At 31.1% G+C, this 72,089-nt stretch overlaps 3 protein-coding genes and 2 long non-coding RNA genes across 14 annotated transcripts; 4 read left to right on the top strand and 1 right to left on the bottom strand.

Annotated features, from left to right (window-relative positions):
- Positions 1-3,555: 3,555 nt before the first annotated feature.
- LOC104905813 (albumin-2) lies at positions 3,556-5,470 on the top strand. The gene is made up of 2 exons (XM_010694451.4): positions 3,556-3,735; positions 4,120-5,470. The coding sequence occupies exons 1-2, from the start codon at positions 3,733-3,735 to the stop codon at positions 4,996-4,998; spliced, it is 882 nt and encodes a 293-aa protein (XP_010692753.2). The 5' UTR covers positions 3,556-3,732; the 3' UTR covers positions 4,999-5,470.
- Positions 5,471-12,145: 6,675 nt separating this feature from the next.
- LOC125498311 (uncharacterized) lies at positions 12,146-12,690 on the top strand. The gene is made up of 2 exons (XR_007275218.2): positions 12,146-12,471; positions 12,561-12,690. It is a non-coding gene; the product is annotated as an uncharacterized LOC125498311 (long non-coding RNA).
- LOC104905812 (uncharacterized) lies at positions 12,402-27,402 on the bottom strand. 10 transcript variants are annotated; one of them, XR_007275213.2, is made up of 11 exons: positions 27,244-27,402; positions 27,097-27,153; positions 26,913-26,992; positions 26,656-26,814; positions 23,838-23,933; positions 23,156-23,259; positions 21,408-21,532; positions 18,484-18,557; positions 14,659-14,827; positions 13,884-13,962; positions 12,402-12,811 (listed from the first exon to the last, which is right to left on the bottom strand). It is a non-coding gene; the product is annotated as an uncharacterized LOC104905812 (long non-coding RNA). The 10 variants fall into 10 exon arrangements; XR_007275204.2 differs by lacking the exon at positions 13,884-13,962 and adding an exon at positions 22,076-22,176; XR_007275206.2 differs by lacking the exon at positions 13,884-13,962 and having other exon boundaries at positions 26,606-26,814.
- Positions 27,403-47,476: 20,074 nt separating this feature from the next.
- Positions 47,477-50,348, top strand: LOC125494093 (uncharacterized). Its single transcript, XM_057391067.1, has 9 exons — positions 47,477-47,644; positions 47,732-47,999; positions 48,148-48,232; positions 48,963-49,080; positions 49,180-49,313; positions 49,451-49,571; positions 49,677-49,856; positions 49,964-50,026; positions 50,193-50,348. Exons 1-9 carry the CDS (start codon positions 47,477-47,479, stop codon positions 50,346-50,348), a joined length of 1,293 nt encoding a protein of 430 aa, XP_057247050.1.
- Positions 50,349-57,799: 7,451 nt separating this feature from the next.
- Positions 57,800-58,777, top strand: LOC130589640 (uncharacterized). Its single transcript, XM_057391068.1, has 2 exons — positions 57,800-58,049; positions 58,155-58,777. The coding sequence occupies exons 1-2, from the start codon at positions 57,800-57,802 to the stop codon at positions 58,775-58,777; spliced, it is 873 nt and encodes a 290-aa protein (XP_057247051.1).
- Positions 58,778-72,089: the final 13,312 nt, after the last annotated feature.

Below are 72,089 nucleotides of genomic sequence, written 5' to 3' on the forward strand. Positions count from 1 at the left end.
TGTTTTCTTTTTATTTTAGAATCAACTTGAATCAAGAGTACGTAATTAATGGTTGCAGTTCGACCTTGAAGATTGTGTTTGCCTTACATTTTAAGACGGGGGATAGCTACATAATAGTAGCTATGAACAAGAAAAACTTGAACAAAATTTATCATGTTACTATATTCACTAGATTACTATCGTAAATACAATTACCTTCATCAAGATACTTTGACTATAATATCTTGGATAACATAAGGAATCACTTTTTTATGTATTATCTGATTTGTCCAAATAGGTTGCATAAATAAGAATGCTAACATAGGAAGCCATTAACATGTTATTAGTGTAAATACGTGTGTGCTATTTTACCAAACACTCTAACACTAATCTAGCTACTCATAGCCTAACGCGCGCAACGCGTGCGATCCAACCACTAGTAAGAAAGAAAAAGAGAAAAAAAAAGAAGGTTAAAGTTGTTCATAAGTTGAATAAATTCTTAGTGATCAATGTTTTTAATTGAGAGATGTTTTGTTTTGGTAGAATGGTTTGGAGCTGCATTTGGCGTTCGGAGATGATCTTTGGTGTGGTTTTTGGTTTTTCCCCCCATCTCACCATATGATTATGTATTACCATATAGTTTTGAGCACCACATTTGCCAATAATTTTCCTACCTTCACCTTAGCCTATACGTTACATCTCGCAAGTCCCCTGACCTTAGGGGCTTGAGTTGAAGTCAAAAGGAGTTTAGATATAAGATTTGTGTCACTTGGTCGACTGTTCAATTTAGGTTGTCAATTGGTGCACATTCACAGAAGTTTTCGACTAGTTAGGGAGGGTTGGCTTCGAGATGGGGTGCGAAGTTTGAGAGACTCACGCTAGCCTAGCCTCTTTGACATTGGTTATGTGACTCCTAACTACGGACATTCTTTTAGTTTGCATACCCGCCATTTTAAGTAGGTTGAGCATCCATTGTTTTGATTCTTGGTTTGAGTCTCCAAGGAACCATTGGATTTGTTTCATTTTCATTTAATTTTTATTTTAACTGATGAGCAACAACTAGAAGAGGTTCGCACATTTGTCAGAGGCGGTTGATGCATGAGATAATGTGGATCCTTGTTCTTGGATACTCATGAGAGAGTCATGATATGAAATAGAAGTGTAATTTATGTAGAGTTCTAGTTCTGTTAGAACTCATATCTTTATTGCTTTCCTAGTTCTACTTGTATTAGGAATCATGGGTTTGCCTACGTTCTTAAAACGATGGATTTTACATGATTCAAGGAGTCTATAGAGTATAGGACTTAGGGACTTCTCCAGAGCCTATTAGGGTTCTTATTTATGTTTTCTACTAGGATTAGTCTATTTGTTTCCTACTAGGATTAGCATAATTAAACTAGTATAAATAGGGTTTATGTAGTTCGAATACATAGTGATTAATAATAATTTCGTGAGTTTTCTTAAACTTGAGTGTTTACACAAATTCTCTGATTGCTGGTGGCTTAGCCTTTACGCATTCAAACCCTTAGTGTGTTTTTCGTGGTGGCGTTGCCTTTATCGTGATTCACCTAAGCACTATCCAGTTTTGTTTTGTTTAGTTGGTGGCTTTGCCTTTATTCTAATCAAACAATTCGAACCTTTTATGTTAGTCTTGGTGATTAAATTCTTTATAGAATTCACATAAAGCCTATCCAACCCTTAGTTTGATATTCGTGGGAATTAATTTCTTTATCGGAAATCAACTAGGTATTATCCATTATTTCTGTTAGCTTCCGCACTTGTTATTTGATCTTAGTAGATTAAATACATCATCTGGTATCAAGAGCTTTGGTGACATCCATTGGAGAGATACGAGCACTCATCCTATTGCTCGAAAAATTTTTCCTTTAAGGGGGAGAAGTTGATCTTCAAGAAACACTTAAAGATCCACTCTTTTTTTCAAGATTCTTGAATTTTCATAAAGTTTCATCAAAGGACATCATTATTAGCTGTCAATTGGTGAAATAAAATAATCCAAGATCCACAAAAACATCCAAGAACTCGATGGCCCATAATAGATAGATTTTTGAGTTTTGGGAAAAAATAAAATGCGAACAATTGGCTTCAAATTTTTGAATGAAATTTTGGTCGAGTGTTGAAGACATATAGATCTAGGTCATGGAAAAATTTCACGTGATTTCGAGGTATTTTTCCTGGTATTCTTCACTTTTACTTGCATCAAAGTTCTGGACAGTTTAAAGGCAAATTTATGGATCAAATCTCCTAAAATGGCAAAATCCCTGGACGGATTTTTTCAAGAAGGGGAGTATGATGCATGAGATAATGTGGATCCTTGTTCTTGGATACTCATGGAAGAGTCATGATATGAAATAGAAGTGTTATTTATGTAGAGTTCTAGTTTTGTTAGAACTCATATCTTTATTGCTTTCCTAGTTCTATTTGTATTAGGAATCATGGTTTTGCCTACGTTCTTCAAACGATGGATTTTACATGATTCAAGGAGTCTAGAGAGTATAGGACTTAGGGACTTGTCCAAAGCCTATTAGGGTTCTTATTTATGTTTTCTACTAGGATTAGTCTATTTGTTTCCTACTAGGATTAGCATAATTAAACTAGTATAAATAGGGTGTATGTAGTTCGAATTTTACATAGTGATTAATAAGAATTTCGTGAGTTTTCTTAAACTTGAGTGTTTACACAAATTCTCTGATTGCTGGTGGCTTAGCCTTTACGCTTTCAAACCCTTAGTGTGTTTTTCGTGGTGGCGTTGCCTTGATCGTGATTCACCTAAGCACTATCCAGTTTTGTTTTGTTTAGTTGGTGGCTTTGCCTTTATGCTAATCAAACAATTCGAACCTTTTATGTTACTCTTGGTGATTAAATTCTTTATAGAATTTACATAAAAGCCTATCCAACCCTTAGTTTGATATTCGTGGGAATTAAATTCTTTATCGGAAATCAACTAGGGTACTATCCATTATTTCTGTTAGCTTCCGCACTTGTTATTTGATCTGAGTAGATTAAATACATCAGCGGTCCAACTTTATTTTTTATTTTTTTAAGAAAAAAATAGAGAAAAGGAAAAAGAAAAAACGCAAGAAGAAAGTAATGCATAATTCATTTACGAATAAGAAAACGAATAATTACGAAAACGAACATTTTACTGTTGAAGTGGAATGTTACAAAATTCATTTACGAAAACGATCATTTTATTGTCGAAATGAAAAAGAACATTTTACTGTTGAAGTGGAACATTACCAGAGTCAAAATACGAAAATGAACATTTTTGGTTGAAGTGGAACATTACTAGAATTCAATTACTTAAATAGAACATATGCTTATCAAATATAGAACATATTTCTAGTGAAAATAGAACATATTTTTGGTGGAAAATAAGTTTTAAAAGAATATTTTTTTAAAATTGAACATTTGCTTATCGAAAATAAAACAGATTCACAAAATATAGACATACTTTTTTGCTGAAAAATATGCTTAAAATGAACTAACATTTACTCATCAAAAATAGAACAAATTTACTGGGTACATTGTGTGCACCGTGCTGCCTAGAGCACAATAGAATTTTGAAGAAGAAAGAAGGGAAAAAGAAAAAACGGAGTAGTCGTATGTTATAGGGAGGGGCTGGTATTGCGAATTCATTAGTCGCCTATTCGGTCTGGCTTAACTCGATTGATTCGTGAATTTCCGAAATTATTCAAGGAAATTGCAATTTCGGTTTAATTTCTTCATCGAATCATGGTAAGCTTGCTGAATTTTTAACCTAATTTTTGTTTTTGCTTTTTCTATTGTTATTGCCGCAATTGAAATCATCAAAACGCTACAATTACAGTTCTTATTATGCTAGATTTGCTTGCTAGAATTTGAAATGTTGTTACTGAAATTCTAAATCTTGTCTCGTTTTTGTTCTAAGTCTCAAAACCCTAACTGTTTGTAATTCGAAGAATTGATTGGTTTTTCGCATTAGAATCTGGGATTATCTATCTAATATATGTTGAATTTGATTTCATTTATCGAATAGTCAATACGAGGGATTGATTTGTGTTTGTTATTTGATGGGGTTTCTTTATTTATTTATATATAATATAATGGTGAATCGAGTTGTACAAATCCTCTAAATTGTAGGACGAATCCCTAATTACAAGAGGAAGTTTCATTATGGATGAGAAGAGAAGAAGCGCAGCAGTTGATAAAGGGGTGAAAAGGGATGATGAGAGCAACACTGGTGATACAAATCCAAATCATAAAAGGGTGAAAAGAGATGCTGATAATACAAATGCCGAAAAGGGAGAAGCAAGCATCCGTGATTTGAGACCACGGCGGCGTGACCGTGAAAAACTGTTGGCCTTACTTAACACAGAAAAGTATATGGAGTACTATGTTAATGCGGCATTCCGATCAATACGTGATAATGAAGTGTTTATATTCCTGCAGAACGATTATTTTGTAATCAAGTATGATCCCGAAACACCAGGGAATGATTGCCTAGTCAAAGGCCCTCTCTTGGTTTGCGATGGCTTCCCCTCCCTTTACTCCTCTGGTTTTGAAGAGTATGGAATTGATGCTGCTTTTGGTTGCCATGGTGTCAATGAAGCATTTTTGTTTTCGGCTATAGAGTGTGCCAAGATAAGGTATGATTTAGACACACGAACAGGTGATCTAATAAAGGTCAAAGCCATAAGGCCGACCTGGAGAATGTTTCCCTGCCTGGGTGTGCTAGAGAGTGTTGTTTTCAACGCTGCCTTTGAATACACGGTTGTTGATGAAGCTTATCTTTTTCAAGGCTCACGATATGTTCTCCTTAACTACTCCAAGCGGAAGCTCATCGCCAGTGGTCTCATAACTGATGCTTTTCCATGCTTGCGGGATACCATCTTCTCAAGTGACATTGGAGCTGCCTTTGCCTCGCACAAGTCTAATCAAGTCTACCTTTTCAAAGACAAGTCTTATATGCTCCTACACTATAACCCTCGTGAACCCGACGACGTCACGACAGCTACATAATCGATGGTCCCGGGGAGATTGTTCCCGTCAACTGGCCTTCTTTACGCGGCATAGTGCCTTACAATTGCTGGGGACGTGGAGATATCTCGCCCAAAACATGGAAAGCAGGCTGGACCGTTGATGGCTGGGTTAAAATTGCATAGAAAGTTCTGTGCCTTGTGAAGCGCATCAATCAGCGTTTGAGACTGGACTATGTCACACATTAACTCTTAAGCAGATTGCAATCTGTCCTTGTGTTTTTCAATGTAGACTACTCGTATTAGAGTTCTTTAGAAGTTTGAGACTGGTTCCACATAATTACAGTCTGTTTTAAGTCACTAATCTGTGCTTATTTCTATAACTTTTATTTTTTTACTTACGCAAGTAAAAGAAGTGGATCATAAAAACAGTTTAGGTTGTAAACTGTAATTTCTATTTTGTGACTGAGAAATCAAATGAGCCTCAACTTGTTTCTGAGTTGGGTTTAGAATCATGTCATGCGCCTATTATGAATAAAGCAGATTCATATTGGGCCTTCCTTGCTCATTAACTTTAGTTGTATGAAGTTTCTTTGGTATCAATAAACTTACTTTTATTCATGCATATGTAGGAATTAGGATGGTGCTGCCAACCTATGTTGTTAATGGTTAAGGTTCATCAAAATAAGTAAGCGCTAAAAGTGCCTGTAGTTTAACTAATTCAATAGTTATATACAAATTGAAATAATCCTTTATTTGCTCTTGATGCAATAACAACTGAATTTTTGGAATCTTCAGTACATGTGGAGCTGAACATCTGGTCTTTTCAAATAATACTCTGTATGCATTTTCTCTTCCAACTATGGAAATTTCGATATATTGAACCGCTAATTTTGCTTAAACTAATCACGAATTCTCCATGACTCTAACGGCCCGTTTGGTAGTTGGTCATAAATGTTGGTAATGGGAATAAATTCGTGTGTAAATTTGTGAAAAATATCATTGTCCACTCCCATGGTAATGCTAATTTATCCTAAAGTGTCCACTTTCCTTCTTGAATTTTCATTCCCATCCAATACCACCTTGTAGGGTGGTAATGAGTGGTAATGAAATTGCTTCCCCTTGGAAACAAAACACAAGTTTGGGGTGAGATTGCTTGCCCATGGAGAAAAAATGTCTCCTCATGGAGATTTTAAGGGTGTTTTCCTAATAAAATTACACTTAAAATTCATTCCCATTACCGCAATTTATTAACAACTACCAAACATGCCGTAATTTGTCTAACTAAATTAGGCGTCGGAACTCGAAAGCACCGGTCCATACTTAATCCATCACTTTCTAATATATAAAACCCTATTGTTTATCTAGCCATTAATAGGAACAATAATATTCAGTTATGAAGAGTAACAACAATAATAAAATAATATTTTCAACTTTGGTCAATTGTAAAAAATAAAGCTTATTGATTGCTTGGAAAGCTTTGCACAAGAGTGGCATTTCGAAGTTCCTGAAGTCATTGAAGGTGCTTGAAACCTTGTGATATATTTGCAAATTATAATTTAAAAAATTGTGCATGATAAATAAGATTAATCTTCCCTTTCTTTCCTTAGTATTAATCTCAATATATATCACTCATTTGTAGGAAAACCAAGATCTTGGTGCTCAAAATGGTTTGATTGGCCAATTTGGTGTTGGATTTTACTCCACCTTTCTAGTCGCAGATAGGTAACTGTGGTTTCTGAAAGATTGAAACATTATTCTATTAAAATTGGCATCATGGAGATTATTCCGGAGACAACTTATTAATTTTTTCTTCAAATACTTCGTATTAATTTTCGAATCTGATTTGATCTGATCTTTTTTCAATAAACATTAAAAATGGTTAAATAGGTTAAAATGAGAGTATACATAACTTGATTTCGGTTGCATGATGACATAATAAATTTCATAATTGGGTTCTTGGCATTAATATTTTTTCATCAAGTGATGCTATGTTTAATAAATTTGATGGTGGTTGGTTGGATGGTGTAGGTAGTGGGAGGTGGTTGGGTGGTTGAAGGCTGGGTGGTTGGGGTGTTGGGTGATGATTAATGGTTTTGGGGTTAGATTAATGGGGTTGGGGTAAAAAAATAGCTACTAAACTTCTTTCCTTCGAAGGAATAAATTAAGACAATCTTCACCTTTAATGAATCTAAAATACTCAACTAGTCTTACTTTGAAGTCATAGATTCTCCTACCACTTATAAAACAACAAAATAAATCTATTGATGCTTACACAATGTATATGAATCCCTTTGCATAAATTGGATCACATGCATACATGTCATATAAGACATTAAATAACCAAGTTCATCTCATAGAAATTATACATGCCAAAAATAATATATCTTAAGAGATAGTAATATCACAACTTAGAAGTAGCTTCTTAATAACATGTCATGAAAGACAAAATAATAACTCAATTCTTTTATGAATAATAAACTATTTCTTTTGCTTATGAAAAATACGAAAAATTTTCGTATTAACTTGACAATGAGTCAAACTTTCTTAGAATATATTCAAAATAATCCTATTACAAATAGAACAATAAACACTAAATATGGATTGCATGTTGACATAATAGTCAAAATAACATTTGAACTATAATTTAAAATGAATGGAAAAATATTTAAATTCCTATATAAAAAAAATTATTTGATATTTTTGAAAAATACATATATATGTATATGACCAATAGAGTTGTTTATTTGAGTACTAGGCTTAGTGTATGAATAATTAGTCGAGTGAGTTCCCAGAAAAGAGAGGCGCGGCACAAACGGCCAACTGAAGTACCAATTAGCCAGTACTTTCCTCAGAAAAAGAAATTCCCATACTTATTCCGTTCTTCAAAATATAAATCAGAAAATATTTATACTTGAAAATATAAGTATTATTTGCTTAAAAAGAAAGAAGTATATTTTTTTCACATAATATGAAATGTCAAAAAAAATGCAAATAGAATGCGAAACTCTAGCTTATATGCCCTTCCTACATCTACCCATACTCTCATTGACTGTTTTTTTTTTTTTTCAAAAAGAACCTGGAAAATCGATACCACTTTATTTACTTTAATATTGAAATATTTAATTTCGAAAACCTTTCTAGATACTTGATAATATTGTATAATATAAAGTATATAACTTTAATAAAAACTCATTTTCCTTGCCTAGGTACCTTACCACTTTGTAACACCCCCAAATTTCTCTCTTTTGGAAAATATATTTTAATATAGAACACTTGAAAAACTTGAGAGTATTGCCGCCACGTGATAACGTTAAAGACTTTAATACTAACTATTAACTGAACTTAAACTAATGCAGCGGAATAACTGAATTAACTTCTCTTTATTGAAACTAGCTTTTTATGCACGCGATGCGTGCAATGATATTTAATTCTTGAATGATATTTTACATAAACCTTTTTAACTGGATAATTAATCACTATTATATAATTGAAAAAGATAAGTCCAAATATTTGTAAAAGTTCCATTATATATGGGAAACACTACAAAAAAAGTAAATTATTTTTTTTCCTTGTCTAACTTCTAAATTCCGATTTAACTACAAATACACCTCTATTTTTTTTATCATGACCCGCCATTATTTTAATAGTTCTACCTTGTCAACATTGTCCCACCAATTATTTTAACAACCCTCCTAAACTATACCGCTAAACTCTCATAAGCACTGGCCTCATAACAGACGAATATCCTTGCTTGTTGAACACCAAGTTTGCTAGTGAATTAGAGTTGCATTCGCTTCACGCATGTTTAATCAGCCTTACTTGTTCAAAGAAAATTTTAATGCAGGGGCTGTTATATACAATGTGGAGAGTCCATTATCAGCATCGGATGTAATATTTGGAGCAGAAGATGATAAATTTCTTCCCTTTTTTTTAGTAAGGAAAATTAAAGTATTAGCCACCCACCTAATATTATGGCATTTCATGCGTGGCTTTCTCCCATTTTTTCCCTTTTGGACTTCATCTTCAAGAGACATTTACTCCCATTTTCACCTTTCATCTTTAACATTAAGTTTTAATTTCCAAATCAACTTTTACCCATGTACACCAAATTTAAACTTTTCTTACTTGTCTCTCCAAAAATTCCCATAAAACCAAAAAGATGGAAAAAACCTAATCTCCTTTTCTAAATTTTAACACTAAATACTCCGTATACATATTTCAAATGTGTTTAATTTGTGAACAACAACAAAGAAATACATCAAAGAACAACATCAAAAAATCAGGCATTTGAAGTCTTAAGTAGTTGTCGATCTAATTGGGTCGATTTTCTAACAAAGAAAGGTAATTTCTTAAATCGTATATTTCAGTAATTTCTCCAAGATCCCAAAAATGTAACTGGAAAGTATAAACTGATTTCAGTTTTTTTCCCTTGTCTAACTTCTAAATTCTGTTTTCACACATGATATTTAAAATTTTCATCATTTTAAATTTTGTCCTTTTCTAAATGTTAACACTTTGAGCTTGAATTATATTTGAATTAAATTTTAAATTTTCATACACAATTTGGTATTGGATTTTTTTAAAAAAAAAAACAAAACGTTACTTTTCACAAATGAATGTACTTTTTTTTTCTGAAAATGAATTTTTGCAAAAGTTGTTCGCAAAAAGTTTGATATTGTTTTGTTTTTCAAAATTTATTTCTAAACATGCATTTTTTGCAAAAGTTTTGGGCAAAATTTTTAAAATTGGCATTTTTTTACAAAAAACTAAATTTGTTTTATATTAAAATGAATTAAATTTAAGTCTGATTATATAAAAGCCCTTTTGAACTCATTGCTATCATCTCCATTTTTTTAACTACATAAAAATTGACTAAGTTGCTATTGTTTATTTTAACTAATGTGAAATAATTTTGAAGGTTAAAAGAATTATGTACCTTTTTGGAAGTTGGCAAATTGCCGATGGATGAATGTGTGATATTGCTGTCAAAATCTTATGTTTTTCTCAAATTTGTGTTTATAGGTAACTTCTGTGAGTATATAATTGTGAATGGTTCTTGAGAATAGTGATTTGTAAGTATATTTTTGTAAATATTTTTTTATGTATTGACGTTCTAGGTTATTAGTTTTAGTTTGTATGTTAATTTTAAGTTTTAATAAAGTTTCCTGATTATTTGAGTGATTTGCGTGATTTTTATAACGTGATTTTCTCAATTGTATGAGTGATTTGTAAAGTTTATTCTTTTAAGTGATTTGTGAGTGAGTGTTGTAAATTAATTTTCGGTAGTTTTATTTGAGTGTCGATTTTAATTTTGACATTCCTTTTGTAATTTAGAAAGAGAAGGGGGGCAAAATAGGCATTTCAAAAAAGGACACCGTTGCTCCCCCCTTCCCTTATATAATATAGATAACTTTATTGTACAACTATATAACAATGGAAATAAAGATAATAAAATAACTACTCCTTGACTAATTATGATTCCTCACTAGCTCCCCCCATATGAAGTATGCATCATATCAACCTGTAAAATCTGCTCACCAAAATAGGGTCATCACACTCACAGGGACAAAGCCATAAAACAAAATAAATAAAAGCATATCAGTAAAAATACTGAGTACATGTATCTGCGGAATATTAAACACTTTATTTAATTAAACGTGGAAATATTTAATTTCGAAAAACCTTTATGGATACTTGATAATACTTGTATAATATAAAGTATATAATTTAATAAAAACTTATTTCCTTGCCTAGGTACCTTACCTAAAGTGCACACACACACACCCCCCCAAATTTAGTATAATTGTGATATTTGTAGTTCGTTAGCCTTAAGTGGTGAAATATCTATTTAGCACGTATTCCAAACAGACGCTGAGTACACACGTTGTATTAGTTGTATCAGGCAAACCAATGAAGTACGGTGTGCGAACACGATTTATTTACTCGTTAATTTCATTTGAAAAGAGAATACATAATTAAGTTTATTTGAAGTGCAATTCCAATAGCTAAGGTAACAACTTTGATTTAGAACTTGTTGTTAACTTATAGGTTTTTCGCGTGCCTTTGAAGTGTTTTTGAAATGGAACTATAAGTGATGTTTAGGCATAACACTAATATCTCAAGTATCAACACCGTGCAATTTCAAATAAAATGAAGAAATATCATGTAGAAAGGAGGCACTATGAAGCCATTAGAAGGAATTAAAGCTACATTAACCCTTTAAAACACCACCAATGATAAGTCAATAACTTTTCTTGATATATCCCAGATTTTCAATATCATAGAAGAGATCAATGTGTAAGTGAAATATGAGGGTAACTTTCGAGGATAACTAACTTGTAAATGAAATATGAGGGTAACTTCAGAGGCCAAACAATTTCAAGCAAATGTTGGAATGCTTTAGAAGGTAACTAACTTGATCTTTAAAAAGGTGGTTATATAATTTAGCCTTTTTTAAAGCTAAAATTAGTAGAAATTCACTCAATCAATCAGAATTTCAAACGTGCAATTTACCTCATGTCACCTTCTTCTCAATTTGGTTGTAATGTAACCTTCTTCTCAATTTGGTTGTAATGTAACCTTCTTCTCAATTTGGTTGTAGAGAGAGAAAAAATTTAAACTAAAGTCGAGGGAGAATTTATAATTCGATTATATTATGAGTAAGTGGAGAATAACTTAATATGCAAAATTTGGTGAAGAAAGCAGAAAAGCAGAGGGAGGAAAAGGAAAACCTAACTCAAGCAAAACCAAATATCCTTTCTTCTAAAAAATGTGATGTCCTAGTTGAATCAGGGATGGTGGTGTAAGGTTGTAATTGTAAAATTTGCAATTTCTTTGAAATGTTTGTTGAAGGAACAGGTACGTCAAGGATCCACCTCTGAATTTCACTCAAACCAATCAGACCTATGTTGTGATATTCGTAGTCGGTTAGGTTACATTAACGTTTAAAACTATTTTCTAAACGAAGAACTCCTTAGATACTCTACGTTTAAACCACACAGCATTTATAATATTCACTATCTCGTCATTACTTTAAGTGATCCCAATCACTTTAACACTCGTCGAACATAGACATCATCAACTTGACTTAGGCTTTGTTATTTACTTGTTTTGGACTTATTTTCAATTTAATATAGTTTCTCTCTACAATTTCATAATTCCATTTTTTTTTCTCTAATCTGTTCAATTCATTTTAGTTCAATTTAATTCAATCCAAACGATTGAAGCCTTAGTATATAACCAAAATGGTCATATGTAAATTAAATTCATCGAAAAGATAAGTCGATGACCCACGTAATACCAACACTTTACACTTAAGTAACAATATCTTTTTTACTTATTAAAAAAAAAGTAACTATAATGTTTGCTTCCCAATCACTAACAATTAGCCTAAACAACTTTTAAAAAGAGAGCTTTATAAAATGAGTACTACAATAACAAACATAGTAAAAAGAGCTTTGAAGAAGCACTTGTAGACTGATGAGTGAATAATAAATTAGATACAATAAACAAGGTATGAAGAAAGGTTTCTGCAACTAAAGATCTTTTTCCTCTTCTAGGAACCGAAAAATATAATTACAGAGAAAAGATACAATAAACAAGGTATGAAGAAAGGTTTCTGCAACTAAAGATCTTTTTCCTCTTCTAGGAACCGAAAAATATAATTACAGAGAAAAGGCACTGCAAGGCAATGATATACTCAACTTTCCCTTCCTTCTTAAGAACCCTGAGATTTTGTTAGGACTCATCACTATCTTCCCTTCCTTTTCTACTATCTTCTTTCTCATATATGAAATGGCAGTTGTCATTTGGGCTTTCAAGACTTTATGATATTCTACTCTTTTAGAGCCATCCTGGGAGAGAGAATGAAATACAACAAAACATGAGACCAAAGAGTAAATAAAAATGCTCATACCTGCAATGTACTAACACATCTTTTTCAAAGAATTTATAATACAACAATGGCTATAAAAGTGTCTTAATGATGCTCCTATTGTTAGTAAAATTCTTTATGTTAAGAACATATATTCTAGGTGAAAAACATATTTTATTAGCTAAGTTTCTTGTTATGAGATATGTACATATATATTTAATCCATTTTATTTCCGCTTGTGAAATATAATTTCAACTAAAAATAATGGTGTGAGCGGTATTAAACACTTTTTCTAGAACCAGCAAAGTAGTCTAAGGACATTTAAATATAAAAGTACAAGTTGTACAACTTAGATTTTCAATAAACATAGGACATCCCATAGAAAAACCCAAAAGAAAAACAAATTGAGTTGGCAAACCTAAGAAGAAAGGAAATTCAGTATGTTGGATGGCGTAGTATCTCAGTAGGAAAAGGCATAATCCCTTGTATTTCAAGCAATGTCTCTCGAGTTTGTCTTGTAACGTCTACTTTTAAATTAAAATTAGGCATTGGTAAGCTCAATATTAAAAAGAAAATTAGCCCAGTAATGATTAGGTTAATTTCTTTATGTGACAAGTTTAATCCATTTAGTTATTAGGTTTATTTTCATATTAAAATTAGACCGTCTCTTGTAATAATTTTTGATGTCTCTCCCCCAATGCAAAGAAGGCAGGCTATTAGTAACATAGAAAAAAAATCCACCCAATGAACTTCAGTTTCTCAAGCTTTTCAGTGTTTTTTCTTACTGCCAGAATATTGGCCTTCGTCTTTATATATAATGACAATAAACTCATGCATGACACACAGAACCTCCCTTCCCTCTTTTTTCATGCACTGGTTGAAGTACCAAAAGTTTACAAACGCCCTACAGTTGTATACAGGTATAATCTCTCTTCCTCGCGCTTATGCTCGCTTTTATCTATCTCTCTCTCCATTGCTAAACTTCCTATAGGACTCACAGGAAATGACAGAAGCAGAAAGCAACAGAGGAATGTATGAGCTAGGTTCAAGACCTCCAAATTGTGAAAACAAATGTAATGGTTGCACCGCCTTGTGTAGCCACCCAAGTACCAACAGTCCTGAGCCTTTAAGCTGGAAATGCAAATGTAGGATGTCATTCTATAGTCCTTAACTTCGATATTTTTTGTTACTATAGATAGATAAAATTATATGCTAAGTCAATGTTTCTTTTTTCTGTGTTCTGCCTCAAAAGTTCAATTAGCTTTGTACAAATCAGATAATTCAATTTGAGACCTGAAGCAAATCAATATATGCGTATTAATACTTTGCTTTAAATCGGTTGACAAGTTTACCGAATGTTATGAATCAAAGAATACATCAATGGTGATCACATCACTACTACGTAATCCGTACCTGTACTCACAGTTCTTTCGATCCTATGTTTTTGTATGGTTTAGAATGTTGATCAAATTGGCTCATTACGGAGACACATAACATACCCATTATATAACAAGCTTGTCCAAGGGAAAAAAAAAATCAAAAACAGAAAATTAAAATAAAATAAAAAACCACAAGTTTGAAAAATAAATCAAAGGAAATTAACTAAGTAGAGCTCTAGAAATCGATTAGAGGAAAGGAAAGGGAATTTACCAACTTTCTAATTGCAAACTTTCTACCAAACCAAATTACTCTAGCCATAAATCAATACAACACTTCAGATTCAAAAATTCCTAAAAGAAACGAAACCATAAACTCATGTGAAGGTGGAAGATAGAGAAGGAATGAAATAGAGAAAGTGGAAGTCGTAAGTAATGGGTTACCCCTTACCCGTCAAAGGTAGTGTTGGCGGATGAATGAATGTGGTGTGCCTTCAAAAGGAGTTTGATTCTCTTTAGCTGGTCCATTAACAACGGTTGAAGGCAGTGATGAAACTATTCTTACATCATCTGCAAGCACCCGTTTGAAGTTCTCCGAGCCGAATATATCTGAAAACTCGCTGAATCATGAACAAATAAATAAAAACATGGTAAAGAAATTTACATTAAATTACAACATTTTAGATCTCAATTTCCTTCATAAGATCAAACACACAAGAAAAGGAAATCAATACCCTAATTCAGAAATCGCAATTTGTAGAACAACCATAGCCCAGAATTCGCAAAAAAAGTATCAAAAACTAAAATCTATCAAAAAGCGTGGTCCATTACTTCAATCAAATTAGATTAAAGACTTTAAAAAGTAAAAATGCAAAAATCAGAAAGAAAAATCAAGAACCCTAACTGAAGATATGACAAACACAAGAACTGAATTAGCATCAATAAAAAGCCAAAGCAAAACAAAAAGCTACAATTCAGATTGAAGAATAGAGCGAGAATCGGACCTCTGTGATGTTTCTAGTGATGTCAACTCCATAACAATGGCAAAAATAAAAAAATAAAAACAGAGAAATAAGAGAGAGAAACAGCAAGAGAGGCGAGTAAGAGGAGAGTAAGAAGAGGGAGAAGAAAACATTGTGTGGCTCAAATGGAAGGAGTAGATGGAGAGATGAAATTGCCCAAGCCTTATGAACAGTGATTTACATGCTTTGACATGCTAATTAGGTCTAGCATTGAAAAGTCTGAGGCGTAAAAGGTATGGAGTATGCTATGACCCTCGCTTAAGATATAGAGTTAACATCAGATAAATGTCTTCCAGCTACCCAAGCACACACCAATCACTCATTGAAGTATGAAGTCATCATAAACCTTGTAGTTCCAGGTATAGTTACCATGAAATACAAAATGTGCACATTTCATATTAGACTACTTTCCCCACCGAAGTATGCATAGGAAACAAGCTAAAAGTAGCAGCCTATAGTCTACTACTTGCCCAAGGTATAGAGACATAGAGTTACCAAGGTGACAAAACACTGCTAATTTGTAATTTCAACAACCCCCCGCACTCCCTGCACCCCCTTGCACAGACCCTCTACCTGGACCCCCTGCACCCCCTACACAGCCTCCTGCATGCACTCTCTGCACAGTCCTTCCCACCTACACAGCCTGCACCGCCAGCTTGCCCCACACACATGCACCCCCCTGTCAACCTCCTCCGCCCTTGCACACTTTCAAGAGTATGAAAGATAGATTCACCATCAGAGTAGCTATGATAAAACAAATTTGATGAAAAGACAACAAAGACAGCTTATACATATATTGCACTTTAGTCTCTACCTTCTATGAAGGTTACTTGGGTTTGCTACCTTCTATGAAGGTCTGTTACCCATAATTCAGAACAAAAATCGACAAAAGTACATCATCTAGGGTTTGCTCTAGTCTCAATTGAACAAATTTCAATTTTAAAGCTAAAACAAATCTGCAAAAACAGCGGTAAAGGAAAGGAAATTTTCATTTGTTATGTGCAAACTTTTTACTACATGAATCAACATGTGTATCCTGAAGCTGAAATAGCACCGCCTAACTATGCCCCGATTGCTACCATCCCACATACCAATGATCCGAGTGATGGCTTTAGTAATTTCCATTGCCCAATTTATTTAATTCTGTTGTTAAATGCAAGCCTCCTAATGTTAAGCAATAATGCGGTACAGATGTCCTGGGAATTGTGGTGTTTGTTGAAGACACAAACTATAACCACATCATATGGCATTGAACATCAAGTCCGCGAGATAGTGATAACTGATCATAGGTTCTTTTAAATTCTATAAAGTTTAGACTACTTGCACACTCTAGCTCATCACTAACACTCTCATATTTTTTTAAGAGCACTGAGCAACCTTTAACTATATCAGCTTGGGATGATCTAACAGGAACAGAGTGCAACTTTCTCAAGGCATGGACAGGACCATCATTAATCGTTATTCACATCTCTAAAGCCATCTAACCACAAAGGTAATGGAATCATTACAATCAATGTTGTTAAAATCGAGATTCTAGTTTGAATCGAAAACAACCTTTAGAATCGAATCGTAAAATCGAGTCGTAGAATCGTAATATTCTACAAACATGTATAATCAAGATATTCCACTCAATCTTCATTGGATATGCTAAAATTATAAGTTAAAAGACCTAAAAATTGGAAAAAAATAGTTGTTTACCCACTATATTGGCAATAACTAACAATATATATCTCTTATTTTCTTTATTAGCATGATTTAAACTTGCGAGGTTTTCGCTAGTCAACAGAAATGTATAGAATCGTCTAGAATCGCGAATTGAATCGTCTACCATATTTTGAATCTTAAAATCGTAAGATTTTAAGATTTGAATCGCAATTTTAATAACTTTGATTACAATTTACCTGCATGTAAAGTAATGCATCAAATATTTTGATGACTTTTCATATTTTACTTTGAACATAAAAGCAAGCTCGAAGATACATATGAGTGTATAAATATGATGAGAAATCCTCAACATAGATCATTAATAGTAAAGAGGAATAGAAAAGGCAAAAACAATTTTGAGTCCTTTGAATATGCCATCAGGGTTTGGGTATTCGCTGAGTTAATTTCTGGCTCATTTGTCTTGCCAAGGCCTTTGTCTAGCAGTTCTTTGGAAAAACCCCAGAATGAGGAGTTTGTTTCTTCATGTACTTCAACTTAAATACGCGAGGAATTTGTGTCAAACAGGCGTCAATTATCAATGGAAAGCTGAACTACTTGCATTTTGTTTTAACGGATAGATTGTCGTGTAGTGTTGCAAACCATTTAGTATTAATGATTGAGTGCTGCTAGCAACTCTTTAATTGGACCAATTGCATTCTCACAAGTGCACTAAATTCGTAAAACATGTTCCTTATTTGATTCATTATAGGAAGTAGGAAACTAGGAACTGTCTATTGTCTAAAGCTTCATGTAATTATTTATGCCTCCTGCTAAACATTAAAACCCATTGCAATTATTGTATATAAACACGATAAAGTGGAAAGCGTGTCATTGAATTTTTTAGTGGCTTGGTTTCTGAAACCTGATGTATGTTAGGTTGGCCGAGAGGGAATATTCGTTGGCAAAGTTTAAGATTGTATCAGTGGTTTTGAACCTTTTGTCCTACTGCTCTGTATCACTCAGGTGTTTCTGCTTCTTGTGCTATTATTATCTTTGAAAGAGAGAAGAGGCGAGTGAAACAGAGAGGAGAGAGGAGAGCCTCCGCACCACCCCAGCACACAGCCCACCTTCCTCATTAGTTCACATAGGCTATAGATTTCAACATTAGTTCATCCAGATAGACTAACTATGCTCTTCCTATTGAATACTTTTTGAAGAAGGAAAAAACCCAAAAGATTAGGGATATTTTCTCTCAAAGATCCAACCAATACAGATCAATAGAAAGAAGAGGCCAAATGACTAACATAAACCTCAATTAAGAAATAACCTAAGCTTTTCATTTATAAATAGACATATAGGACAATGTTTAAAGTCATATAGAAGAGGAACCAGTCCATAGCAAGTTATGAAATCTCTGCATCAAGAACATAGATGAATTTAACAATTCTAAGCCCAAAACTTTCATATGGGAAACAAGCAACAAAAAATGCAAAACAACAAACTTCAAAAACAGCACATTCATCAAAAGGGAAAAAAGAAGCAAAATCCGATACCAAACTCGCCAATTTCACAGCGAAAAAAAAAAACGAACGGTAAAATTCAATCGTTACCTCAACAGTCCACATGAAAAAATCGAGAGGATCAGATGGTCGATCTTTGTTCATCTCCCAAATTACACAATTCTCTGCAAAAAAATAAAAAACGAAACCCTAATTTCACAGATCAACCATAAAATTACTCAATTTCAGATTAATTTAACCAAAAAAATCATCAAAGAAATCAATATAACATTAACGAAACAATTAGCAGTGAAAATTTGGGAGAAAAATTGATGCATATCAAGAGAATCATGAAGAAAATGAGAGAGGAGAGAGACAACGTGAAGAAGATGAGAGAGGAGAGAGACGAAGTGAAGAAGAGGAAGAAGATCAAGAGGATCAAGAAAATCGTGCGGCTCAGATTAGGTTAGAGATGGAGGGCTGGGATTGTGAAACTAAGGGAGGTCATGTGAGTAGCACATGATAGTGGAACCAAAATTGAATGGAATTATAAACAGTTAAGCATGAATTTGTAATGGGCCGGGGGTGAGGGATTGAAGGATTGAGAAACCTAACCTGTAAGAATGAAGGTAAAAGAAGAGTTCTTAAATGGTGAAACGATAGTAAAGCCGAAGAACTCAAATCATTAACCCTCATAAAAATTGAAAGAAAGCTCTAAATCGCAAACGAAAGAAACAAAGCAAAAAATCAGAGACCTAATGATCGCCTAGTAACTGAGCAAATAGATATAAAAAATAGAAACTCACTCACATGTATGCAAGAGTAGAATTAGGGATGGGCATGGGTCCAGGACCCTACCAGGACCCTGTTGGATCCGACCCTAATTTAAGGGTCTGGGTCCAACTGTTTCAGACCCTAAGGGTCCGGGTATGGGTCCAAGTAATTTTTTTAGGGTTCGAGTCCGGGTCTTAAAATTTTGGACCCAGACCCTATCCTTAGACCCTAAACTTATTTAATATATACATTTTAACTATTTAAAAAAAAAAACAAACTGATTTTCTAAAAGACTAAAACCTAAACTAAAACACCCATTCTGAACTCTAATGTAAGTTGTGTTTGTTTCGTTTTTTCAGTTTGTATTTTGTGTTTTTTTCTTTCGTTTTTTTTTTCAGTTTATATGTTTGTGAATTGTGTTTGATTCGTTTTTTATTTTCCAGTTTATAAGTTTGTCTTTGTGTTTGTTTCGTTTTTTTCAATTTATATGTTTGTGTTTGTTTCATGCGAATTCTTATGTTTGTTTCATGCGAATTTCAGATGATTATTGATATTAATAATGCTGAAAATTTAGCAAAATAAAAAATTTAGGCCTGGACCCTCCAGACCCTCTAGACCCTAAGAGTCCGGGTCAGGGTCCAATTTTTCCAGACCCTTAGGGTCCGGGTCCGGGTCTGGGTCTGCAAAAAATTTAGGGTCCGGGTCTAGGGTCTAGCTGGACCCGACCCAGACCCTACACTTGCCCATCCCTAAGTAGAATCACATTTTAAAAAACCCGAAAACTTGTAGTCCACTGCAGCAATGAACCCAACCTGATAAGCTCCAAGTTTCCAATGTTAAAAAAACAGAGAGAACACGGAAGAACAACATTAATAATAAATTGCACGAAAAGAAAACCCACAATTTAGTTCATTCTCTCACTCAAAAATGAAGGCCAAAACGATTTAAGAGGAAATAATAGTTGATACCGAAAACAAATCGAAATGGATACTTCACATTACATAACACCTGATGCACCCTTTTAAGATATCAGCATCATCATTCCACATGATACCAAGACAACGATAACAAAATTGTATTCAACAAGATTTCGCAAGCGTGATACCGATTCTTATCATTACCTAAAGCATCCTAAACCTTGAAAAATCATCCTAAAGCATGCCAACATAGAAATCAAATTTCAACTAATTAAACAGAACCTAAACCCCAAAAATTAGTAACCTAGACACATGAAAATTTTTACAAATTCGAACAATTGCAAGAGAGGCTTGCGAATTGTGAATAGTGAATTTCATGCTTTGGGGAGGGGGGGTTTCAGGGCTACGGCAGAAACAGATTTACCCAAATTACCAAATAAAATGCCATCACAGCTCAATTCTATCAAAAGCATTGAAATTACCATGTATAATTGAAAACCCTCCAAATTTCAATAGCCTAAAATTATAAAAGAAAGATCAACCAATACTTGACGGAGAACGCACCAAAATCCTAAGCTAAACAATTACCATATTGGTGATGATTTATTTCTAACTTTTTTATAGTCATTTAATTTTTGTATGGTTTAGGATCTCAATCAATAAGAAATCGGCATATCACAAGATGCATAATAGACCCCATTATATAACAAGCTTGTCCAAGGGAAAAATCTCAAAACAGAAAATTAAATAAAAAGAAATCACGAATTTGAAAGATAAATCAAAGGAAATTAACTAAATTAAACTCTAAAAATCGATTAGCGGAAAGGAAAGGGAACACAGAGTGACATGCTTCACAAATTTCAAAAGGTTGGTTTTACACTATCAACTGTCCCTCTCAATGTTGCGCTCTAGTGGTTCACCATGGCCTGTCCATATAGGTGCAAGGTATCCACATCTTACAAGGGGACCATTAGCCAGTGGCTAATAAAGTCTTTCACCTGCATATAAGCACTGCACTAGTCCACAGAAATATAGGTTGCAGATAAGATTTCAAAACATATTTTGTTGTACTCTTCTTCCAACTGTTGTCAGATTTCTATATGCCAAAAAGATAAGTCTATCAGGTATCAGGAATATGTTAAATATAAAGAGAAATTTGACAAAAGTGATGTAGGTCATATTAGTCAGAGAGAAGGTCCAGTCAAAACATAAGAAAGTATGCCATCACAATGACTTTCAAGGGGTTGACACCGGAACGAACATAACACTTTTTTACTGCAACATCGCAGTAAAGTATTAAACAAAGGAACATGTGGCAGTCAAAATAAATAAAAGCCTCCTTACATGCAAAAAAAAAATGTCTGCTCATTCGCATGAGTTGTTCCAAACCCCATAGAGTAAATATGATAATGCCAACAGCAGGAACTAATTTTGTGACAACAGGGCTGCTTTGTAAAGCATTGCATGACCTGCACAGTACAATATTCCGCAACAAAATCAAAATACATACATTAAGAACATGCCCTAAGAAAACATAAATTGGACACTGAAGGCTAAAGCACTTTAACTCCGTAACTTTTACTCAAGATATATACACTTACACTTCGTGGTAAAAGATTGTAAAGTTTGACCTTGAAAGTGCAAGCACTACATTAACTTTGGAAAATAGGAAGTATATATATATATAAGGAGCTGGTGCTCAACAATTATGATAGTTCCGCCTCCCTCGACAGCAATATTGATGTTCATTATCCTTAAGTAAAAAATAGATAATGGAAGACACAAAGTTTCCTATAAATTCAATACGATTACCACCATTTATTTACCAAACAACGCATAAATATTTAATTGAAAAAACGACTTGTTACATAAAAAAGTGAGTCTGTCCTACCATAGCTCGTTCTTAACACAACGAGAATATCTATTCTGGGACACACAAGAAAAGACCCTTAAGTATATATCATGTAGTAAAAAAAAATGGAGTAGTCCTCATTAAAGGAAAGAAAGATTACCAGGGAAAACTCTCTTATCTTATCCTTTTAGACTTCCAGTAGAGCATAGCATATGGACATTAAAAAAAGAGATTTCTTTATACTTCAAAAAAACTTGCTTGCTGAAATCAAGAAATACCGATAAAGATTATTAATTAAATGTCAAATTGTAAGTCTTTGTTAATGAAGGAAATTAGTTAAGCATAAGATTCTTACCTTTGACCATAAGTTATTATTTCTACACCAACTCCATCTTCAAGAGTTAGGAGTAGTTTCATTCATACCAAAACTCTATAAGCATACTTATGTTTGAATTTAGAGTGTGTCTAACTTAAGCAGATGACGCTGTTAACTTTGATATATCTGGCATTACATATGACCAACTCAAATCCATTGCATCCTATACAGTTTGAGAATTAAGGAGCACTTTGAGAATTGTTTATGGGGTTTGAGAGAAATTTGTAACTACCCCCTTAAATGAAGTCTAAGTCAAGCGAGCACATCTTTGAAAGTCAATGAGGAACAAATGTTAACGGGAACTTTTGAAGGGAACTTCAGTACGTAGTGGAACAGGGGAAGTAACTCGGAGTTAGTAATAGGCTTGTAACATGGTTGTTGTCCTATTATAATGAAAAGGTTGGGTACGTGGCAAGATTTTAGCTTCCTATTGGGCCTAAGATATTCCTTGTACCAAATCGTTCTTCCGTTAATTTAATTTTGTCTATTTTTTAATTTTGCAAATAGTAACAAAGTTCCTACTGTAGTAAACATTGCCTCTTGTAGTAGTCCACTTAATCAACAAAAAGCTTGCAATGCTTTGAAACAACCTCCCTCTGGCCTCTCCCCCGCCCCCCATTATACAACAAGCAAAACAAATAATGAAATCAGACGACTTAAAAAGGAAGAACTGAAGTAATTTGCACTTCAATCAATTTCATAAATATGAGGAACATAAAATCAAATCAAGAAGTAAACACAAATTAATTGCAAAACCAACTTGCTATAAAACTTGCTACAGTGAAGCTGCTAAGAAGGACGAGGACAAGGATGAACAAGATCTGAACAGAATACGAATAATGCATTCAATAGATAATGATTTACCAGTAACGAGGGAAAAATTGACAGATCCCAGCAGCAGCAGCAAGAAAATCTTGATATGCATTATTTAGGGCATCTACAATATTGTCCATTAGCACAATCTTCACCTGCAGACATGGATACCCAAAAAAAAAGATAATATAGGTGCAAAATATAACACATGACAGATATGACATCAAACATAAACATGAAGTATGACATGCCTGATTACATTAGTTTAAAAAAGATACAAATAACGAAAATCATAATCAATAAATTAAAATAGATACAAATACTACTACAAAACTTTAGATTTAACTTGCTCCACAAGCACTCAAATTTCACAAGATCTAACACAAGAGAGGAAATGGAAAGAAATAAAGACACGTTTACGTTGTGTTGCATGTTGTTATAGAAGAAGGCCTAACAATTCACACAACAGAACCGCTTCAAATTCGGATCCACTTTGCCAATCGAACTAAATTGCGCAACAAAAGCCACATAAATTCCAAAATTCAGAAAAGTATGAACCGGAATTTGCAGAAAACAAACCAAATCGAAAACCATTAAGTTCATTGAATGAATTAGCCATTGACGACATCTGCTAGCACCACCAACAGCTTTTCTCACTCAAATTTGCGTGAAGAAAGAAGAAAGACAAGTGTTCAATTTTAATGCTTGTATGAAGAATTACTCATAAACATACCTTCGATTTTAAGAAATTCGAGTTCCAAATCTCGTCCAAAGAGCTCGATCCGTAAAAGCAATTTGATGCGAAGTGCCGATGAAATTGAATTGTGTTCTTGAGAGAAAAACTAAAATTATTAACAACAAACCCTAAAATTTGAATGATGAATTAAGAGAGATTAAGAAACGAAGAGGAGGAGAGATAAATTGCTCATGTCCCCTGTCAAAAAAAAAAATTGCTCATGTATACTGTTTGGAGGAAAAACCGAATTCAATGACCTAAAGACTAAAGAGTATAGGGCAGAAGAAAGGAGAAGAATCGTGTGGTCAGAAATGGAGGGATGATGAATGGCTCAGATTCTTTGATTGCAAATGAACAGTGAATTTCATGCTTTTACCACTCATATCACTATTGAATTCAATAGTGTTTTGTTAGAAACTTTTAAAAGGTCTAAGATTAAATGAAAGACATAGTTCAAAGTTTATAAATAAAATTTATAAACATTCAAACATGTTCATATAAAAAAGATGTAGTTCATAATAAAACTCATAAAAACATGTATTTCAATCCAAAATATTTTTCTAAAACATGATACTACACTTGCAAAATAATTATTAAAGATCTACAAGTACACGCGCCTTGAAAATTAATAACTATTAGGAGAGAAGAGAAATGTAGGCTAAAAGAGAGAGAGTTTAAACTTGAGAAAAGATATTTATTTCTCAAATTTGGTGTGAAAAATATGATGGGTGGAGACCCCTATTTATATTAGTTGGATAGGTAGAATATGAATGCGATTAAGAAACTAAAAAATAAGTATAGAAAAACAGATAAACTAATCTAGCTATGATATAGCTAAAATTTATGAATATCCAATTAAGATTAGGAAAAGATGTAAATTATCCATAATACATAATTATCTAAGATAAAATAACTAAAAGATAAAAAAACAAAAACTAACCAAAACTTCATCAAACATAAGACACCAACCGCGTGAGACATGCGGCGGCAATTTTTTTTTTTCCTTTTTTTTTTCTTTTCCTTTTCTTTTTCTTCTTTTCTTTTTCTTTTTCTTTTTGAAATTTCTTTATATCTTTTTTTTTTCCTTTTCTTTTTGCAAACCTTTTTGGAATGGTTTTTAATATATTTTAATTTTATTTTGAACTAACTACTTGAATGTAAAACTTAGGAAAGTTAGGTTCAAAATCTATTTGGGCTAAAATTTGTTTTAAATACCCAAAACTTTTCTTATAAAAGCCTTTCTAATAAATAATAAGCCTTTTTAGTAAATAAAACCTTTTAAAAAACTAAAACTTTTATTAAAAATATAAATAATAACTTACTAAAAATACGGAGTATTACAGGCAGAGGTTTAATAGAGGATGAGCAGCAAGAAGGAGGGTTGTGTAGAAAGGCTTAAGTGTAATTTTTAGCCAAATTTCATTGTAAAGTTATATCTAATAATGCTTGGTTAAATCTTCAACATTTAATGGTAACGGCAAGCTAATTTTTTTAAGAGGTTACTATAGCCGAAATGGTTGTATAAATTTTCTAAGAAATGTATATTCATGAACTAGTGGAAAAATTGGAAGGGTTGCGGTTAAAACGGCCCTAAGGGCTGCATTTTTGGACAGCAACCCTTTCCATAGCAACCCTTCGGCAAAAATGAAGGGTTGCGGTTTTTAACAGCAGCCCTTCACTATGAAGGATTGCGGTTTGGGCTCAAAATCGCGTCCCTTTTTACAAATTAAGGGTTGCGGTTTTCATGAAAATCGCATCCCTTGTGACGCTAAAAAACAAAATATTTTTTTTTCATTTTTAGTCCTAAATGATCCCCAAACAGTTTTATATATATAAAAATATCATTTTCCATTACAAATCATATTTTTATACAAATATAACAAAAAAAAACTATCTAATTAGGAACTTCAACTAGAGTCTTTCTAGTTATTTTTTAGATTCCACCTAACATCGCTAAGTTGTGCAGGTTTTTTTGATAAAGGTAACCATCACTATTACCAATCCTCTCCTCAAATGATTCCAATCCCTTTCCATGGCAACAAGTTGAACCACACACCCCCTTAATGGGTTCATACAAAAGCACATGCAGTTTTGAGCATGTTGAACTAAGATAAACAATATTTTTCACAGAAAGAAAAACCAATAGACGAAAAACACTAATAAAAGAATTGTAATCAATTAATACTTACATTTGCTCAGCATTTGGCTTAGAATTCTATTACATTCTTGAGTCAAAAGGAAAGAATGTAACAGACACTAGATTATTATGTAGAATATTTAAGAAGGTTGCTAATTGCTTGGTTATGATAGTGAAGTATCCATAAAAGATGGACTATTTATTCTGAATTTGCTGTCAACAATAAGAATCTGGTCCTACAGAGAACTATAAAAATTGCTGGGACAACATACCTTTTTCTTTTAAAAACCACTTTAGCATACTTTTGAGAGTGGTAAAATTAAGTTTGTACCTTTGAAGCATGAACTGGCAAAGGTTTCATACTCTCATAGAACAAATTTTCCTTGTAAATTTATAAAAGCAATGAATAATGTTAAAATTCCTACCTAAGAGAAATTAAAACAGTATATGAAACTAACGCCCATGTCCGTACTTAGAAAAATAATTTTACTTCATATGGGGGTATAATCAAATTCAAAATAATTAACATCATATAATAATCATTTTGAAAATTGACTACAGATAATCTATATTATTGGCGGAATAAATCATAAATGTGGAGTATAATCCAAACGAAATATACCCTTACCAAAATGAGAGAAATTAAATTGGGCAGGTTTTTCAGAAGAAGAGAAAAACCTTGAAATTGAAGAGCAGTATTTCTTTTTAAAATCTTTAACTCCTTTTAGTTTAGGGTGATTGTAGTGAGAACGGGTTATCTTCTGAGGCAGCAGAAATGGGGAATTCTATACACTCCTATCTTCTGAACCATTATCTCTCTGCCATCAACAGCTTTGCCTGCATATCAAAACCAATTAAAAGGTAAAAATTACGCCCAATTCTACATACTATTAAAACTATCAATTCAACAAATTGAGTGGAAGAAAAACACCAACCATCAAGCTTTTCAACAGCCTTCGCAGCCTCATCTTTGTACTTGTAACGAACAAAAGCAAAACCCCGAGATTCACCAGTTCTAGAACAAAAATCAATCCAGAAAAATATACATATTATCAACAAATTCAGCCGAAAACCCTAAAAAAATTCACAAATCGAGAAAAAAAATTAAAAAACCCTAACCTGCGTCACGAGGAATGATGACATCGACAACCTTGCCATACCTATCCGCTGAAGTCCCTGCATAACAAAAAATTATAAAAATTACAAAAAAAAAAAAAAGAATTAACTGAAAAAATCTAAAAGGAGGATAGAGAGAAAGAAGAATACGGAAGGTGATGTTGAGGACGAGAAGAGAGTAGGTGTCTGGGATATCAGAAGGACCAGATCTTCCAAAGTCATTGTTTTTGACATTGCTGCGAGTTATTTGTTTGGTAGTAAGAATTTGGAAGGAAATTTGTTACTTTTAAATATGTGGGTTTTTTTTTCCTTTCTCTTCTATTCTTTTCTTTTCTCTTCTCTTTCTTTTTCTTCTCTTTCTTTTCTTTACTAAAAATGAATCAAACATAGTGAATAATGGGGGTTGGAAGATATGAGGATTGAAGGGAGCAGCGACGGATACACTAGAATTGGAGGGAGTTTAGGGGCCAGGGCAAATAGAAATAAAGAATTAAAGGCTCGATAGGACTGCGGTTGGCACAAAAACGCAACCCTTCTTACAGTAAGAAGGGTTGCGTTTTCGAGTCAACCGCAGCCCTTCACTAAAAAGGGTTGCGCTTGACTAAAAAACGCAACTCTTCTAACTGTAAGAAGGGCTGCGTTTTTTAGTCAAGCGCAACCCTTCTTATAGAGGACTGTGGTTTTTTTTAAACCGCGACCCTATAAGAAAGAAGGGCGGTACTTTTTGTAAAACTGCAACCCTACAAGAAAGAAGGGATGCGTTTTGAAGAAAACGCAGCCCCCTTCCTTTTTTACCTTAGTGCATGTTTGTTCCTTCGTTCTCTCTTATTTCAGTTCTGAAGAAAGGCTTTAACACTTAATTAACCATAAGGCATATCCCAAATTTGTGCTATATGTATCTTTTTTGCAACTAAACTTATCTGAAATACGAACTCAAAATATATTAACTAGCTAGCTACAAATAGGAAACTTCAACAAAATTATATTGTTACATTTAATAGATCATTGTGCAAAGACTTATTTAATGATAAGGAATATCCAAAAACAATGCTATTTGTATCGAGGTTGCAACTAAAAATCATTCCTGATTAATATGTTTGTTCCCAGAACTACAAACTCAAATTATATTAATTACTCCATCTGTTTCGAAATATAATACATTCATACTTTACAAAAATATTCGTTTCAAAATATAGTATATGAGCGCATTACAAAAAATTACTTTGACTACAAATATCACTTATATTAAAGTACATATCATGCCATTAGATTCAATTTGAAAATTGCTACAGTAATCTTGTTTTCTTTTTATTTTATTATCAACTTGAATCAAGAGTACGTAATTAATGGTCGCAGTTTGACCTTGAATATTGCGTTTGCCTTACATTTTAAGATGGGGAATAGCTACATAATAGTAGCTATGAACAAGAAAAACTTGAACAGAATTTATCATGTTACTATATTCACTAGATTACTATCGTAAATACAATTACCTTCATCAAGATACTTTGACTATAATATCTTGGATAACATAAGGAATCACTTTTTTATGTATTATCTGATTTGTCCAAAATAGGTTGCATAAATAAGAATGCTAACATAGGAAGCCATTAACATGTTATTAGTGTAAATACGTGTATGCTATTTTACCAACATCGACACTAATCTAGCTACTCATAGTCTTAATGCGTGCGATCCAACCACTAGTAAGAAAGAAAAAGAGAAAAAAAAAGGAGGTTAAAGTTGTTCATAAGTTGAATAAATTCTTAGTGATCAATGTTTTTAATTGAGAGATGTTTTGTTTTGGTAGAATGGTTTGGAGTTGCATTTGGCATTCGGAGATGATCTTTGGTGTGATTTTTGGTTTTTCCCCACTCATGACCTATGTTTGTACCATATAGTTTTGAGCACCACATTTACCAAAATAATTTTCCTACCTTCGCCTTAGCCTATACATTGCATCCCGCAAGTCCCCTGACCTTCGGGGGTTGAGTTGAAGTCAAAAGGAGTTTAGATATAAGATTTGTGTCACTTGGTCGACTGTTCAATTTGGGTTGTCAATTGGTGCACATTCATAGAAGTTTTCGACTAGTTAGGGAGGGTTGGCTTCGAGATGGGGTGCGAAGTTTGAGAGACTCACGCTAGCCTAGCCTCTTTGACATTGGCTATGTGACTCCTAACTACGGACATTCTTTTAGTTTGCATACCCGCCATTTTAAGTATGTTGAGCATCCATTGTTTTGATTCTTGGTTTGAGTCTCTAAGGAGCCATTGGATTTGTTTTCATTTTCATTTAATTTTTATTTTAACTGATGGGCAACAACTAGAAGAGGTTCGCACATTTGTCAGAGGCGGTCCGGCTTTTTTTTTTATTTTTTTCTAAAAAAAATAGAGAAAAGGAAAAAGAAAAAAAACGCAAGAAGAAAGTAATGCGTGCATTGTGCTCCCGGGAGCATAATGAGAACTGTGCTCCCACAATACAAAATAGAACATTTACGAATAAGAAAACGAACATTTACGAATAAGAAAACGAACATTTACGAATACGAAAACGAACATTTTACTGTTCAAGTGGAACGTTACAAAATTCATTTACGAAGACGAACATTTTATTGTCGAAATGGAACATTACAAGAATTCATTTATGAAAAAGAACATTTTACTGTTGAAGTGGAACATTACCAGAATCCAAATACGAAAATGAACATTTTTGGTTGAAGTGGAACATTACTAGAATTCAATTACTTAAATAGAACATATGCTTATCAAATATAGAACATATTTCTAGTGAAAATAGAACATATTTTTTGGTGAAAAATAAGTTTTAAAAGAACATTTTTTTAAAATTGAACATTTGCTTATCGAAAATAAAACAGATTCACAAAATATTGAACATATTTTTTTGCTGAAAAATAAGCTTAAAACGAACAGTTTGTTGAAATAGAACATCTATACTATTATCTAAAGTAAAATCCAAAAGCCTACGTGTCAAGCTCACATTAACCGAGCAATTCTAGAGCTTCTCACAATAAAACTCTCAATGAGAGTGTCCACGTGGCATTTCAGATTATAATGGCCGAAAATTTAATGAAAAATGCAAAGGAATTCGAAAATTAATTGATTGATTTTTTAAATTAGGCAATTAATATCATGATCTCATATGAGATTTCCGAAAATCAAGGATATTCCATTCATATATTAATGTGATTGACGCTAATTATGGGTACAATTACGTAATTCAAAATTCAAATTAATATTGGAGTTGGCCGAAAATTTTAATTTCCATATTGGGTTTTTACGAATATTTTACTAACCAACTAAATACGGGAAGTAATTTAAATTATCAATCAATCTTAATTATTGTCTCGCTTAATGGTAATTGTCAATCATTCAGTTAATTTATTGATACTATCCGAAATTATATTACCAATCAATCAATCAATAGTTATTATGATTGTCAATCAACCATAATTTTGGATACTAATTACCTAGATAACGTAAAAAATTTTTTTTTTAAAAAAGGAACATTTTTTAGTATAAATAGTGTCGTTTTCTCTTCAACATCCCAACTCAATTTCGGATTTTCAATTTGCATATTGATGTCAACTTCTTCCCCTATCTCTACATCAATATTATGTTCTCCTCCAAACATAATAGAAATCGAAAATCCATCAAAAAAATGGCCCGCTAAAGTTGAATATTTGAATTTCTTGGATGTTGAATCTATGGTTTTAACACTTTTTCATGGAGGCCATCTATATTTCCACAATGTGTTCAGTATGTTTACATATCATTTTAATAAAAGCAATGAAGTTTGGGCTTATGTTGAAGACGTTAAGACAACAATACATGGTTATCGTCCATATTTTGATAATTCGAACATGATGTTATATGATCTACAATGCATTCCATCAAGAGCTTACAAGATTGATGATGAGTATTTTGAAGATTTTGATTTAAACAACACGGAATGTTGTGGCGTTAACAACAAAGTATTAGTTGATTATCTATCAATTGATTAAAACGTAGTAATTAAAGTCACTATGTAGTTGTCATTACCATTTTTATTATCGATACCCTTATTTAGTTTCTTTTGTTTCATATATATTTTTTAGTACGTGGTTGCAATAAGATGATTTACATATCTTTATGCCCTTTATTTATGTACTTATCTCTCTTTTTCTAATGTCATTATCAATTTATTAACTACTTTGTCCAATGTATTGGTTTTGATGATGCATTGATATTTCAATTCAAATACTTTGACCCATATAAAGTCTCCACCATTATTTCAATAAAAACAATGACCTACTAAATTTAGTGCAAAAGTCACATCAAATGGCAATAAATTTTGTACTCAACTACATATCCATCTCTTTATAGATAGTCTAGCTCTATTGTTTTTCAATTCACATAACAATATAATTTTCGGCTCTCTCATTTTCTAAATAGAATAGAAGGAATTGAAGTTGCCACATAAGAAGCAACGTAAACGGTTGAGTTTATGGAAAATCAAATGTAATTTGTTGCTAGTTTTAGTTATCGGTAATTTAGAAGCAAATATTTCTAAGTTGTTTTATTTAGTTTACTTTGTATTGCGTACTACTATGATGTTCTTGAAGTTCATCATTTTATTTATTTCTTTGTATCACTCGCCCCTTTTTATGAATAGAGATTAAGGTGTTTTATCGAAATTTATTTGTAGTAACTATTAACATTTTAGCTGTCCTATTTACTTATGCGACTAAACAAATCGATTTCTTAATAACCATAACAAATTCGGTTTTCATAAAAATTATGTTTAAATGATTCGAACATACACGACATGTTTATTTTAGGTATTTATTGAATCATCAATATTATTTACAAAGTTACCTTATTGTATAGTATAATAAAAGATATATGTCGGTTTTAAAAATGAGGAATGTTTTCCTATTAATTGATACATTTAATATGGCAATTTTTATGTGGTGTTATATATATATATATATATATATATATATATATATATATATATTATATATATATATATATATATATATATATATATATATATATATAACTTCTTTAGCAATGAAGAGAAAATCCGAAAAAAAGAAGAGCTCATCTGCAATGAGAAAAAAGTCTATCAGTAGGCGCAATATTTTTGAAAATTTACCTATTGATCGAGATAACAATTAACATCCTTGGACGTGTTGCTTCACAACTACCATTCAGTTTGATTTATTGCAAATTAAGGTATTTTTAAATAATAACATATTTTTTAATGTGTTAGTTCATGAGAAAACGTACTTAATGGTATTTATTGTTTGTCAGTTGTAAGATTCTGAATACACTATCAACCGATGAACATGTGATGAAGAAAATTTACGTTGAAGTTTTAATTAATGGTGGACAGTTGGTGAATAGTAATGCCAACTTATTTTTCTCGAAATGCCTTGAAGTCAAAAATCCTTCTGCACTGGTTCATGTTGGATTAGTAAGTCACTTTATTGTATATCTCTATTTATTTATTTTCATATTAATGTTACATTATGATATAACGTTTATAATATTAATAGATAGAAGGTGAATATTAATTCAAATCATTTGTTAAAAGTTTTTATTAATTATTTTACGAATTAAAATTAAAATAAATTAATTTTAAAAATCAAATCGTTTGTTAAAAGTTTTTATTAATTATTTTACGAATTACAATTAAAATAAATTAATGTTAAACAAAACAAGCATATAAACTGATTCACAATTTAAATAAAATTCGTTGGCTTATTATATGTTTTTAATATTGTTAAAATAAAATTTTTATTTCCTTATACGTTTTTATGCAGATCCAAATTTTTGAAGATAAAAACTACGACACTAGAGTTTGGACTTTGATCGAGGCCACCAAAGTTGGACACACTATGGCATGTTACTTGCTAGGTCTAATTTGGCTATCATCAACCTACGCGAATAATATAAAGAATGGTCATCATAAGCTAAAAAAAACACTTTCGAGACTAAATATGGAGAATATTATTATATGTAGAAATCTTTTTATAAGAATGTTACAGACGATAAGGATTAGAAACTACGAGGATTTTGCAAAGGAGCCACCATTTATTTGTCAGAGCAAAAAAAAAAAGGATCATATGAAGGACAACATGTGGGATATACAGGATTACTATTCCGTTGCTAATGGTTATAATAGATTGGACTGTTATGATTGCAAGTGTGATAGAGAAGTTAGATTTTTCTTCACTATGATGAAAGATTGAAAAACATTTATCGCTCCATATAATTTTTATTAATTAACGTTGTAAATTATGAATAAAAGTTTATAACCAATAGTGTGTACTTTTATATTATCTATATATATTTTTTTGTTATACATGTTATTAGTATTTTATTTTGTAGCAGTAATGTATCATGATTCGAATAATATATTAAAAATTATTTGCGCCTACTGAAGCGTCCGAATTGTTAATTTACGGTATTTTTGAAATGTTAATTAGGGATGACTTGAGTTAATTATTGATGATTGTCTTATATTGTGGAATAAAAAAGGCAAGTTCAGATTCTAAAATGTCCAATGATATTTATTGCCCGAAATTTTTTTTCTAATGTCATGTACATACCTTTTTTCCTATATACTTTATATATGATAATGAAATCAAAATATCAATCAAGGATGATTTATGTTAATTGTCAATCAACCTTAATTTCGGCCAATCAACTATTGAAATTTTAAAAAAATGCCGAGATTAATTACATTATAGAGAGCTCCTTTTAAGTATAAATAGGATCGAATTTTTCATTCATCAATACTACTCATTTTCGTGCTTTCAACCTGCACTGTCATGCCAACTTCCTCCTCCGCCTCAAAACCAATACAATGTCCTCCATAAAATATTATAAAATCCCATATTCGAAAGGAAAAATGGCCCACTAAAATTGACTATTCGAATTTTCTTGATGTGAAATCTATGGTTTTAACACTATTTTGTGGAGGGCGTCTATATTTCCACGATGTGTCGAGTATGTTCACATATCATATCAATAGAAGCAATGAAGTTTGGGCTTATGTTGAAGATGTCAATACAACAATAGATGGTTATCGTCCATATTTTGATTTTTGGAATATGATGATATATGATCTACAATGCCATCCTCCTAAGGCTTACAAAGTTGATGACTATTTTGAAGACATTGATTTAAACAATATGGATTGTAGTCGTATCAGTAATAAAGTTTTACTCGATTATATTTGCAATGAAACGACTCATGTAGAGTTGAACAATACTAATTCTTAGTGTCCTTTGCTATTATTTTACTTTTATGCTATTAAAGCTCTTAATAATGTCCAGTTATGGAATTATAATCAAGTAATGGTGTATTATTTGATACTTTGTGCACCTTTGACTATGTTATTTGTTAGTCCAAAGTCAAGACCTATCAATGTACCTATCATAGTTAATTGCATTGCCTTACCTACTTGTAATAAATTAAACCTAGCAAAACCGGTTCTACTTGGGCTATATAAAAATCTATTTGGTATTTCTATGTTCATCCCATCACCTCCCAAAAAACGATTTCCTTCATTCTTAAAAAAACTCCTTATTTCTTTTTACATTTCATTTGTTATAAGTATAAGATATAGAAATATCATCTTCTAATGGATCCAAAATGTCTCAAAGATGTGAAAGAAGTTAACAATGTTATGTTCGAATTCTTGGACCAGTGGTCCATGGTTGATGATAAACTAACTACATGTCTTCAAAATTTAAATAAAATCACTACTAGTACAGAATAGACGATTTGCGTCCCCTGATTTGCTTCACATAAACACGGAAAGGACGCACAGTTGGGATTTGCGTCGCATGTGGGAGGTGTGCGACGCACAACATGGCCCATTTGCATCACACCTTCTTTACATGCGTTGGAAAAGCCAAATGTGCGTCGGTTCCCTGACTCATGCAACGCAAATCGTCTCTACATTGAAAAAAAATTCAAACTATCTGCATCGCACATCTTTTAAGTGCGTTGCAAAATACCTAATTCGCATCGCACCTATTTAATGTACGATGCACATAGGCCACGAGTAGAGATGGCAGTGGATCCCGGACCCGGACCCGGATCCGCGGACCCGAATCCTTTTTTCCGGGTCTGGATCCTAAAATTATGGACCCGTTGGATCCGGGTCGGATCCGGGTCCACTTGTCAGATCACGGATCCGGGTCCGGATCTGCACAATAACCCCGGACCCGGATCCGCAGATCCGTTTAAAAAAAAAGGCCTTGCTAAACCTAGCAAAAAAACTCGAAGACCCAAGTCCCCAGCCCCCCACTCTCTTTTTCCGCCCCTCCTCTCTCTCTCTTCTCATTCTCTCTCCCTCCTCATCCTCTCTCTCTCTATCTATCGCTCTTCATCCTCTCTCTCTCTATCTCTCACTCTTCATCCTCTCCTCTATCTCTCTCTTTCACACAGTTACTCACTTCTCTCTCATCAACCGGAAAAGTACAATCACCATCAACAACCTCCACCCACGGGCCACGTACAATCGCCACCAACAACCACCACCCACGAGCCACGTACAACCACCAGCAACAACCACCCATTCGCCAGCAAAAAACCACCCTTCTCTCTCATCAACCGGAAAAGCACAAGGAAGAATTGACTGGTTTTTGGTTTAGTTTTTGTTGTTTTTTTTTTGATTTATTTTTTATTTTCATATATATTTTCGTTCTTTTGTATTCATAACAATTTATTTTTTGGCTGATTTTCGTTTAAATCTAGTCATTATGTAATTTATTTCGCTTTTAGGGTTTAGGTTTCAATTTTCGTTTATCAGAGGATTTTCGTTTACTTTTTTTGTTCATTTTCGTTTATTTGTTGATTTTTGGGTTTATGTTGATATTTGTTTTGTTTTTGCTACTGTTTTGGCTTTGTTTTGATTTTGTTCTTTCGATTTTGTTGTTGCAATTGTGAAGCATAATTTGTTGATTGCAATTGAGGTACTGTTTGTGTGAATTTATTCATTTCAACTCTGTGATAAAGTTGGTAAATTGTTAAAAACCATGTACAATAGTATGGACCCGTTTTGGACCCGGATCCGCAGGATCCGTCGGATCTGGATCTGGGTCCAACATTTTCAGGCCCGCTGGATCCGGGTCGGATCTGGATCTAGCATTTGGAAACGGATCTGGATTCGGGTCCACCTGGACCCGGTCCAGATCCGACTCGTTGTCATCCCTAGCCACGAGGCCCATTACCTACCCTTCTTATTTCATAAACCCTAGCGCGCCTCACACGCCTTCTCCCTCTCAAGTCTCGCGCCTCTCTCTCTTCAATTCTCAGCGCCTCTCTCTCTCTCTCTCTCTCTCCTCAACCCCTTCTCTCCAAACATCTCAAGGACTCCGCCGCTTAAAACTCTCAAATTCTCCTCTCAAATTCGGCCTTCTCACATTCCTTCTCAAATTCTCATCTTCCTGGACGCGGACGACTTCAACGGATTATTTCAGCGCACAAATCACATCATATTGGCGACATTCCTTCTCAAATTCTCATTATATTGGACGTTCAGCTTTGACAGGTTCAAAGTTGTTTCAATGTTTAAATCTGATATGTTTTTTCATTTTTAGATCTGGTTTTCTTTTTAGTTTTCAAATCTGAAAATTCATTTTTCATATTCAGATCTGAAAAACTAAAAATTTAGTTCATGCAAATGAAAATTAAAAAGTCTGATCCTTTCATTTTTATTTTTATTTTTTATATTTGTTTTTTTGTTTACTTTTTTGGCATTTTTAGGGTTTATTTTCTAATTTAGAATTTACTCTATAATTTTCAGATTTGGAATTGGTTCTTCTCGAAGTCGTCTCCCTCGAATACATCGAACCGTTGCAATGTTCCTTTTTAGATTCAGTTTTAGTTTTTTTACAATGTAATTTGTTTTGTATATATTGTAGGTTTAGTTTTTTAATTTCGTGTTTTGTTGTATGTTAGATCCGATTTTTTAATTTTTGATATTTGTTTAGATTTTTTCGTTTAATTTTTGGCGATTTGTTTAGGTTTTTGGCGATTAGAACGTAATTTTTCGTTTAGATTTTATATCTGTTTTTTAATTTTTGACGCAAGGTTCACTTGTTTAATTATCATCATTTGTTGTATGTTAGATCTGGTTTTTTGATATGAGATTTGTCTTGTTTAATTATCATCATTTGTTGTATGTTAGATCTGATTTTTTGATATGAGATTTGTCTTGTTTAATCATCATCATTTGTTGTATGTTAGATCTGGTTTTTTTTATGAGATTTGGCTCGTTTCTTTTTCCTGCTTCGCAACACTAAAGCATTCATGCTTTGGTACTGCGTTTTTTTATTTTTCACATAATGTCATTTGCGTCGCACATGGTTCAAGGTGCGACGCAGATGACTGATTTGCGTCGCACCCCCTGCTATGTGCGACGCAAATTCCACTTATACCCCTTTATAACCTGCCTGTAGTTTGTATGGGCTGGAATGACGAATTTGCGTCGCACCGTATACACAGTGCGACGCAAATAGCTAATATATCTGCGTCGTTCAGCATACGACGCAGATCATGTCTAGGCTATCTGCATCGAGGCCTTTGGCGTCGGACCCATGTTCGACGCAAATAGGTGCCTCACATCCGACGCAAATCGCCTTTTCTGTACTAGTGAATAGAAGAAGAAGAAGAAGAAGAAGAAGAAGAAGAAGAAGAAGAAGAAGAAGAAGAAGAAAGTGAGGATGCTATGGGTTATATTGCTATGATAATCTCATTTCGTAATGCTATTGAACTTGCTACCAAAGAAGCAAAGTGCACCGTTGAGTATTTGGATTCTCTTATTAATAAGTGAATTATGTATGAAGAACTATTTGGTAGGTAATACTAAATTATCTAGCAAATAATATTAACCTATGTTTGTATTATTCGTAGTTGTTTAGAATGTTTGTTTCTTATTTTCAATGTTCTAATCTATTAAGTGCAACGAGTTTTCATGATAATATATATATTATTCGGTTATATTTTATTTAGTGTATAATATACATATTATAAATTGTTATAATATAAGTAGTTACTTACTAATCACACTTGTTCATAAATATATATATATATATATATATATATATATATATATATATATATATATATATATATATATAATATATATATATATATATATATATAGTTGTTTTTTTTTTTTCGGAATTAGCATTCATTATTTACTTATGGTGAAAACGATAAAATTCGTTTAATATTGAAAATATAAATTAATGTTAATTGATTTAAGATTTATTAATTAATCCAGTTAAATTTCATAACATATATCAAAGCATTCCTAATTTAGCTAACGTGATTGTCGGGAGTGACTCAATCTAAATTTAATACGGAAAGTTTTTTGGAGTATAATGTTCGTTTAATATGGAAAATATCAATTAATATTTTAATGTAGTATTTAATTTTTCTTACTTGCAATACAAAATTAATGCAATCACAGTTACAATATTTATTTGTCACAGTTAATATAATAAAAACGTTTTTGATTTTATCTCTCACGGTTGGATTCTATTATGAGTCCATGCAATACATTAAATTATGAATTACCAACCAATGCATGCAAAACATTAAATATGAACTACCACCTAATGCATGCAATACATTAAATGATGTTTTTATGCCTATAAAATGCATAATACTAAACCGTTTTTTTGCACAACCAAACCAAAAAAAAAAAACGTTCAAAAAATTTTCTAAGATAGGTAACCATCTAATTTCTGAAAAATCGGATTTACTCCATTAGATGGATCCTAAAATTGCTCAACATGTCAATGATGTTAATGAGGCTATGATGGAATTATTTGAAGCATGGTCTGCCATTGATGACCAGATTGCAAATTCTCTAAAAGCACTAGAAAAATTAGAAGAATAAGATCTGGAAACCATGGGTTATGTTGATATGATTATCTCCTTTCGTAATATGATTGAACTTGCAACAACAGAAGCAAGGAGAACAGTTCAGTATTTGGATTCTCTAATAAATCAGTAATGCAATTAAAGGTTTGTAACGGTTGGCGATCAAAAAATGAGATTATGTATTGAAGAACATAACTACTATCTCTTCTAATCTCATATTTTTATTTGAAGTTACTAATTTTATTATTCTCTTTTCATGCTTTTACATGGTTTATGTTTCTATTTATGTTGTACTAGCACTTATATATTAGTTGTCATTTTCAACTTTGACTCCAATTGGTCAATGATTATAAATGTCATACCAACTTATATCAAACATTCATTATATGTCCCTCAATAATTTCGTTTTTTATAATTACAAATGAGGTTTTTTAAATATAAATATATATATGAACATCCGAAAATTATTGAGGGACATAATATATTTCCTTAATAACTAATGTTGCTTCCAACATATTCAATGCAAAAAAAAAAAGGTATAGTCAAATCTAGCTAATGTGTACTTCATGCAACAATGTCATTTCAATTTTGACCACACTTTGTCAATCTTTATCAATTCATATCTACTCCCTCCGTTTCCTAAAGATCTTTCCTCTTTCCGTTTAAGGGTGTTTCCAAAAGATCTTCCCTCTTTTGCTTTATTCCTTATTTGGCAAAACAAATTTCCCTATTTACCCTCTCATGTCACTATCATATGGTCCACATTACATTATTAATTCAATTTTACTCCCATCTGTCTCCTACTTTAACCCTTTTTATTTGTTTATTTATCTTAACCCCTTTCTCTCTCCTACTTTACTCACACCATGCCCCACACAACTTGATTTTCCTTGGTATCTGTAGGAACAGTAAGTGGGAAGATCTTTAGGAAATGGAGGGAGTATTTCCACCAACATGTAATAAATTGTCTTAATCAAAATAATTCGGCCAACCCTAATATGAATAAGGTAAGTTTACTAATTTTGTTACCTAAACATCTCCTAAAAATTACCACTTCACCTATTCGTTTATTATGGAAAATATCAATCTATATTATTTAAACTTTGAATTACTTAAATTATATAATCATGTTTAATTTCATAACATTTATGAAAATCATTCCTAATATAAATAAACGAATATTTTTGGGATTGACTAAATCTTACTTTCGTTTTATATGGAAAAAATCAATTAATATTATGCAAACTTTGAATTAATTTAATTATTTAATCATGTTCAATTTCATAACATATATAAAAATTATTCCTAATTAGTTAACGTGATTTTGGGGATTGACTAACTTTCAATTTAATATGGAAAGTATTTTGTAGTATAATGTTCGTTTCATATGGAAAAAAATATCAATTAATATTATTTAAACTTTTAATTACTTAAATTATATATCATGTTCAATTTCATAACATATATCAAGATAGATCCTAATATAAATAAACGAATACTTTTGTAATTGACTAAATCTTATATTCGTTTTATATGCAAAATATCAATTAATATTATTCAAATTTTGAATTAATTTAATTATTTAATCATGTTCAATTTCATAACATATATACAAAATCATTCCTAATTAGATAACGTGATTTTGGTAATTTACTCAATTTATAAAATTACTAACAAAATTATTTTTTACTTTCATATTTGTTTATTATGGACAATATCAATTAATCTTATTTTTACTTTGAATTAATTACATTATGTAATCAAGTTCATTTTCATAACATATATCAAAATCATTCCTAATTAGATAACGTGATTTTGGGGATTGACTCCATTTATATTATGAACGAAATTATTTTGTACTCTCATATACGTTTAATATGAAAAATATCAATTAATGGTATTAATTGTCTAAGGTTTTCCTATAAATAAGCTTATTATGTTTATTCCCCCCTACACACTATAAAAATTATATTTTTAAAAAAACGTGTACATTAATTTTATAATAGTATGAGGAATGACTATTTTTCTTTGGACTCACCTTCTTCACCAAAAGTTATAAAGACTTGGCATCCTAAAGAAGTGGAACATTCTACTTTTTTTGATCATCAATGTATGTTACTAACAATATTTCGTTCCGGTGATATTAAATTTTATAAAGTTGGCAAGAATGTTACGAACCCTGAAGATTTGTATTCAGCAGATTGGTATATGATGGAGTATGTGTTCTCTACAATTAAAGATTCTAGGATTTATATTGATTTAGAATATATGGTACTACATTTTCTTCATTGCAATCCTCCACGAGCTCATTACGCATGTCGATATCCAATTGAAGAAATCAACATGAACAATGGAGGTGTAATACCAACTACGAGAAGCTCATATAAATTTCAATGAAATAAGAACAAGGTTTATGTTTCTATTTATGTTGTACTAGCACATGTATATTAGTTGTCATTATCAAATTTGACTCCAATGTCAATGCTTATAAATGTCATATCAACTTATAGCAAACATTCATTATATGTCCCTCAATAAATTCGTTTTTGATAATTACAAATGAGGCTTTTTTTTAAAAAAAAAAGATCTATATATATATATGAACATCCGAAAAAAGTTATTTAATAGTTCCTTATTAATTAATTTTTTCCTTCCAACTTATTCAATGCAAATAAAAATGGTTTTAGTAAAATCTACATAATGTGTACTTCATGCAATAATGTCATTTTCAATTTTGACCACACTTGGTCAATCCTTATCAATTCATACCTACTTCCACCAACATGTATTAAATGATGAAATTTGGCCAACCCTACTATAAATAAGGTAAGTTTGCTATTTTTGTTACTTAAACATCTCCTAAAAATTACCACTTCTCCTATTATTATCAAACTTTTCCAATTTAAACACATCATCTTAATGGATCCTAAAATAGCTAAGCATATAGTAGAAGTTATGGAGGCTACTTTCCAATTCTTAGAGTATTGGTCGACAATTGATCAAAAACTTTCTAATGCAGTTTATAAATTACGTAAATTAGAAGAGTATGAAGGATGGTAACAATGGTTATATATGAGTCAAATTAATCTATTTTCGCAACACAAATTGAACTTGCTTCTCAAGAAGCAAGGAGTATTGTTGAATATTATCGTGATGAATTGGAGAGAGGTGATGATTGAAGTTGGTGTTTTACAATATATGATTAATTAAGAATTTGATATATCTAATGTAGTCATTTTTATCATTTGTAGTTGGTCTTTATTTTAGTTCTGTCTTATGTTTTATTTGATTATGTATTTTGTTATGAGTTAAAGGATGGACTATATTTGTTCTTAGACTACCTTATTGTATCTTTCTTACCATCAATGTAAAATATGTTTCCAAGTTTTAATTTATTGTTCTTATACTACTTGACAATTACGAATTTTTACTATATATGATTAACTATTTATTAACAAATATTGTTATTTATTGAATGATAATTAAGTCATTCATGATATGAAAAAGTAAACTATTACAAAATAAACGGATTTATTTATGAAATATGTATATCACGATTTTATGAATAAATAAACACTTCATATTATAAGATATGTGTTCACTTTTTATTTGTGGTTTTTATTTATCCATGAAAAAAATTGCACTATTTTTTATGACAATTCGATATTATCAATCTAAACAATTATATATGATTTGATTGCCGTTATCCAATAAATCAATCAAATAAGATTGGTTTTAGATATTCATTCCACGAAATACTTCATTGTTATATATATATAATACAATATAAACAAACATCAATCATTCATCTTTATACTTTGTTCAACTTTAATAATACGTTTTGTTCGAACATCATATAAACAATTATGAGTCTTTTCATTACAAGTAAGAATGATTCTTCTTCAAAGATCAATATATTACGATTAGATACAATATACGATAACACAATAGAAAAGGTTAATCATATAATAGGTAATATATATAAATAATATAGGTAATATATATAAATAATTTATTCTTTTTATAATGTTCAATTAAAAATTTTGTTATTAAATTGTATTCATTTGGTTTTAGATATATTTGGAATTATCGTTTCATTTCGCGTACGAGAGTTAATAGTTATGGATGAAAGGTATTGTATTTATATTTCCATTAAGTATTTTATATGTTATATATTAGTTTGAAATGTATTTAATATAGTTCCTCTTTGTACATTTTGGTCAGTTATATAGCTATGAAGATCAAACTTACTACTCAATTAATTGAAGAACATGAAAGTATAGATGAACCTATTTGTATTCTAGGATGTGCGTTAGCCCAACGTACAGGTTTAAAAACAACCGTTATGTGCAAGAAAAAATATAAGTTCATACGCCATTGCCCGTTACCAATTACACGCACTCTACTTATAGCAAATGCAACCCGTTCATCGATATTTAATTTGATAAATATTATCCATGTAAGTTTTTTCTTTAGTGCTTACTTATTTATTTCTATCATTTTATATTTTATTTTGTCTCTTTATTGTATTTGAATGTAATATGTAGGACCAACCAATTAGGGTTATTGGGAATATAGTTGATATCGATATGGGAAGTTTCAAGTTGTTGAATAAATGTAACTTATCATTTACCGTCACAATTTATGATACAACTGGAACTATATGCATTGAATTAAGCGATAATCAAATCGAGTTCGTATTTCAGACAAGTTTATCTATCATAATCCGGTATTTAATAGAGGTATGTCTACCTTTATTAGTTAATTGTTCATTTTACATATTCTTTTTATTTTAATTATGTAATTAACGTAATCTCTATTATATACAGGGTTACGATATGATATTACTGCGTTCAAATTTACTATCCCGTATAACAATGAAGTACGTATTTATTATTCAATCAAATATTGCTTACATGAACATGGGGTTGAAGGTGCATGTTGTTAGAGACATTACCTACGTGTGATGGTCAGAGGAATGTGCTTATTTGTTCAAGTAATATTTGTTATTATGTTATAATGTTATATTCTTTTTAATTATAACTATGATTATTATTATTAATTTTATTAACTATAATTGTTGACTACATTTATTTTTCTTTTTTGTAGGTCTCTATACAAATATTAATTGTCAGAGCACTACTATTCAAATAGGCATAATTTGTGTGGTTCGAAATAAAAAAGTCGAAATAGATTTATTATGAATACTTGAAATTTTATTCTTTCCAATATAAATTGTGATAATATTTTAATAAATATCGAGCATTTGGAAACGTTTCCTTCAAATTATTTGATATAGTATTGATCGAGATCCTTTAACAATTTTGACATGTACATGCTTACCTTAATAAATAATCTGTTTTTCTTTATATATGGAAGTTTTTTGAATTTTATTGAATTCATGACAATGGAAAGTTGTTTGAGTTAAGTATTAATTTATATATATATAATTCCAAAGGTTTACATTATGAAGGACATCAATATTTCGTACTATAAGATTTAGATCGACATAAAATCCTTTGTTAAAGGATCCAATTCGTTCATAAGAAAAATGTCGAGTTTAAAACTTAATTTTTTCAACCGTTTGCCTAATGAAATAACAATCAACATTCTTGGACGTGTTGCTTCTCAACAGCCATTTGATTTGTTCTGTTGCAAATCAAGGTATTGTAAATTTGATTGTTTATAAACTACATTATTAATTATATATTCTAATTATACTTTTTTGTTTTACCTTTTCAATAGTTGCAAGATTCTAAATACCCTTTCTGATGATGACTCTGTCATGAAAAAGGTTGTTATCGAAACTATAATTGATCGTATTTGGATGGTCAATAGTAATGCTAAGATTTTCTTTGGAAGATGCCTTGAGTGCAAAAATCCTGATGCCCTAACTCGATATGGCTTGGTAAGTTAATTTATGATAAAGTTATGGATTATATAACAAACTAATATATGAAACATTAACATATTAATTTAATACAGATTATAAAATATTTCTATTAATTATGTTAAATAAGTGTACACAAATTCAACACCATGTAAATGTTCATATTAAAACCATAGAATGTTTCACAAGTGTTTATTGCTATTTATTAAATTAAAACGTATATATTAATTAATAATCTTTAAAAAATAAATCTTTTGTGTCGTTAATAATTATTTTCCTTGTATATACATATAAACACATAATATAACACATTTTATAGTTTGGTATTGGTTTTGTACGTGTAAAAACTTTCTTTCCTTAATGTTGCTTAAATGTTCCTTATATTTATTTTGCAGGTACAAATTTATACCCATAATAATTACAATAATGGATTGTGTAGCTTGATTGAAGCTACAAAAGTTGGACATGCTATGTCATCATATTTGCTCGGATTAATTTGGCTATCTTCTAAATCCGGACATGATATACAGAATGGCCACTATATTTTGAGAACACTACTTAAACAACTTACAATGGAGTCAATTATAAAGAGTAGAAAGATATTTAGGAGAATGTTAAACACTAAGAAATAGGTAAAATATGTGAGACAAGCCACCTTTGGTTTGTAAGACCAATGAAAATCAGCATATGAAGGGCAACATGTGGGATATAGAAGATGACTATTATGTTCCTAATGGTTATGATACATTGGACTGTTATGATTGCAAGTGCGATCGAGAAGTTCGATTTTTCTACAGGTTATGAAATAGAATATCGTAATTTATGCATTATTCTTATGTATTATCAATGACTACTTTTCGATGGAATAAATTATATGAATAATACTACTTTTGTAGCTGTTAATGTATTGTTACATTTATTACATTATTTCGAGTTATTTTATTAAAATTAATGTTCATACTTTATTAATTTAAGCAATTGGATGTTGGGTGAAAAAATTATAAACTTTTTATTTGCATTGTTATTATTATTTTCAATTACCAATCCTTACATAAAATAATTTTATAAAATAAAATAATAAACTGTGTCATTTTCTCTCAACCATATATACTTTATGATGCAACAATGTATTCAATGTGAAAAACTAACATATTAGGGTTTGAATGAGTTGGCCGAATTTTTTGTCTATAAATAACCCCATGAACATATTTCTTTTACTTACCTGCAATAGTTTTGTTTTAATATCTCTATATAAATTCTATCTTATTGTTATTAGTTTTCTTCTTTTTTTTATTTATTCTCCATGGATTCAAGAGTTCAAACACAATTGAAGAATTATGTTGAACCAACAAAATCACTTTTAGAAGCGTTTTCAAGTTATGAAGAGAAGATTATAGATATAACAACAAAGTTAGATGATTTACATTGCAAAGGTCATGAAACTATGGGTTATTTGGCTCAAATCATGCATGCAAGTAACTAATTTAATCTTGTACGTGAAGTTTCAGATCAAGTGATTAGTGGTATAGAAGCACGTTTGAATGATTAGGAAGATTAATCTATATATTATTAGATATTATTAACATTTTGTCTTTTAATATAATCCTATTTTTAGGATCTGTTGAAAAAATAGGAATTATGTTCGGCTATGTATTTATCTGTTTTTTTAATCAATAAAAAGTATAGTTTATCATGTGTTGGACTTTGATTAATAAACATTAGCTATATAATTGCATTTTCGTATTTGTGCAAATTAAATTTTGAATAAATGCAAAATTAACAAAAAAGACATTAAGACCAATACTTTTCATTGTTTTTTGTTTTAAAAAAAACATAATAAAATAAAAAAATTACGGTTAAATAATATATTTGAAAAAAAGTACATCTATTACATCTAATAGCATATATAAATAGTATGTAATTCCATATTTGTATATAATTGGTTATCAAAAAAACGTATTGTTACATTTTATATAAATATAAAATTATATTGATTGGACGATGTTTTATACACAAAAATTTATATCTTCTCCATATTTTTTCTATAATTAAACATATTGTTTCCATAGTTTGATATCTTTAATTGTGTGATATACATGTATACCAATTGATAATTTCCGAAAATGATATGAGAGTCGGGATTATTTTAATTGATATGGAAATTTTAAAATTTTGTCATTCTAAATAATGTACTCCATTAATTAAACGCATCAACCGAAAATATCTCAATCAATAAATATGGTAATTTCAATTAGTTGTTTTTTTAACATAATAACCCTTTATACCTATATATATGCTAACATACATAAACAAACATTCCTAAATAAGTGTGATAATATATGTCTAATTCGATTTTAAAATCTTTGAATATATCAATCCCTATTTCAATTGAACATATTTTTGACAATATAATTATATTAGTTAATAACGAATATAATTTTATTTTTTATTCCATATATATGTTATATCTCAATGTGATAGCTTGCTTATAAAAACACGTCCTATACTCATATTAATGTGTACAATTATTACAAGATCAATATATTTGAGTGTTTTATCCCCTCTTAGAATTAATTTATAATGGCTTCTGGAATACAAAATGAAAAGAAAATTGTGTCTATTAGTGAAATAGGGAAGGGGATGAAATTATGCACTATTGAGGTTCGAATTATTAGGGTTTGGGAGAGGCCTAATTTCAAAAATCAACTTGAAGCTGAAAGTATTGAAACGGTCTTGATGGATTTAGAGGTAATGTCACTACATGAGATTACTTTTTAATTTCATATATTTTATAAATTATATGGTATACTGAATTTTATTTTATTTTATTAATAGGGAAGTAAGATTCAAGCTAGCTGTCGAAAAGGCCTAATAATACAATTTATGCCAAAAATTAAGGAGGGGGAACTTAGACAATTCTCTAATTTCTTAGTTCGTGAAAATGGTGCTATGGAAAAGTCAACGACACACAATTGTGTATTATCTCTTAAATACGGATCATGCATAGAGGAATGTCGAGTTCTTGATATTCCAAAATTTGGATTTACATTTGCTAAATTTGAAGATATTATATCAAAGCGGTTACCGGACATGTATTATATTGGTAATGTTTATATAAACAAAAATCTTAAAATTATTAATTAACATATTATTGTTTATGTATAAGTGATTCAATTTATTATGGTCTATAATAAATTAATATATTCATTGTAGAGTTTGATTTATGTAAAGCTTAATATATGATTTAATAGATATCATTGGACAACTGACGGGGTACAGTGGAATAACTGAAACTATTAAATCCCGAATGAGGACTATTGAGTTGGTTGATACATGGTAAGTTATATGGTAAACAATTTAATTGCTATTTAAATAATAATATTTTAAAGAATATGTTCTACATATGTATATTAATATATATTGTTATTATGTTTAGTGATGGTGCTATTATTGTCATCATAAAGTTCGGGAAAATAGCTAACTTTCATGGTTTGTTTAGATTTTATCTATTTATTTTATATTTCATTTCTCTATATATTAATATGTATTAAATTAATTATATTATGTTTCTTTTGGAAATATATTTACTCCCTCCGTCTTTTTTTTTTTGCTACATTTTGCCATTTAGGGGTGTTTCAATTTATTTGCTACATTTGCAAATATTTCCATATATAGTACATAGGTCCCACACTTTATTTACAAATTTGCCATCACTCCCTTCTTGATTTTGTAAATGTTTCCATATATAATACATAGGTCACACAATTTACCTATTTGCTTTTTTGTTAATTCCATTTATGTCAATGGTCCCCACTCCCTCCTTGATATTTGTGAAAAAGTGCTTGTAGCAAATAAAAAAAGACGGAGGGAGTAATTTTTTAGGAGAGCTACGTATTTGCACTTCCCGCTATGCTTCAAGATTGTTCATTAATGACGATATTCCTGAAATTAGCAACTTCAAGAATAGGTTGGATTTCGATTTTATATTTATATTTTTTTTAAATATTCATTTTTTTAATGTTATATTTATATTGCTATGTTAATATATATACTAAAAATTATGTAGCTTTTCTTCAAGTGGTGAACAAAAGAGTGGACAATTGACACAATTATCTAATGACACAAATGACTTTCTAAAGGAGGAATCAATCAAGGATATTTCTGATCTACTTGAGATGAATAAGGTTATTGAATGTGTATTTCGTCTATATCTTTTAATAAGTTTATTTAGTATTATATTATGAAACTCATAAAAAATGTATCCTTATATTTGTTTATTATAGGCTGGAATATGTGTTAGCTTGGCAAATATTGAAGATATTGATATTCAATATAGTTGGTACTATGATGCTTGCAAAAGATGTAATAGTGGATTGGTTAGAGAAGGAGATGTAACTGATGTAGGAAGGACAATCATGTTGTCAAATCAACCGTCCCAAGGTAGTATGTACTTACATAATTAAATAAATAAATATTTTGTATTAGTTTTGTAATAAACGAAAAATAATAATATAAAATTTTCGTGCATGCATTGTTATATATTTAATATAATAGGTTCAAGATCAAGTTCATCGTATCAGACAAGATTGCCGATGCTTCGTTCTTAATGTTTGATAAAGAAGTATACAAGTTGGTTGGTAAGACGGCCAAAGAGATACTAGACTTGCAAGACAAGGTTATTATGAATTACTTTGATTTATTAACAATTTTTTTAATTATATTTAATTCAATTAATTATTAAATTTACTTATGATATACATATTACATTATTTATCTTAAGGATGCTGATGAAACAACATTTCCCGAGGATTTCAAGTTTTTGCTTGGTAAAAGATTTTTGTTTAAAGTTAAGGTTCCAGATAACAATGCCATAGATGATAATTTTTCCTACACCGTTATAAGCACAACTAATGAGCAAAGTGTGATTGACAAGTGGATGAGACTTTACATAAAGATTGAGGTAATTACAATATGAACACAATTATTAGAAGAATTAAATTGAATGAAAATTTAATAAGGTATATTCTTATATTACTTTTTGTTGTTTACGTATTTTCTTTTTCATAGCATGACTTATATATGAAGAAGCAAAATGAGGCGGAAAGTGTCAAAGATGGTGGAGAAGAGAAGGTATGTTGAAATTCAAATATGAAATTTTTTAAGAATATAGTTTTTAATTATAATATTTAAATAATTTTGGTTATTTTCTTTTTTACATCTCCTTCTCTAATTACCCAATGAACGTTTCATATTGTAATGTGTAACTTTTACTAACATATTAATTTTGAACTTACAGGAATCTATAAATTCTGAAGGTGAATCATCGGCTTCTCAAATAACACCACAAAAACGACTTATCAAGTTGGAAAAAAATGGAGAGAATAATAATGACAAGTCTCCACTTGAAATGCAAGAATCTACTACAAAGAAGCTTAAGGCCATTGAAGAGTAGTTATTGAGACTATTTCGTAGTAATTAAAGTATAAAATTCCGGATTTTTGGATTATTTATTTCAAACTTTTTTTCAATAATTTCTCCGTTCATAAAGACCTATATTATTGTGGTTGTTTTAAAAACAATTTATAATATTTCATATTGTGGTTTACTTGAATGCTATATTCATACATTTTTTTGTATTAATTGATTGTCTAACTAACTGTTTTAAATATTTTCAGTAGAAATACATAAATACTCATTACTCTTCTTATATAATTGTCTCATAATAAATTATGTATGCGAAAACATAATCACTTTAGATATATAATTTAAATAATAATTTTGATATATAATTTGTACAAGTTTGATAGGTTTCATATATAATTATAGGATATGATTACTATTAATTGAATAAGTGTATTTAAATAAATGATTATGTGAGATATGTTTTCTTGATTTGTACTAAATGAAATATCGGTAAAATATAAATCAATATATACTATAAACCAACATGTAACTAACAAAAATATTATTGGTTATCCGAATTTCATTTTAAATAATATATACTCCCTCCGTTTCCTAAAGATCTTCCCTCTTTCCGTTTAAGGGTGTTTCCAAAAAATCTTCCCTCTTTTGCTTTATTCCTTATTTGGCAAAACAAATTTCCCTATTTACCCTCTCATGTCACTATCCTATGGTCCACCATTACATTATTAATTCAATTTTACTCCTTTTCTCTCTCCTACTTTAACCCCTTTAAATTGCTTATTTATCTTAACTCCTCTCTCTCTCTCCTACTTTACTCACACCATGCCCCACACAACTTGATTTTCCTTGGTATCTGTAGGAACAGTAAGTGGGAAGATTTTTAGAAAACAGAGGGAGTAGATAATACTTTCCTTATAAGAGTTATTAGAATAATTTTAATTTTGGTAAAAAAAATTATACGTTTAACTTTAGGCCTTAAGGAATTAACTCCTTCTACATATACATATATTCTATTAGATCATATATTATTATCAAATATTTTTAGAAAAGTAAATTTTTTCGAATATTCATTATTCCAAAAATTTATGCACTAAAATCATGACCAATATATTTTGAGTTATATATGAATAAGTTCATTACACAACTTAATAGATTCAAAATTACCTCATCACTTTAGGTAAAACAAAAAACTCATTATTATTATGAAGCGTAAGTTAGAAAAAAATGTATACTAAAATGTCTTCCCCAAGAAATTATTATAAACATAATTTCTCGTCTTGCAGCTATTTCTATTGCTGATTTATTTAGGTGTAGAATAATGTACATTATATGTTTAGCAATTGATTGAGATTTTCGTAAATTACATATATATAACATCTATATAATTATTATTCTTTATTTCTAAATCTAGTTGCAAGACACTTAATGATATTTGTGACGATGAAAAAGTTCTACAAAAACTATCTATTAAAAGCTTGCTAAACTTATCGTGGGATTACGTTGATAAGATTGATGATTTGTTTGCACGATGTTTGGAGTGTAACAATTTTGAGGCTATTGTACGAGTTGGAATGGTAACTATTTTTTGGTAAATTAATTATATACATCAGTTAAATTATTTGTATACATTATGCTGATAATTAATATTTTATTAATTCTTCCAAGTACAATATTTTACTCAAATGAAGATTAAAGAGGGTATTGCAAGTTTTAAAAAAGCATCAAATGAAGGTTATTTAGTTACAACCTATTTATTGGGCCTAATAAATCTATGCAGTGAAGATGTAAATTCTAAGGAAGTTGGTTTATTAATGATACAAGATACACTAATTAAGATGGGATTGGAAGGGATTGTCGAATGTCGGAAGAAAATTCGCCATCATTTTTTTATAATATGGATAGAAAATAAAATTACTATTCAATCGGATTTATTTGTATGCTATAACAATATAAAATGTGAGGTGAAAAGGAACCTTTGGGAAGGTGATAATTACAACTATGAAGTTTCGATCATATGAACCTATCATACTATGTAACGCTTGCAAATGTAATCGAGAGCTTTTATTCTTCCTATCATTTATGTCATAATAATATTTAGATATTTATTTTTTAATAAAGTTTATTATTATATTGTTTACGCATTGTCTCCATATTGTCTCATCAATAATAACGTAACTTTCAATTAAAGTTATTAGTAAATTTTTTTTAAATAGTTTAATATTTGATTTGATTAGTATTTGATTTTTTCCTTTTAATAAAACAAGTAAGTAAATGTAAAAAAACACCTGTCAATTACAAATTGCCTTTTTCAAATTGATTTCAAATAAGTCATTTATTTAGTTAACATAAGTATAATTGCACATTTTTTAAATTTCACATATGTTATGATATATTTTATATAGGAAAAAGCAAGATTCACAAAATCAAATCTTATGACAATGTATTTATTGCATAAAATATCGTGTAATATACGTTTAATAAGATTTCTTAAAAAGCAACATATATATAATGTCTTCTCGATTGCTAAATGTGTTGTACTTAAAAATAAGTTATTTATACAACTTATATGATTTATAATTTTATAAAGCCAAACAGTATAAACTAATTCTTAGTATGAAGTCTGAAAATATATGTATAATAGAACGCCTTCCCACAAAAATTGTTGTTGACATTATTTCACGTGTTGGAGCTAATTCTATCAAAGATTTATTTAGGTGCAAATTAAGGTACGAACCATGATCAACTAATTATTCATACGTTTTTACAATATCCTTTATAAATAATGTGTTAAGATAATCATTTTTTTGATATAGTTGCAAGACACTCAATGTTATTTGTGAAGATAACAAAGTTCTACATAAGTTATCAATAGAAAGCTTGCTAAGCTTATCTTGGGATTACATAGATAAGATGGATTTCTTATTTACACGATGTTTAGAGTGCAACAACGTTGAGGCTATTGTTCGAGTTGGAATCTTAATTTTTTCTACAAGAATTTATTCATAATATTTATAAATTGATAGGCCTTCACATTCACATTATAAAGTGTATGTTATCTGATTTTTGTTTCAAGTATATTTTATATTGGTTTATTCATATATATATATATATACATATGTTTTTTTATAGGCATACTTTTTTACTGAATTGAGGATAGAAGATGGTATTGCATTTTTCGAGAAAGCGTCAAATGAAAAATATTTAGTGGCAACTTATTTGTTGGGACTTATATATCTTTGTAGTCAAGAAGCGAGTTACAAGGAACTTGGTTTCAAAATGATACCAAGTACGTTGATGAAAATGGGTTTGAAAGAGATTGTAGAATGTAGGAAGAAAATTCGTTCTAATTTTTTGGGAGTATGGATAGAAAATAAGATGTCTCTTGAATCAGAATTTTATTTATGTGATAGAGGACAAGCATGTAAGCTGGATAGAAATCTTTTTGAAGATCATGAATGCTACTACGAAGTTTCAGATGATCATAGAATATTATGTGATTCTTGCAATTGTAATCGAGAACTTATGTTCTTTTTATCATTTATGTATTAAGTATAATTATATGTTCGTACTTATATATAATGATTTAATACATTAATAATTTGTGTCTCCAAAATTTATTATACCGGAAGTATGTTTGTTATTATAAACGTTTTTACATAGTTTACGTTTTATCCTCCCACCCCTTATTTCAATATAACTTTGAACTAATCATAAAATAATGTTTAGAGTCGACTAATATAATATATTGAGGACTAAATTAAATTATATATTTCAACGTTAATATATATATACGTTAGTAGTATTATCTATTTAAAAAATTAAAATTGTAAATGATGTGTATTAACAGGAAATATGTCTAATTTAAGGTAATATTATCTTATAATATCCATTATGATTCTGATGTTGACAAATAAAATAAAATATATTAAGGTTATAAACCTTCCATATATATTACATGATAATTTAACCTAATCGTAGCTAGGTAATATTTGATAACTAAAATTAATGCTAAAATCAGGATTGAAATATTTGCCAACTATACGTAGATATGTATTCCTATTACATAATATATATTATGTATGTATATCTATTCTCATAGTTTATAATATTCATTCAAATGATATATTAAGATATAGTATGATTATTCATTTTTAACATTTCAATTCATTCACCAATTCGAAATGAATAATGAAAATGATGATCCAAGTGCATCAAAACAATATCGTCATATTAAAAAGGGAAGGGCTTCAAAACGACATGCATATCATACAGGTATGTATTCATCTAACCGTTTATAGTTAGGTTTTATATATGAATAATATGATATTCCATCTTCTTCCCAATAAATACAATATAACTAATTATTAAATTACAATTAAACTATAAACAAATTACAGTAACTAATTATTACATTTAACATTTCACGATATTGATAGAATATCAAATATTTCTTATAAAAACTAATTATAAACGGTTTAGTAATCATTTTTTAAAGCAAAGAAAAATAATATATAAATAGTATAATATATAAGTATTAGGATTTTCACCTAAATTCTTCATATATTTGTGCGATGTGTTATAAGTTGGCTGATTATACTAATGTTATTCGAATGCATATCCACATGAAAATAACAAAACAAATAAAATATTATTATTTCAATAAAACATTATATTTAAGACTATTAATTACAATTGATGAAGTTATTAACTTTCAGAAATATCAAACACTATCTAATGTATATGTATTTTATTCCATGGCAATATGTACGTTTATTATTTATACAAGTATTTCTTCTACTAAATTATATTTTTGATTAGCAGACTTACTCGAAATCCAATCCCATACTTTGTCGCCAAGAGTAGAAGAGGATTTTACAAGTCAACGCTCTCATTTAAGCGATATTTCAAATGGTAAGATATTTATCATTATTTCATAACTTAAATTTCGTCATTTTCTAATGTTTATAGTTGTGACATATTTGATAATTTAAAAATATATAGTTGTGACAAGCTTTGAAACACAAGTGCAATCAAATGAAAATCCATATTCACCAATCATATATGCAAGGGGCAATACACAAAGAGAGAAGTACAAATTAGCAAGGGAAAACAAGAAATATATATTACATAAAAAGTGTAACAAGAATCATAACATGTTACATGGTATGTATTGTTCATTGTATTTGTCTATACATATTTGCTTCTAATATATCATTTAATATTTGTGGTTATGTGAAATATAACAATTTTTTTGATTTTTTGCAGATAATGTTAGTCAAGACCAAGAACTAGATTTTCATTCTCAAAGAAATCACATAAGTTGTATTACTCAAAGAACTCCTTTATGCAACATATCTAATGGTATTTCTATTCCATAATATTCCCATTATAATGTTAAAATAGTTAAAAGCTCATGAATGTAGTTATTTTTTTGTACTACTCTATATGTAATTATAGATGACATACAATATGTTATAGTAATAATAGATGGGGAAATTTCCATTGGTAACCTTGTGTTTTTTCGTTTTCCCATTGGTGACCTTGTGTTTTTTAAAATCCCAAAAATAACTTTAAAATGTGATTAGCTTCACAAACGTGACTTTAATGAAGTGTTAGGCGTTAATTGTCAGTTAATTTTATGTTTTTTGCTTAACCATGGTTTAATGAATTTATTTCACCCCAAAAAATTACTCCACCTCCTCAACTTCCTTATTTTACTTTTCTCTCTCCTGATCAACTCTTCTTCTTCGTCTCTGTTACGCTTGTTCTTCATCTCTGCTACTCTTCTTCTTCGTCTCTGTTACGCTTCTTCTTCGTCTCTGCTACTCTTCTTCTTCGTCTCTGTTACGCTTCTTCTGCTAATTTTTTTTTGGGACAATTTTCTACCATAAATTGATTGCAAACTTTTCAGTGGTGTGGAACAAGGGTTGAAGAAAAGGGTGCGTTCGAGTTTCATGGTTTACTTGCGTTTTTGTAAGTTTTCTTAGTCTATGAATTTCGTTATTTGCGTTTTTGTAGTTGTTCCTTTTTGAGTTGTGACTGAATTTCTGAAATTGGTGAATATTGCAATGTATGAATTTAAATTCCATTGCTTTAGAATTTTGAATTGGTGAATTTAGAATGACTGATTTTAAATTATGTTTTAATATTGGTACATCTTGTTGCTTTGTTTGTTTGTGTTTAGGGTGAAAAATACCAGACATGGAAAATATTGTGCTAAGGTTTCAGTATTTAGGGAAGAATACTGATGTAGTTGTAAAGGACATTGATAAGGTTTCTTTGATTGATTGCATTATTGACTACTTGGACAACGCAAAGAAAGATAACACCAAAGTACCCACAAACCCTCAATTTCAATATGTACATAAGATGAAACATGTAGAATTGACTGATGGACAAAAGTTTACTGAAAATGTTTGAGAACTTAGGAGCAAGGGATTTAATATACATTTGGGTGGGGAGTGTACCTAAACCTAGCAAAGTGTTCACAGCTGCAAAAACACTTAGAGAGTCACAATCACAACCACAAGTCACTCAGAATGAAACTGAAACTCAACAATCTGAACCACTTATATCTCCTCCAAGACCACTGAAACAACCTCCAAAACCACTTATATCTCCTCCAAGACCACTGAAACAACCTCCAAAACCACTTATATCTCCTCCAAGAAGAAGTCCTAGACTTTTAGCAAGTGTGGAAGAAGCTGTGGTCATCCCATCACAAGAAACTGATCCACCAGAATCACAAAATACACAACCAGAATCACAAATATTTGACCCAAGTCATTCACAAAGTTTGGAGAGTATACATGATAACATTATGGACAACCTTTCATACTGGGATAATATAGAACTGACTCCTGTTGAGGAATATGTAGGAAGGGGAAGAGGGAGGTCTAGGCTTAGAGGGAAAGGCAGGGGAAGAGGAAGAGGTAAAGGATCCTTTCAGCAACCTATTGTCCTTGATCATATACCTGAGACTCAACCCTCCCAACATGTTGTCATAAGAAGAAGTCAAAGAAACAGAGGTGAAACAACTGAAATGCAACCTAATGAACCACTGGACCTTGTAGTACAGCAACCTAGTGAACCACCATTCTCAGAAAATACACAACCTAAACCACCATTATTAGGGAGAGGAGAACCATTTATTAGAAAAAGGATACCAAAGTCAATTGCTAGGAGGAAAGGACTACTGAAACCTGCTTCTGTGGGTGGTGAGATGTCCAGTACTGGTGCATTATTGGGTGGTGAGAGGTCCAGTGCTGCAATAGAGAGTAATTTAGGCCATGAAAGTACTAACAATGCCATTACTTGCTTTTGTGGTTATTTTTTTATGAAAATTATTAGCTGACTAACATCATCTAACTTGTGCAGGCCATAGATAAAGCATGTAAGGAATTATGGCCAGAAGTTGGGAGAAGATACTGCACCAAGCACTTGAGTGTGAACTAGAAAAGGGTTTTTTCAGGCCCTAAGATGTGGCAACTTTTTTGGCTTGCTGCTGGTGCCACATCTAAATTCACATTCAAAAAGGCAATGCAGCAAATTGAGAAGGCCAATCCTGCTGCTAGGATTTGGTTGGCAAACCTTGGAGAGCAAAAGAGATGGACCAAGCATCAGTTTGATACATCAATTAAGTCAGATGTGAATAAGACTAATTTTGTAGAGTCTTTCAACTCCACTCTGGGAATTGATAGGTGCAGGCCTGTCTTAACATTGCTTGAAGGTAATTAACATTAAACTCAAGTAATTAAGTTGGTTAATACTAGTACACTTGTTAACATTAAGTTGGTTTATACTAACTAACTAGTACATTTGGTGATAATTTCAGGAATCAAGAGAGTTACAATGGTCAGAATGGCCACAAGAAGGGAAATATGTGAGAAATGGGAGAGGTCAGATATATGTCCTAATATTGTGGAGAGGGTGCAAGCTCTTTGTCTGGAGTCAAGGGCATGTAGGGCCTATCTGTCAAGCCAGGGAGAGTATGAAATTGTTGATGGGAAATCAACTCTCCCTGTTAGCTTGAACAATCACACATGTGTATGCAATGCTTGGCAGCTAAATGGTATCCCATGCAGGCATGGAATGAGAGCCATTTTGATGGCTGGCCTTGACCCACACAAATTTGTACATGAGTGGTATTCTGTGAAGAGGTACAAAATGGCATATGCACATGGAATCAAATCCATCCCTGACAAGGATCAATGGCCTGAAACTAACCTTCCCACTATTCACCCACCTGTTCTGAGAAGGGGTGTTGGAAGGCCTGTGAGGAACAGAAGAAGAGGTGAAGAAGAACAGAGGAAAGGAAAAAGGAGTACTTCAATGAGGTGTGGAAATTGTGGTGATTTTGGCCACAACAAGTTAACTTGTCAAGAGAGCAGCAACAAAGAAGCAGAAGAAATTGAAGGAAGCTGCTGTTGCAAGTACAAGTGCTGCTGGGCAGACTAAGAGAAAGGCAAGTACAAGCAACAAAGGAGCAGCAACTAAGAAGAAGAAGAAGAATTAGGCTTATATTAGGTTAAATCAATTATATTCGGCTCTATTTAGACCATTATTTGGCAACTGTACATTGACCTTTTGTGGTGAAAGTTTTTGAGATTTCCTTTTTTGACAGATTATTCAATGTCAATTTCCTTTTTTGGCAGATTATTCAATGTCATCTAAACTGAAACTCAATTGTATTGTGGGTGACATGTTATTTAATGGGAAATAGATTGCAATTTGAAGAATTTGGAAGAATGTCACTTGATGTTGTTAAGCATTTATGATTTAATTTGGAAGAATGTCACTTGAAATATAGTTACAACCAAGGTAAAAGAACAGTACTTTTATTCCATCCAAATTCCATTACAACCTAAACCATTTAATTCACTTAAGAATCACACAAATTAAAAAGACAAAGAACATCACCACTGCCAACTTCATTACAACATAAAATTTCTTCTCCAACGCCCTAACAATAGATTTCAACTCAAAGATGTCCCCAGCCCTTGTGTTGCTTGCTTCACCATTTTCTTGAGCATCAACCAATATTATATCATCTTCACCAACCCACGAAAACTCACCACAGTCATAGCACTTATAGTATGGCCTCCGAGGGTTGTTTCGGGATCCTGAAATTTTGATGAGGCAATACTTCATTGGCTGACACTTGCTGCAGTTTCTGATTTTCACCCATGCTTGACCTCCATGGATGAGCCTAGCAGCATTTGAAGAAAAGGAAGAAGATGAGAGTTGTGACATTTTCATAAGAGGGAAGAACGTGAATGGAGGCAAAGAAAGAGGGGTTTTATAGAGTTTAGGGTTAACATCTGATTTTGGAGGGAAAAGGAAATAAGGAAAACCATGGTTAAGCAAAAAACATAAAATTAACTAACAATTAACGCCTAACACTTCATTAAAGTCACGTTTGTGAAACTAATCACATTTTAAAGTTATTTTTGGGATTTTAAAAAACACAAGGTCACCAATGGGAAAACGAAAAAACACAAGGTTACCAATGGGAATTTCCCTAATAGATGTCATATTTGTTTTTGTATTATTTTTTTGAAAACTAATGAAAACAACATTTTTATCAATTTACTATAAATAAAAAAATTATTTTTGCTTCATATATTCGTTTAGTCGTATGGAATAACATTTTAATACATATCATTAACAATTGATTCACATAATTTAATGTTGCATTTGAAAATTAAAGTTAATCTAATTACAAAAGAGCACATAAATTTGATTAACAAAAATCTATATTTTATTTGTATTGCACTAATATTTGTTTCTTCAAATTAAAATATGTTTATATTAGATTATATTGTGCGTATTTAAGTTTTTCCAATTTTAATTTAATCAAGGAACTATACATATGGTGCATAAAAATACAAGAATAAAGAAATTAAACCTTACGATGTATTTTCTTGAAGTCTAATAAATCTCCTTTGCAACATACTGACATGCAACCCAGTTTTTAATTTTAACTACATAATTGCAAAATTCGTTTAAATAAATATTATAATCAACCTTCGTTAAATATATATATTTATGTACATAAATAAAAAATGTTAAATATAAGATTTTACCTGAAATTCAATTCAGTTCAACCGATTTAAAATATACCCCCTTATTGTTGATATTCCACCAACATCTTTATATTTAAAACCAATAAAATCATATTATTATTCAATAGTACACTGTTTTACATTTAAATTATAATTTAAAAAAATATCAGGACTTTATTTCTTATTTTCATTATGTTGAAGATAACATTTTAAATTTAAAGAAATATTAACATGCAATTTAAATACTCAATCACATTTTAATAATAACCAATAATATTAATAATTATAATGAAAAAATTATGTAATTATAAATTCATCATGTATAATTATATGTTCGTACGAAAAAAAATTGTATATGCAAAATCTTTTGTTCACTTTCTATTAAACGCATGTATCTTGAATTGAACCATAATTCATCAAATTTTTACATGCAAATCAATATAACAATATAATTTATTGTAGTTATTCATATCTTTTTAAGATCTCTCAATAAAAATTAAAAACTGCATATAAATATAATACAAACTATATCTACATAAACGAAAAAAAACATGTTAAAATTAACAAAAATAGTTGTTTCTTACTTTAATTTTTAATAAACATTAACATGCAATCTAACTACTCAATCATATTTGTATTAATAACCAGTAATATGAATAATTATAATTAAAGAAAAATTTTAATTATAGATTCATCATGTATACTATTATCGGAAGAAAAAAATTATAAACGAAATATTTTGTCACTTACTATTAAACTATTTAGCTTAAATTCACCCATTATTCATCATAATTTTACATGCAAATCAAATTTCGAATATTCATTATTGTATTTATTCATATTTTTATAAGCAAAAGCAAAAAAAATATAAAACTACATATCCACATAACATATACTTACCAAAAATCTTTAATTTCCATCTTGAATATGTTGAGATGATGACATGCAACTACATTTTGCAAGTAATTCGTCCATAACTAATCAACATTTGAGAAATTCCCGAATTAAAACTTTGAAAAAATGGAAATATGTAGCATTTTCATATTATTTTCTACCGAGAATATTTCGAACCAAATAAATCTGATTTTTTTTTTGTTCTCATGTTTGATGTTGAATTTGTGTATTTGATTTTGAGAATAAAAATTTTGTAGGACAAAATCGTGAGAAATGAAGAAAGTTTTTTGGAAATTTTTGGAGGTGTAGATGAAGAGATTTGTGAAGAATTCTAGAGAGAAGTTAGAGAGATAGAGAATAAAAGAAGTTGTGTCATGAGTTTGAGAAATGAAATGAAGTAAATAAGGAATGCATGTGAATCATCACAAATATAATAACAAAGGTTGCTTATAAATGTTGTCTTGACCGAAATATAATCACTACATGTTGGCTTATAATTTGATATTTTGTACATAGTCAAATGGTATGTTACTAATGTTATTCTATGTTTTTAAAGTAAAACAAATAATATATAGGTTAATTTCATGAAAGCAGTCTATTTTAATGTCAAAAAACATGAATTTTAAGAAGACTTTATATGTAAACATATTATCTTTAACCCTCTCAATATTAATTTATTTGTGATACTATGATTACTTAAGATATAGTCATAATAAATATTATATTATTCTAAATTTAATTAATTAGTATATTCCAAATTATCTGTTTGTTTTGGTTTCATTTGGCAATTATATTGTCTTATATAACTTCACTTTTTGTATTGTATTGTTTTTGTTTGTTTGCAGTATCCTCAAGATCTCTAAATCAAGTTGTATCAAAAAAATTGAACAACGATGTGCAAGGCAAAAAAGAAAACTAATATTATCACAAAGACGTGAAAAAGTTTCGGCCAATTTAGGGACGCAGCAATCCGTATTTAATTCCAATGTTTTTTGTCGTTCATTGAACGGTATAGATGTGTACTATAGAGGCTATTATTATACGAAATATTATCGTATGTTAAATATAAACTTATTTTATCTTTTCGTATTATATTCAGATGGATCCGTTGTTAATTCACCGTCAATAAGCACAATATTTAATGATTCAAGTATTATTTGTACTACTCCATTGGGGCGTATAGGTAAATATATGATAAATTCCCTTTATATGGTAATTAAATTTAATGTTGATATTAAGATAATTAATATACAATATTTTTTTCTAGATTTGCAATCATCATCTTCTAAGTCGTCTTTTGAGGCACCGCTAAACACAGTTATTGCTAACAATAATCCTACAGCATTGTTATTAACGGTATAGCTTTACATACATTCGATATGTAATTATTATTATTTATATTAAACGATTAAATAAAATTAATATGCAAAATCTCATGAAGATATTTATTTGACATTTACTTTAGCCACACAATCTCCTTCTGATATTGCCAGAAGTAACAGAAAGCGGATTATGTTAGAAAAAAGAGCTCGAGGTATGCATTCTCTACTATTCAATGAACTGATTGTATTTGATAATTACATCGATTTTTTTTTATATTAACTAAAACGCAATAATTAATAGGCAGCTCTATGATTTCTGGAGACATGTTGGAATTGGCACAATCTCATAGTAATGTTAGATCTAAGAGACATGTGGTTCGAAGTTCAAATATCCTTAAATCAGTTACACGGAGAATTATAAATGGTATTAATTTATTATTTACTTATTAAATACAAGTATCTAATATTTGAAGTACTTTTCACATCATATCTAAAATGTATTGTTTTTTATGACTGTTATATAAAGATGAAAATATTGAATCAAGTCCTCATGACCAATCAAATACTACCGTTCAAGATGAGTGTGTTACAGAAATAGTGACAACGACGTCAATTATATGGATATCGTTACAAGTTGGCATATAATTTATAATAACTATTGCAGATCATGCGAAATAAATACAAATTATTATGATTTATTGTGTTTTCTTCTTATTTATGTTTATATCGATATTTATTACTGATTTTGTTTTTTCACAGAGAGCTACTCAGATTTAGGAGACCCAACATATGTGTGAGTTTTGTGGCGCGGAAATGTGGTTTATGAGAGAGTCAACAAGAAAACCAAAAACATCAAGCCAAAGTTTTCGTTGTGTTGCATGCAAGGGAAGGTTCAGTTACCTCTGCTAAAACATCCACCTCAAATTATTTATGATCTATTGAAGAAGAAACATAATAGAAGCAACCATTTCTTGAGAATATAAGAGGATATAATATGATGTATTCGTTTACATCAATGGGTGGAAGGATTATTGCACCTACAACTAAAGGTCGAGGTCCATAAATTACAAAATTGGTGGTCAAAATCATCACTTAATAGGTACTTTATTGCCTGCTGATGGTGCACGACCAAAACTTTACATATATGATACTGAGGATGAAATAAAGAACAGGAAAACAGCTGCAAGGTACAACATAGTAAATGGATTTAAGTATCATTGTAACTTTAATTGTTTAATTTACATATTCCTTTTCAAATCCTAACTTATTATTCATTATGTCTTACCAGTATGTCAAACCCAGACAAGTTTGAAGATGTTATTTCCCTAGGAACACTACAAGGGGGGGGGGGGATGAATTGTAGGTGTAGAAATAAACGTATCTTTTTGCGGAAATTTAAACTTAAAAGAATAAACAAGCTAGAGGAACACAAAGGATTTTTACGAGGAAAAACTTCTTTGGCCCAACAAGAAGAAACAACCTCGACCACTAGGGATTTTAAACTCAACTCTTTCACTAATTAGGCCAAACAACTTTGTTACAACCTAATTTTAACTCGAGCCACACCTTGAGTTCCTAAACTCAAGTTCCTGAGCCACTGTTCCCTTAACAGTAGTTTCTCTTAACTTCACTCGAAGTTTTCTCACTCTTACAAGCTTTACTCAAAGCTTCTCTCTTACAGAACTTCACAAAAGTTCCCTTACCCCAAAAACCAAAATACAATTGATCGAAATAAGCTTAGTGGAATTAGAGTAAGAAAGCAAAGAACAAATGGCTATTATGAGAGAATGAAGGCACTGACACTTAATTAGTTAAACTCACTTAATTACTTAGTCAGACAACTTTGGAACTTATTTAGACTTCAATATTTATAGTGACAACACAAAGAACGTGGGAGTTAAAATCGATTCATGTTAAGTCCATTAACCCATGATGTTCCTTCCCCTAAGGAACACGTTCTCATCATGTCCCATGATCCCATGATCTCATTTTGAACGTGGATATATTTTAGCCACAACTCCTAAAGATTAGGAGTTTCTTGAGTTTTATCCGAAAATCAGTTAAATAAAAACATATTTATTATTAAAACTGAAGTTTTAATCTTTAAGAAAATATTATCTTTTAAACAAACTCTTTATAAAACCGGATAATTATTTTCTTATCTTTTTCCTTAAAGAGATTTTCTATTAAAACTGATTTTCATTTAGATAAAAACTGATTTCCTATTATTTAGGCATGACTTACTCAATTTCATAATTGTACCGTTATACTACTGCACGCCTAAGTCTAGTTCCTTTTATAAACCAAGTTCCTTTAACAGATTCGTTTAGTGCCACTTAGTTTGTTCCTTAGAAAGGAACAAACTCTCATTCTCAAATAAACTGCCAATGTTCCTTACCATCCTTACTTTGTTCCTTTACAATGGAACTAGAAAATAAAACGCCATTGCTTTTATTCTTCTTGATCCAATGCTTGCTCCAGTATCAACTTATAGAAACTTCTTTACTTAGCCTTTGAAATCCTCTGACTTCTTCCTTGACTTCGTATTCTCCTAGTTCCTTTCATTGATACCTTAAAAATCATACACTTAAATAACTCATTAGTTCACTACTTAGTTTGCATCTTTGTTTCTTTGTCATCATCAAAACTAGGGTTCAACAATTTCCCCCTTTTTTGATGACAACAAAGGTACAAACTAAGGCAATAACAAATAATATAAGTGAATGAAGACGATAAAACAATAAAGAAGAAAATGAAAAATAAAACACAATTAAGTAAGTTACTTAATGTTTTAATTTTGATTTTTCATTTACCTTAACCTATTTTTATTTTTCATTTATCCTTTCCATTTTCTAATATTTAATTTTAAATTTTCAGATTTTTTCAGATTATGTAGATTATGTACAGTTTGTTCCTTAAATCCTTTCCCCCTTTGTCATCCTCAAAAAGAATAGACTCTGTGTGAATTGATGTATTGGTTTAACACCTTAAGACCATAAGCAAGCACCATAGTTGGTTAAGTTAGAATTACAAAGAGTAAACTTGCTCAAACATCAATCACATAATACTAGCCATTCCAAGGAAGAAATTATGCATAAGTATTCACAAACACAGACATAATAGCAAAAGTCATTGTTTATATATAACACTTGTTCCAAAAACAAAACAAAGAAAGGAAAAGAAAAGGATAAACAAAGTCGTGTTCCTTGAAAAGGAAACAGGAACAAAAAACTAAGAAAGGAAGGGGAATGTGTTCCTCTACAATCTCTTCTTCAACCACATCCTCCAGCTCTTCATTACCTCCCCATGATTGTGTCCAACTGTTCCTTCAACTCCTCCAAACTAGGGCCATAGTATCCATCTTCTTTTGTTGCGCAATCCCGTATCACTTAGAATCTTCATAAGACTTAATGTTTCAGTTTTAGCATCCAAAGTCCAGTGAGGTGATTATAAATTTTATCATATGTTGTGCAGGAAGACAAACATCATTAACCCAGCTACAGTCATCCGGACACTTGTTCCTTACCCTTGGAACCAGAGGCAGAAGGAGGTTTTGTGGAGGAACTGGAGGAGGTTGAATGGAAGGCTCATCGTTCCGGAGTGGAAACAGAGGAGAAGGGTTGTAAATGGGAGGAAGAAATGGTGGTGTTGGTGGAAGAGTTGTGGAGGTGGAAGCAAAAGGGTTAGGTCCTTTTATTTCATCCTTAATGCTCAAAATGGAAGGAACAGAGAAGGATGAGGGAGAAATGGAGGTAGTTTTGTGAAAGGAACAGAGAGTTTGGGATGTGGTGGAGTGGGTTCCTTGAGAGTGAGGTTCCTGTTCCTCGCATCGAAAGGACTAAAGGGGAGTCCTTGTTGGAAGGAACAGAAACAGATGAGCAATTTTCAAACGATTGCTCTTCCTCACTCTCTAGGAACAGAGGGTAGGCTTTTTGGCTAATGTGTTTGCGCCTCTTTGGTTTGGTTCCTCCGGCTTAGGAACATGTTCCTCCAAATACATCATCATCTTGTTCCTAATTCAACCTTAGGCATTTCCTCTTTGCTTGAGGAACTAGGAGCTATTCTCCCTTGAATGAGTACTCCTTCTTGGACAGAAAGATCAAGTCCATTAAGAGTCTTCTCATTCAAGATGTTCCCTTGTTTGACTCCTAATGTAGGCCAATCCAGTGAGTCTCACTTCAAAGTGATGAAGAGAGAGTTATCAAGGCTCCATACCCAATACACAATGATTTTCAATACAGTGGGTTAGATGTTGAATAAAGAGAGAGAGAAAATTGATTTGAATGTGGTGGTCAAACAAAACATGAAACAATTCTAAGAGACCCACTTCATTCCTCTTTTCAGTGCGAGGAATGAGTGCTCTCCATACCAAGTTGAAAAATTTTGTGAAGGGGAGAGAGTAGGTTATGGTTTATTTGTTTTGACCAGCAGTTCCTCCAAAATATTCACAATTTTGTCTGAGGAAAATTCGGAAAAGAAACAGTTCCTTTCCGTTTAAATATAAATCAGTTCCTTTGCAAGGAACTTCCCAAACTTTCCCAATGTGGCTTGATTAAACTTAATTTTCTTTCCCTAACCTCAGTTGTGCAAGTCCATCACATTAGTAAAATTGCACAAAATTCATCCATGCTAAAGGAACAAGTGCATTGTTAAAGGCGAATTCAAACAAGAATTCCATGCCTGTTCCTTTAGAATGGTGTTAATTCATGAAATTCTATTTATTTGCCCATTCTAATCTCACAAAAACCCAATACATACCTAGATTCGCTTCTTTCACCCTTTCTTGGAAGAAGAAGAACAGTTCCTTTGAAGGAACAGGCGTAACTTCTTCTTCCCCCTGTGTTTGTTCCGGGGTTTCTTCTCCATCATCTTCCCCAATTAATTCTCTTCTACGCATGCTCCTTCTTGGAGATTCTAATTGTTGTTCATTATGGGGTTTCTTGATTGGTCGATTTCAAGGGTTTTGGTAGAGAGGAGAATTTTCCATTTTTGAGGAGTTGGATTTTTGGATGTTGGAAAAGGAGAGTTGCGTGAGGTTTTTGCCATGATTTGAGAAGAGTTGAGGTTTTTATGGAGTTGAAGAGGTGTGATGAGTTTTCGGCATGGTGAAGATGAAAGGTTGGAGGAACACGGTTTCTTAATGATGAATTAAGAGGAGTTTGCATGTAAAGTGTCTTTGACACGCGGGAAAAAATAAACAAATAAAAAAGAAAAGAAAAGATGATAAATAAGAATCAAGATTTAATTAAATCTGATTCCTTTATTTTGGGATTGTTTTTTCGGATTTTTCGGATTTTTATGAGTTTTAATTTTTGAAAGAAAATAAATGCTAAGGAACTTGTGCTATAGGAACAACTAATGCTACATATCAATGTCTTTCATATCATGCATGTTTCTACCTTAGGAACAGTAAGGGGAGTATTATGTGACATTTGTGAGTTGTTTAATTCCTTTGAATTCATGTTTATGTTTTGCAACATTCCAATTTGCAATGGTCTTAGGCAATTAAACACAATTATTTTTAGCACACAAAGTCACTCAAATTGATTCAAACATGGGGGAATGACATAGGAACAATCACTTAATTTTTATTAAACCTAACTCAAGCCTTAATTTTTCATATCTATCTCTTTGCAAAGGCTTAGTTAGTATATCAGCAATCTGATTCTCAGTTTGACAAAACTCAAGTTTAATCAAACCTTTTTCAACATTTTCTCTTAAAAAGTGATGTCTGATATGTATATGTTTAACTCTAGAATGATGCACTGGATCTTTAGAAATACTAATAGCACTGTATTTCACAATAAATAGGAACACAATCAAAGTTTATTCCATAGTCACTAAGTTGTTGTTTTATCCAAAGCATTTGAGAGCAACATGCAGCAGCTACATATTCTGCTTCAGCAGTGGATAAAGCAACTGTGTTTTGTTTCTTGGTACTCCAAGAAACTAAACTATGACTAAGGAATTGTGCCATACCTGAGGTGCTTTTCCTATTTACAAGATCTCCAGCATAATCTGCATCTGCATATCCTTTTAGCTCGAATGTATCACTTCTTGGATAGTAGAGTCCAAGATCATCTGTTCCTTTAAGATATCTAAGAATTCTCTTCACGCAGTAAGGTGAGACTCCTTTGGATTTGCTTGAAATCTAGCACACAAACCAACACTGAAAGCTATGTCTGGACGACTAGCAGTTAGATACAAAAGTGAACCAATCATTCCTCTATATTTTGTTTGATCAACACTTGTTCCTATGGAGTCTTCATCTAATCTAGTTGAAGTTCCCATAGGAGTGTGATTTATCTTTGAGTTTTCGAGGCCATATTTCTTTAATAGTTCCTTTATGTATTTTTGTTGGTGAACAATTATTCCTTTTCAGTTTGTTTGATTTGTAGTCCAAGAAAGAAATTTAACTCACCCATCATACTCATTTCAAATTCATTACTCATGAGACTTGAGAATTCTTTGCACAATGTTTCATTAGTAGCTCCGAATATGATGTCATCAACATATATTTGAACAAGCAAAATGTCAGTTCCTTTAGATTTTAGGAACAAGGTTTTATCAACCTTTCCTCTTTTAAAATTGTTTTCTAAAAGGAACTTTGATAATCTCTCATACCATGATCTAGGTGCTTGTTTTAACCCATAAAGAGCTTTATCAAGCTTGTAGACATGATTTGGGAGATTATTATTTTCAAAGCCTGGGGGTTGTTCAACATATACATCTTCTATTTAGATAGCCATTTAGAAATGCACACTTAACATCCATTTGATATAGTTTAAATCCCATGTAAGCAGCAAATGCAATTAAAATTCTAATGGCTTCTAATCTAGCTACAGGAGCAAAGGTTTCTTCATAATCTATTCCTTCTTGTTGATTATAACCTTTTACTACAAGTCTAGCTTTGTTCTGACAATGGTTCATATTCATCTAGTTTGTTTCTAAACACCCATTTTAAGCCAATTACTTTTTGTTGTTTAGATGAGGAACTAGATGCCATACCTTGTTTCTTTCAAACTCATTTAATTCAGCTTGCATGCAGTAATCCAATCAGAGTCAGTTAAGGCTTCTTCATGATTTCTTGGTTCCATCATTGATAGGAACGCATGAAATGCACAAAAGTTCCTTAACTGAGATCTAGTTTGCGTACCTTTGGATATGTCGCTGATTATGAGTTCCATTGGATGTGACTTTTTTGTCTCCAAGGTTTTGGTTGAAACTCTCTTATAGGAACATGTTGTTCCTCATGAGTTCCTTGAGTAGATGAGGAACTCTCATTTGTTCCTCTGTTAGCCTCGGTGGACTCTGTTCCTTCATTTTGAGGAACAGGAACATCTTCTTCTCCTTGAGGAACAGGAACGTCATCGATGTTATTGTTTCCAAACTCCTCGTTCCTTTCCTCTTTCACTTCTTCTTCTTCTTCTTCTTCTTCTTCTTCTTCTTCTTCTTCTTCTTCTTCTTCTTCTTCTTCTTCTTCTTCTTCTTCTTCTTCTTCTTCTTCTTCTTTTCTTCTTCTTTTTTCTCTTCTTCTTCTTCTTCTTCTTCTTCTTCTTCTTCTTCTTCTTCTTCTTCTTCTTCTTCTTGTGAATCTGCATTTTTCTCACTTGGTTGTACCAACCCAATCTCATAGTCATCAACCTGTGTGCTTGGATTGTATTTATCAGATTCATCAAAGATTACGTGAATGCTTTCTTCAACACACATAGTTTTATTGTTATATACTCTATAAGCTTTACTATGTGAAGAGTATCCTAAAATATTGCTTCATCACTCCTTGCATCAAATTTTCCAAGATTATCTTTTCCATTATTATGCACATAACACTTGCAGCTAAATGTTCTAAAATAGGTGATATTTGGTTTCTTTCCAAAATAAAGTTCATAAGGAGTTTTATTAATGATAGGTCTCATCATGGCACGATTAATTATGTGACAAGCAGTATTAACAACTTCAGCCCAAAAGTTCCTTGAAGCTCACTAGCAATTAACATGGTTCTAGACATTTCCTCCAAAGTTCTATTTTTCCTTTCTACAACACCATTTTGTTATGGTGTTCTAGGGGCAGAAAAATTATGATTTAGGCCATTATCTCTACTTAAGTCATCAAATTTATAATTCTCGAATTCTTTGCCATGATCAGATCTAATGTGCATTATTTTATGACCACTCAAGTGTTGAATTCTTTTAGCAAAGACAAGGAACTCATCATAAGTCTCATCTTTACTAGAGAGAAAAATAACCCAAGTATACCTCGAGTAGTAATCTACAATAACAAGTACATACCTCTTTCCACTTCTGCTTTGAATTCTCATGGGTCCACATATGTCCATATGAATTAATTCTAATGGTTTAGTGGTACTTACAATCATTTTAGATTTGAAAGAGGATCTTACTTGCTTACCTCGTGCACATGCATCACAAACTTGATCAATATGAAATTTTATGGATGGTAATCCTAAAACAAGATCTTTTGATCTAAGTTTCTCAGTAATGAAAAGCTAGCATGTCCTAGACGGGCCAAAGAAGTGAATCATCTTCAATAACACTAAGACAAGTTAAATTGATTTGAGGAATAAGGTCAAGATCCACAATGTATGTGTTCCCTTTCCTTGTTCCTTCCAAGATAACCTTTTTAGTTTTAATGTTGATGATCAAGCATTTTTCTTTATCAAATTTTACAGTATTTTCCTTGTCACAGAATTGAGAAATACTTAATAAATTATGTTTTGGACCTTCAACTAAAAATACATTTTCAATGGAGTGTAGTGGTGACTTATCAACCTTACCCATGGCAACTATGTTACCTTTCTTATTGTCACCAAATGTTACACTTCCACCTTCATAGGTTGTGAGTGAGAGAAACTTAGTTTTGTCTCCTGTTATGTGTGCTGGAACAACCACTATCGAGATACCATGTGTTGTTCCCCCTCACTCCAACCTGCAAAAATCAACTAGTTGTTAGTTGTAGGAACCCCATCTTTCGTGGGTTCCTGTTCTTGACTAGGACTTGTTTTGACAACCCATTTTTTCTTACTTATTTTCACATTTTTGCCAATCATATCAGATTTTAGTTGACATTGATTTATGTAATGACCTACCTTTCCACAATACATACAAAATTTATCACTAGGTAGATCAACATATTTCTTTGTCTTGTTCCTTTTCTTGTAGTTTTCAAAACCAAGACCTTCTTTTCTTTTGGTCTGTGGTTTCTCAATCCACTTAGGAACTGCCATAATTTTGCCTCTGTTCCTTGCGACGACCAGTTCCTTTTTAAGACTACAGATCTGTTCCTTTAAAATATTTTTCTCTTTATTCAAATTTTCAATCTCAGATCTGTATCCTTTCAAAGGAGTTGATCTTATGTCAAAGGAAGAAATCTCTAAATTAATTAGATAATTTTCATTTTTCAAACTTTCATAACATTCTTTGATTTTTAAGTTTTTATCAAATAAATCAAAGAATCTTGTTTCAACATCTGTTC

Source organism: Beta vulgaris, chromosome 1 (genome assembly GCF_026745355.1).
Source record: "Beta vulgaris subsp. vulgaris cultivar EL10 chromosome 1, EL10.2, whole genome shotgun sequence".
In the NCBI taxonomy this organism is placed as follows: Eukaryota; Viridiplantae; Streptophyta; class Magnoliopsida; order Caryophyllales; family Amaranthaceae; genus Beta; species Beta vulgaris.

What these genes read in the sequence shown, in the direction of transcription:
- LOC130589640 (XM_057391068.1), top strand. Translation starts at nt 57,800, where the DNA reads ATGTGGCAACTTTTTTGGCTTGCTGCTGGTGCCACATCTAAATTCACA. An exon ending in TGTCTTAACATTGCTTGAAG is followed by an intron (nt 58,050 to 58,154) that starts GTAATTAACATT and finishes TGATAATTTCAG; the next exon opens with GAATCAAGAGAGTTACAATG.
- LOC125494093 (XM_057391067.1), top strand. Translation starts at nt 47,477, where the DNA reads ATGGCTTCTGGAATACAAAATGAAAAGAAAATTGTGTCTATTAGTGAA. An exon ending in ATTGAGTTGGTTGATACATG is followed by an intron (nt 48,233 to 48,962) that starts GTAAGTTATATG and finishes AAAATTATGTAG; the next exon opens with CTTTTCTTCAAGTGGTGAAC. An exon ending in AAGATGGTGGAGAAGAGAAG is followed by an intron (nt 50,027 to 50,192) that starts GTATGTTGAAAT and finishes TTGAACTTACAG; the next exon opens with GAATCTATAAATTCTGAAGG.